General features: G+C 42.8%; 5 protein-coding genes and 2 long non-coding RNA genes across 11 annotated transcripts; 4 read left to right on the forward strand and 3 right to left on the reverse strand.

The window, feature by feature from the left end:
* Positions 1 to 9,237: 9,237 nt before the first annotated feature.
* LOC124194952 (netrin receptor UNC5C-like) lies at positions 9,238 to 40,533 on the forward strand. Of its 2 annotated transcripts, XM_046589358.1 has the most exons (15): positions 9,238 to 9,588; positions 14,796 to 14,929; positions 15,657 to 16,022; positions 22,426 to 22,713; positions 27,697 to 27,879; positions 28,507 to 28,536; positions 28,696 to 28,860; positions 29,013 to 29,054; positions 35,562 to 35,720; positions 37,386 to 37,573; positions 37,638 to 37,854; positions 37,930 to 38,190; positions 38,262 to 38,428; positions 38,509 to 39,320; positions 39,388 to 40,533. In XM_046589358.1, exons 2-15 carry the CDS (start codon positions 14,851 to 14,853, stop codon positions 39,560 to 39,562), a joined length of 3,132 nt encoding a protein of 1,043 aa, XP_046445314.1. In that variant the 5' UTR covers positions 9,238 to 9,588; positions 14,796 to 14,850; the 3' UTR covers positions 39,563 to 40,533. The 2 variants fall into 2 exon arrangements, with proteins under 2 accessions (XP_046445314.1, XP_046445315.1); XM_046589359.1 differs by lacking the exon at positions 28,507 to 28,536.
* Positions 40,534 to 40,837: 304 nt separating this feature from the next.
* Positions 40,838 to 42,748, forward strand: LOC124193439. 2 transcript variants are annotated; one of them, XR_006874265.1, is made up of 5 exons: positions 40,838 to 41,329; positions 41,541 to 41,696; positions 41,759 to 41,892; positions 42,011 to 42,320; positions 42,381 to 42,748. It is a non-coding gene; the product is annotated as an uncharacterized LOC124193439 (long non-coding RNA). The 2 variants fall into 2 exon arrangements; XR_006874266.1 differs by lacking the exon at positions 40,838 to 41,329 and adding an exon at positions 41,407 to 41,480.
* A 3,003-nt stretch (positions 42,749 to 45,751) lies between these two features.
* Positions 45,752 to 47,954, reverse strand: LOC124193345. Of its 2 annotated transcripts, none has more exons than XR_006874191.1 (5): positions 47,693 to 47,954; positions 47,473 to 47,623; positions 47,205 to 47,407; positions 46,553 to 46,821; positions 45,752 to 46,491 (listed from the first exon to the last, which is right to left on the reverse strand). It is a non-coding gene; the product is annotated as an uncharacterized LOC124193345 (long non-coding RNA). The 2 variants fall into 2 exon arrangements; XR_006874190.1 differs by having other exon boundaries at positions 47,686 to 47,952.
* Positions 47,955 to 49,290: 1,336 nt separating this feature from the next.
* On the reverse strand, positions 49,291 to 50,249 carry LOC124194030 (ctenidin-1-like). The gene is made up of 5 exons (XM_046588037.1): positions 50,143 to 50,249; positions 49,868 to 50,057; positions 49,728 to 49,769; positions 49,531 to 49,640; positions 49,291 to 49,468 (listed from the first exon to the last, which is right to left on the reverse strand). Exons 1-4 carry the CDS (start codon positions 50,155 to 50,157, stop codon positions 49,579 to 49,581), a joined length of 309 nt encoding a protein of 102 aa, XP_046443993.1. The 5' UTR covers positions 50,158 to 50,249; the 3' UTR covers positions 49,291 to 49,468; positions 49,531 to 49,578.
* A 667-nt stretch (positions 50,250 to 50,916) lies between these two features.
* LOC124194028 (keratin, type I cytoskeletal 9-like) lies at positions 50,917 to 51,902 on the forward strand. Its single transcript, XM_046588036.1, has 5 exons — positions 50,917 to 51,075; positions 51,148 to 51,337; positions 51,419 to 51,475; positions 51,558 to 51,662; positions 51,725 to 51,902. The coding sequence occupies exons 1-4, from the start codon at positions 51,061 to 51,063 to the stop codon at positions 51,617 to 51,619; spliced, it is 324 nt and encodes a 107-aa protein (XP_046443992.1). The 5' UTR covers positions 50,917 to 51,060; the 3' UTR covers positions 51,620 to 51,662; positions 51,725 to 51,902.
* Positions 51,903 to 52,643: 741 nt separating this feature from the next.
* Positions 52,644 to 55,242, reverse strand: LOC124194027 (isocitrate dehydrogenase [NADP], mitochondrial-like). The gene is made up of 8 exons (XM_046588035.1): positions 55,019 to 55,242; positions 54,425 to 54,540; positions 54,153 to 54,266; positions 54,053 to 54,083; positions 53,661 to 53,998; positions 53,495 to 53,598; positions 53,189 to 53,440; positions 52,644 to 53,120 (listed from the first exon to the last, which is right to left on the reverse strand). The coding sequence occupies exons 1-8, from the start codon at positions 55,116 to 55,118 to the stop codon at positions 52,835 to 52,837; spliced, it is 1,341 nt and encodes a 446-aa protein (XP_046443991.1). The 5' UTR covers positions 55,119 to 55,242; the 3' UTR covers positions 52,644 to 52,834.
* A 107-nt stretch (positions 55,243 to 55,349) lies between these two features.
* Positions 55,350 to 60,491, forward strand: LOC124194026 (NAD(P) transhydrogenase, mitochondrial-like). 2 transcript variants are annotated; one of them, XM_046588033.1, is made up of 13 exons: positions 55,350 to 55,726; positions 55,827 to 55,982; positions 56,378 to 56,591; positions 56,659 to 56,813; positions 56,875 to 57,015; positions 57,079 to 57,389; positions 57,459 to 57,719; positions 57,784 to 58,008; positions 58,073 to 58,475; positions 58,547 to 59,076; positions 59,143 to 59,527; positions 59,592 to 59,908; positions 59,985 to 60,491. In XM_046588033.1, exons 3-13 carry the CDS (start codon positions 56,389 to 56,391, stop codon positions 60,252 to 60,254), a joined length of 3,201 nt encoding a protein of 1,066 aa, XP_046443989.1. In that variant the 5' UTR covers positions 55,350 to 55,726; positions 55,827 to 55,982; positions 56,378 to 56,388; the 3' UTR covers positions 60,255 to 60,491. The 2 variants fall into 2 exon arrangements, with proteins under 2 accessions (XP_046443989.1, XP_046443990.1); XM_046588034.1 differs by lacking the exon at positions 55,350 to 55,726 and having other exon boundaries at positions 55,763 to 55,982.
* The last annotated feature ends 8,765 nt before the right edge of the window (positions 60,492 to 69,256 follow it).

Here is a 69,256-nt window from a genome sequence, read left to right on the forward strand (position 1 = left end):
GCATAAATGAATAACAATTTCGGTTTCTCCTTCCGACTTATTCTTTCCCCCCTTCACGGGTTTTCTCTCCGTGTGCAACGAGAAGAGAGAGAGAGGGGGGTCTTGTCGTGTCCGTTGTGTCTAGCTTCTTCTTCTTGCAGTATGTGTACAACATCTTTTATTCAAATGAAATACATCAGAATCAGAAGGGGGGAGAGAAAGAAAAGAAAAAAAAGTTGCCGTTCCAGACATTTTCCAGCTCTGTCACGACCGATGTCGGTCCAATATTTCCTGATAAATCCTGAAATAGAAACAAAAAGGAGAACTCTGAGATATGGAACATTTGGAATAAGCTGCCGCGGTCTCGCCACATTTCCCAAAAGTCGCATCTCGTTTTTCTTTTCTTTTTTACGCATTTTATATATACAGAGCGCGCGACAATTCCAAATTCATCTTCGCTTTTTTGTTGTGTGTCGTTTTCTTTCGTTGTTTCTTCGTCTTGCTACGATGGGCAGACGCTCTGGTGGCCCGGTTCTATTTCGGGGTGGAGGGCCCCAACAAGATCTGAAGAGTTTTTCTCTGCTGCTGCTGCCTTAGATTTTTTAAGTGTTGCCATAGAAGAAAACGCTGGAACACGTCACCAGAGAAGGAGAACCTAGAGAAGAAGAGAGACAAGTTGTTACACTTCAGCTCTCCATCGTTTTTCGGCCCACGTCTTCCAATACCCAGAACCTTTTTTTTTTAAATAAAGTTGCTCCTCAATGTTCCTCGGCCTGGCCATCTGCAAAGTCTCAATCCAACGAACCCGAGAGATTTTCGAAATCCCGACAGGACAAGCGGCCGAAACTGGTCGTGTGTGCACACAGCGTTATGTTAGTCGGATGTTCCCATCGTGCCAGTTGAACGACATCGTTCATCAATTTTCACCCGCCAAACTCAAACCTCTTTTTTTTTCTTCTTTTGAACTGGAATTTTCATTTCCTTCTGCGACTCGTCTTAACTCAAATATAGAACACACTGTCGCTATACACTTCTCGGATGAGATAATCAAGTAGCTCCTGTATATTAGTTGCAGGACGTGTGTGTGTGTAAACGGCGCCTGTCTAACGTTTTATCGTCCGTGTCAAGATAGTCATCATTCGTACGACTTCTTCTTTTTCTTTTTGTTGTCACATCCAAAAATGTCTGAGATGGGGAGACAATGGGGACGACAATGTTACACACCTGTCCAGCAAACAACGACAGTGACCTTTGGAACTTTACTTCTGCGCGGTAGCCAGTCAAGAGTCAATATGTAACTAAACCACAAGTTGTTTATCGCACAACCCCTCAGGGCTATACACTTACGAGTTGAGATAAAGTCAAACTTTTATTTGAAAAGATCAAAAAATTAGGAACGCGGGAATTGTTTCGTAGAATTTATTTACTTTGGAAGCTCCCGTCTTATATCGCGTGTCACTTGATCATCATGGCCATACAGCACACGAATGATGATGATGATGATAATCATTCATTTCTTCCTACTTGATGTGGGTGAGGGGGGGACGGAGAGTCTTAATGACCCCCACGTCGCGGATCTTTCCATCATCATCCGCGCCTGAATCCGAATCGATTCCCGTCTCATCAGCCCCAGCAACTCCTTTTGAGCCGCGCAGTATAGCCAAAATAATTATTTATTATAAAGGCGTACATTATTACATCACTCTCACAAGGAGGATTATAAGATCGTCGTCTTATCTCTTGGGGGAATCAAAAGAAATTCTTGATGTAATAAAATTACAAGAAATTCGTTTGGCTTCTTCTGATACCACCCGGAAGAGAAGCCGGGCAACTGTTTTATTTCCTCCATTTTTGTCTTCTCTTATATGCTTCCTGACACACAAGGATCAAATTAATTTGACAATCCTATTTAGAGATAATTTTCTTGGCGTGTGCTGCGTCGCTGTTTGAATTTCTAAATTTTCTAGATGGTTTACCCCCCAAAAGAAGAATAGGGAAAAACATTTCGACGTCAGAAACAATTGGTCTGGCATTCGTCAGCAGCACTTGTTATATGGCACTCCCCAAACATCTTTGTTGCTCCTGCTGCTGCTCCTCGTTCCTACCGCCGCCACTCAACTTGCACAGCAGCGCAGTAAAAAATTATCTTTTCTTCTTTCTTTCGCTTAACTTCGATGCGACTATTTTTTTTATTGTAGAGCAACTCGGTTGACCGATAAGATTCTATGGCTCCTTAATAAAAAGACTAGGTGAAGTCACAAGGGAGGAAAGACTCTCTCCCCTCTCAAGGAAATAATAATAAAAAATGTCAAAATTTCGAGTCTTGTTTGAACCAAACAAAAGCGGCTTGCTGCACAGTAGTTTTCTTGTAGATGACATTTTCTTTTCTCGGGGGTTTCCAAATGAGAAGGAAAATTCCTTGCGACATCTGGTCACCACTAGCACCACCAGCAAAAGCCACGACGGCAGCAACATAAATATCAATTCATGTTACGGCAGAGGCAGAGGCGAATGAAGAGACAGGCTGAAAAAGAGGTACGCGCACGAGCAAAAAGATGGGGGCCAGATATTTATCCCAGCGCACTGATCCCCGGTTCTACTTACATGTACATGCTTATACTCGTCTAAGGGGTTACATGCACTCTTTTTTTTTCTTTCTTTCAGTGTGACTATTCCTCCTGGAGTATATATGTTGCATAAGAACACGAGAAAAGAGAGGGGGGAAGACTGCTGTGTACAAGGAAGACCTTTAAGAGTTGAAAGATGGCACCGCGCGCGTCGTGAGTGTCTCGTGTGTCACTTTTTTTTAGGTCAAACGACTTTGCTTAAACATTTGAAGTGGCTGAACTGCTGGAACTTTCAGTCAGTGGTGTCACTGCTGCTGCTGCTTCTTCTTCTTTCTTTTTCCTGTTCCAGACCATCAACTGCTAGATGGATCGAGTTCAAACAAATCATTTCCAGTCGAGTTACGTTCGTTAAATATTTGACCGACGAATAGAATCTTTCTCTTTTCTCTTCACGAATAAAAAAGAAATGGGTTTAAGTTGATGCGATTCGGCCATTGAGTCATCGCTGGTTGATTTTCTACCGGTAGTATAAAAGGAGCATTAAGAAAATGTTCCAGGGAATCGCTGGAACTGACGCAATTCGAATGGAGAGGGGGGGGGGGGGGAGAGATGTTATCACGGGGCTAGCAATCGGACGTTGTGGAGTCTGTATACCGTTTCCGGCTGGAAGAGACTTCCTATTGGCACTGGCTTCCATCAGAAACATATCCATCGATGGATATCTTTAATGGAATAAGAATGGAAAACAGGGGAGGGAGTGAGGGACGGATGGCTATTGCGAGATTAGATAAAGTTGGGCTGGCTGCTATATACTCTCCCGTCTGTTTTGCATTCAAAGATGTCGCCTTGTTTTGTATAGTTGGTCTGCCACTGCACACACACACACACATCCGCCCGGATCAATTCCAACTTTATGGTTTTGATATAATATCAGATGGTTCAGTTTCCTTTTTCCATTTTTATTTTATTATTTCCCTTTTTTTTTTATTATTAAAACGTAACGGTACAACAAGAGAAGAAACCATAGCGTGCCGATTGTCTATTCAATCACGTACACGTTGTCTCGTGCTGGCGATCCACCCGTCCAAATAAATAAATAACCGGAAACAGTCGGAAATGTGTGGATCTTTTTAATGGCCGTGATTCCGTTTCCTATTCGCCATTTATTATATATAGAGTTTCATGCTGTTGCATTTATTATTTGGAAAGGCACTTCATCATTTCGTCATTGTTATATAGGTCTAATGTTTTTATCAAGTCCATCTGTATGGTGGCAGTTGGTGGCTAGATAATTTTCAAATGGCTTTAGAAATTTTTCTTATCTGACGTGCTAATGACCCAGCCAACTGAAATCATCTCGTTTGGATTTTGCTGCTGCTTAACTAGTTGTTGTTGTTATTCTAGTTCCCGTCTGCCCGTCTGGGTTGTTGTTGTTGTTGCTGTAAAGTTTTGGGGACAATTATGTAAATTGGCGGAAGAATGCGGATGAAGCTTATCCATCTGGATGCGGACGTGGTGCTAATGACACAAGCGAGCCCACACACAAACGATGCTCACTTTTAAATTACCCGGGAACCCAAACTCCCTTCCCCTCGTCTACTACAATTTGGGTGTCCCTCGTCTATTTCCGCTAATGAACAAGTTTCAACTGCAACATCGACTTATTTTATTTTATTTTTTTTTTGTGAGGGGGACCGTCAAGTTCCGGAATTCCGTCTCTCTCTCTTACATTGCGATTTCCTCTTAAGCAGAGGCGACTTTCATTTGATTGTTTTTCCCTCGAATGAATTCCGCGATCGTTATATACGATGGCCACAATCATTTGTTTGGTGTCCACCAAACAATTTGGTCCCTTTGCACATTTTTTTTCCCTTTTCGTACTTGTACAATGTACATTTCTATTTTTTTTTAAGTGCGCACGTCCTGGATTTATACCCAGACTCTATCGACCGGATGCCGGAAGTTCCTGCCTCATTAAACTGGCAGTAGAAATAATTCATAAATTTTCACAGAAAAAAAAAACAGGATGGTTCTAGTAAAAAAAAAAAATAATAATAACAGTGTCCCTTTCAGAGACCTTTGGTGACGATCAAATTTCCAACTCGCAATCGATTTGAATTTCAACAGAAGCCCTCCTATGAAAACGTGTACACGAATAAGTTTGAGGAAATGAATTTGTCGGCATTTGTATAGGATGAACGGCAGCCGGTTGGTTGGTGGACATTTGAAAACGTGCCGAAGGGCGTTGTGTCTCAATTTGATGATCCGATACAAGTATATAAGAGGAGGAGGAGGGATAATTGGGTTATAGAAAAGACTTACCAGAGTTTTTGTTAACTAAGTCGCGTGTGGGGAGTGTATAGGAGGGGGGGGGGGAGGCAGGCCAAAATGTTGGGGGAGTCAAATGAGAGAGAAATGGAGGGGGTTAGACTATAACAACAGCCAGCAGATTAATGTGGGTTTATTATTATCAATGTAGTGTAAAAGAATAAGAGAAACGTGGGAACAAAAAATGATGGACCGACGCGCTATGGGCGTCCCTTTTGCCGAGCCGCTCTCTCTCTCTACTCCGCTCGGTGCTACTGCAATTTATTTCCATCCGCACAACAGCAATAAGAAGACACACAGCACACACTCATTGGAAAGTTTTGATGGTCGAGAGACACAACTACTACTATAGGGTTTATGCGCTGCGGGCGGTGTAATACGCTAGACAGCGGACGGGGTTTTATCGTGCGGATGAATCAATCACTCTCGAATCCCACCATAGATCCGCGACGCGCTGCTGTGTTCTTCTGCGCTCCTCGCGGTAATGTACATGAGAACATTTTCCGTCAATCAGCGGTTTAATGTGCGGGAATTGCTGCTGGAGAAGAGACCGGCGAGATAAAGATCCACTTCTCGGTGAAGGATTTGTCCGAGTCGCTTTGTCGCCATGTGAAAATTGACGTCGGTCGGCGATGCGGAGATGATGCGCTAAGCCCCTCCCGGGCCCAAGATAAAAGATGGAAAAGGAGAGAGAGAGACCCCCCTCCAACAATTTCCAGTTGCGATTAACTTGTCCTATTTTCTTGTCTTTGATTGATCACTCCATCCAACTATGACAAAACCCAAAGCCATCCAGCCAGCCCAGGACTCTCTTTTGTTTCTCAAAAGAAATGGTCCAAGCGTTCTTTTGTCTTTTGCCAACTTGAAATGATGATGGAATCAAATTTCAAAAAGGAAACCGCGCACTCGCATTTTCCCGCGCACTTCCTCTCTCGTAAATTTCACGTCGCCGCTCCGTAATTCTTTTCTTTTCCTCTTCGTTTGACGCTATTAAAAATGATGATCAACTGCATGTCCGTAGGGGCTGATAAAGACATAAAAAAGAGTAGGACGGACATTAAGTACTGCGCATATTCCTTGAGTTGCCTGTTCGTGTATTCGTAGTAAATCCGTCCGTTCGTGCTGTGGGCCGTGTACAATCGGACGAGGATCTGTCAAAGGGGAAAATGGAAAGAGAGAAACTCAAAAAAGGAAAAAAAGGACAAAATTAGAAAAGATAAAATAACAAAAAAAAAATTTTTTTATAGTCAAAACAGTCCACGCAACGTTCCTCATTGTGGTGAATAAGAGACAACCCGTCAACCGAAAGATACGAATCGTTTTCCATCCCTTTTTTTCATTCTTCCCTTCATTCCTGCCCGGCCAAAAATTCTTCAAAAAAATAAAATAGAAAAGTCCTTTTTCCCTTCTGTTCTACCCAAACACCACGATATCCATCCGACTATATAGGCACGACGTATATAGTATTATACAAGTCCTTTTCCGTCCATATCTACCCGGCCGTATCTTGCGGTCGTGTACATATATATTGACTCTGGAGAGTTTAAAGTTGCTGGATCTCATCTGCCGGAACGCCAGTCACACAGGGAAAGTGCTGGCCTAGATGCACAACGACAGCAGCTGAGAGAGAATAGACTTATACGAGGATTGAAAGGGGATTATGAAAGACTGGAAATCGTCCACTTGATTCCTCGCAGCTTCTTCGACGCGCTCTTATTATGCGCGTCGGCAGCGTACGAGAATAGAGAAAATAACCGGCCGGCAGCAGCAGAATTTTCAAGTGCAACTGATATTGTCTTGTCTATGTCTTTTAGCTCTATACAATTCCATCACGCGGGTGTGTCTGCCAAAAAGAAAAGGGCCGGAATCAAAGAAGACCAGAGAGCCCAGCGCGCGAGTGATCCATTACAATGGGTGAGACTGCTGGAAAAAGCCTCTTGAATAGTCAACGATCCCGGCCGGCACTCGTTGAGTTCAATGTGTACATTGAGAGCATTGCTGCCGTCAGTCTATATGGACGAGAGCCATCAGAAAAAAAAAAGAAAAAAGAAAAAGAGTTGAGATAAATAGAAAGGGATTTCTGCTGTTCAAACAGACGACGGTTTTAGCCTTTCCCCTTTTTCGGCGCAGGATAAGATCAGGATTGAATCGGCTGATGTTGCTGAGAACTCGACCAGCTGCCATTTACTTGGGTTGCTCTTAGTTCTCGTGTCCGATGATCGACCTCATTTATTTATTGAAGGCATTTTTCACTTTGCTTCGTCTATTGTCCGCTTGTGAAACGTTCCAAATAATCCAAACTGTAGTGCAGCAGGAAAGATGAAAAGTGATGGCGGAGGAACGCGATACACGCGGGAACCCATAAATCTGAACCATTTTACAAACAAACATCCATTTCGTTCGCTCTAAATACACAAGAAATTGTGGCTCTTAAGAGTTGCTTTGGTAACTGAATCCTGTGTACATTTCGCGTTGAAGAAACACACGGAGCAACGGGTTAATTGCGCACTTGTCAATATTTTTTTCGTGTCGAGAACAAATTATCCACAGCTGCTTATTTGGATTTTGACGATCGATTCAATCAAGACTCATCACTCAAGGGAAATTGACAGTTTGAAATCAAAAGAAAATGTTTTTCCGATTCGGTGATGATAAGGATAATATTATCTGATGTGGAGGTCATTGAGCCCTCAACTTATCCGACATGAATCTTTTGGATATGTCTTGCAATGATGATTCATTCTCTCTTCGATATTCTTAGGCGATATTATCTTTCTCCGATAAAATAGCCCAGCGCGCACCTTCCAAAAAGGGAACCACAACAACAGCAACAAAACGGTAAAGGCCATTACGAATGCAAATGAAAACGGCATCATTTCCGACGCTCTGCTCTGCCTCGATTGTGCCGGGCCACGGCCATTTACTTGCAAATCGTTCGATTTCGGCCTACGCCGAGATTTTCTTTTTGTTCGTTGGGATAGAACAGATGGAATAAACTACATTGCACGCTCACGCATATATCTGTATATAGAAGACAATGTTGTTGTTGTTGTTGCTGTTGTCTAATGGAGTCGGTGCTGTGTATACCGTTTCGGGGTTTTGTTGCGGGCAAGGAGACGCAGCAGGTGTTCAAAACGACCTGGATAGGTGGCGCCCCGCCTATGATCGACCCAACCCCATCTTCTCTTGTTATATTCAGTTCTCGTTTTTTTTTTTTCGCTCGTTTCTTTTCGTGTAAGAAGAAGAAAGTCGATTTATTTACGATCGTCTCTGATTCTTTTTTTTCTTCCCTCCTGAATATAATATCAAAGCGCGTTAGTAGTCGGGAGACTTCCCACCAGGACGTCGTACGTAATTCTTTCCCCTAGCCATACAATTCTCTCGTTTTCAATTAGTCCTTAAAAGCAACTGCAACAACACAACATTGATGCCGTCGGATGCACTTTTGTGTGCTGCATATTATGCTGCTATATACCTTTTTTCTTTGTTTCGTTTTTTTTTTCCCGATCCAATCTAAGGTTCATGAAACATAAATCAGAACTGACTGGAGACTGCTGCCGTTGTTGTTGTTGGGCCTGTCGGGAGGAGAATAGGCGGAGGTGATGTAAGTCTGTGTGGGTAATTTTCGTCGTCGAATTTCTTCTTGGTAATAATTCACGTGACTGTGGAAAAATAGAAATAGTTGGAAAGAAAACTGGAGACGTATGGGTCTCCCATTTCTTTTCTCTTATTGGGTTGTGTCGTAACGTCTCATAAATCAATGACGATCCTTACCGATCATCGCTACAACTGCTTGTGGTAAATTTATAAGGATGATGACAGTGTTTTATTCTTTTATTACATCGCCGTATAATAAATGATTGGGTAAAAAATTCAAACCACGGCTTTGTTATCGGTCGTTCGATTGAAAACTGATCGATCCATCACCATATCTCGCAATCCAAAAGTGACAACGTTTCGACGTGGTGATGATTGGTTTGTTATCCGGTCCAAACCTGTTGAATTGTTGATAATACGCCAGCCCACCACCGCACTACTGGATTTCTACCACCGTGTAATCGCGTAAATCGTTTAAGCCATTGGCCATGGGAAACAAAAAAAAAAAGAAAAAGATCAGCACAAGTTTTTGGACAAGACATAAAAGGATTTACATTTGTTTGTGTAACCGACGGGAACTTTTTTTTTTTTCCTATTTTTGTTGGGGAAAAAGAAGAAAAGAGGGGACTGCGTGTGTAAAATGGAGTTCTTCTGCTAGGCTCCGCCTCTTATAGAACTATTTCCATCACCCGCCGCTAGAGGCGCTGTCCTGAGAACAAATCGAGAGGGGAGAGAGAGAATAGAAAAGCGCCATGATTTGACGCGGTTGGGCTCAGTTGTCTCCCGACTCCAGTTCTCGTTGCACGTGCGTTATTTTGCTTCTCTTTCCTGCTGTGTATCGACTCGACTGATAAACTCTCGATTCCCGAAAGTTGCACGTGTTTGTCATACTGAAATTTTGACTCCCAATTAGTTTGATTTTGAGACGAATTTTTCTTTTTCTGAACCTTGAATTCAATTCGCCAATTTTGGGTTGTTTGCCTCGTGGTTTTTGCGTTTGATTCATAGTGAAACCGGCTCTTTTTATAAATACTCCAACGGATTATTCAATTGGCGCCCAAAAGTGGATTTACACGTCGTCTGGTGATTGAAACCTTTTTTCATTTGGTGGCCACAGGTTAGTTGTCGTTTTTTTTTTTCTTCTTGGGCGTATTTCGTTTGTTTTGGTCATCTTGTGGTATTCTTGTTCCCTTTCTCTCTCTATTTGGTTAATGTGAAATTTATTCAGTTTTTCCTCGACTGGGGGGAAGAATAAATGAAAATGGGAAAAATATTTCAATCATCGCCTTGAAAACTAAAGTAAAGAATGAAAAAAAAAAAAAAAACAGTTCAGCAGCAGGTGTGGGGGGTTTCTTTGACATGCACATTTGTAACATGCACTTGCGTGTGTGTCAGTTTCGTAAGCAGCAGCACCTCACCTCGTCAAGTCGCCCCCTCCCGACATTTTCCGGTGGCGTTTTTTGTTCGAATAAGAAAAACAATTTTCTCCGCCCACCGTAGGAAAAATAAGAAAATTTGGCCACAAAATGGATCACACAGTAATTTCATTGTTCTCGAGTCTCGACGAATCAATTTTTCCAATTCTGTTTTTTTTTATTTTTCCCTCAAAACAATTTCACTTGGTTTAAAAGAATGGATAAATAACGAGCTCCGTCGTTGACTCTAATTACGGACGGCTGGATCATTTTTCCTACCGAGGTCGGACAAAAAAAAGAGAGAGGAGCTTTTTGTTGTCGTCTGGAAAGTCTCAAAAGAAAATTGTTGTTGTATTATGGAGAGGAGATGGGGGGCACGGCAATTGGTTCCAGTCGTTTATCTAAAAAAAAGGCTCGAGCGGCTCTTGTGTATATTTATGCACAGAATTTTGATACGCTCTACAGCGTTCAAGTTCATCTCACGAGATTATTCTAGAAAACATTCGAATTCGCACAGACTATGTTTGACATTTTGATGATTTGAACATCGTAATAATACCAAACAAAGATGAAAAATGGTTCGATCCATTTGGATTGCGAACAGCCTTAAAAGTCCGAGTCGATATTTCTCCTCATGTGATTATGGTAATGGACAGGTTTTTTCTCCCTTTTCGTGTCTTCTATGCCTGTGCATCTTGTTTTTGTTTTTCAAAAGGGAATAAGAGTTTGGCTCAGGGGCTTGGATATCGTGGGGGCAAAACAAAGCCTCTCGTTCTCTTCTTTATTCCTTTTTTTTTCTTTCCTTCTTCTTTCCAAATTCGAAATGTATTATGGATTGTCTCGTGTTCTTCTTTGGGTTTTGACTCGAGTCGGCCTGTGGTTTATAGACCCCATCTCGGGATGGTTTTTGTGTGAGTCGGTGTTTATCAGAAAGAGAAAAAATAAAAAAAGCCCGCACGAACGCAAAAGGGGAAAACATAACAACCACCCCAAATACGAGTCTTTTATACAAATTCTTGCAGCTTGGCTGCTGCTGCTGTTGCTGCTGCGGTTCATTTCAAGGAGCAGAAGAGAGAGGAGGAGGAGGAAGGCATTCGGGAAAGCGTGTAATAACTATAGGCGAAGTGGAAGGCCTTCCCCCCTTTTTTCAACGTCGTTAATATTTTCGACATTGTCTCACGGCACTAAACCACCTCCAACAATATTTTCAAACACGAATATTTCCCCCCTCTTCCCATTTTCGGGAAATTGCATTTGAAAACGATCGCAGCCGACCGCAAATTAATCGGCGCCAAAAGGGGAAATGTCGCCGTCTTGTCTTGGATCATTTTTGGGGTTTTTGTCGGGAAATAAAAAATAAGGAGCAGCAGCAGCCCAGGTCACATGTCCAGTCGCTGTCTCCCGAGTGAGACGAGTCTCTCCGGTGTATCTCGTCTTTGGTTCTTTTTTGCGTGTCGTCTCGTCTTTTTTTAAGTGCAACTGACGACAACCCACCGGTTTTTATGCCATCCTCACTCCCCATCCACATTACCATAGGCTCCTTACTTCCCTTTTTTTTTACCCCGCGCCGTCGCGACTGTGTGTGTGTACAGTGTCTCATCTTTTAGGAGGGGCATCATCTTTCACTTAAAGGCATATAAGAAAACATTGTTGCCCCCAAAACTAATAAAACGGTGAAGAAGGAGAGGGAATTGAAGCCATACAACATCTTCTCGAGTACTGTCGTAGTTGTAGTAGTAGTAGTAGGGAGGGCCAAAAAGAGACTAAATAGATGGGAAGAAAAGGAGGACGTCATCAGCTCTTCAAACAGTAGAGCCCCAATGTGGAAATAGAGAGGACAACAATTACTCGTCTATGAGTCGCTCCTCTTTTTATAAGAGAATTTGTGGTGGTTGGCAGGGGGGACTGATGTTGAGGGGGTCCTATATAGTTTGAAGAAGATGGAAGGATGATTTCAACGCCCGAACACGGTAGTATTAGAACCCTCGGGTTCCATCTGACATCCAAAAAGAAGAAGGACAAAAAAAATCCTCTCCCTGTTGAAAAGAATAAGAAGAAATGTCTTTCTGAGCTTTTAGTTTTACCTCCTCGAAAAAAAAGATGCCTATCAAGTTCTCCCTATATCAGCTCTCTTCGACCTCCATAGATCTAACATGTTTTGAGAGTCTTTTCTTTTCTTTCCTCTTTTTTCTTTTGGGTTTGTTGTTGTTATTGTTATCCTCTGTGAAGAGGCTCCACTCTAGGCGAATGTGTCATCACCAATTTCCAATTTCTTTTATTCACCTTTTTACGGTCTGATCGATTCGCTCGTTGAATCATCGACCTAATTGGGCAACGAATTCCTTCCTGTTAACCAATAGGCTCCCAAATGTCGTTAACGATGTTATTTATTGTCCACCTGGTCTCCAACCAAAAAGAATAAAGATGCCAAGTTTAAGGGGCCATGTGAAAACTGGCAAACCCTCGTCAAGGAGAAACCTTTTTTTTAAATTTTCTTTTGAATGACCGAATAGAACAAACAAAAATGTTTACATCACTCCTCTCTGCCCTGTGTGTATATATATGGGGGAATTTGATCTTTTTCTTTCTTCTTTCTTTCACTTGATCCAACTTGAAAGTGTCGAGTTACTTGACACCAGCCAAACTACAACTCTTGTCCGTTTCGTTTGTTGAACCCTTGAAAAACGCGTTGGAACTTCTTTGAAAGGCTTCGCCAATTTGGTGGAGCTCCTGCAACGTTTTGAGGAGGTTACTGCATCACGTCACGACACCTTGGCTTAGAGGTGAACCGATTGAGGGCGCCCTGTAATTAGTTAATCAACGCCATCCAACAGCTAACAGCTGGAACGGTGGAAGAATGGTTATCTCTCCCGACAGAGATAATGAAGCCTTCACGAAATGGCAGCATCAAGTGATTGTTGTTGTTTGTCTGAGAGCGACATCGTCTGCGATGTTTCGGATTGAAATTGCTCCTCTGTCTTTTTTCATCTTCATTGCCGTGAACATTGAAAATTTAAAAGTGAAACTTTTAAAAGAGTCCCTCGCATGACTCGTCCATTTTCTCCCATTTTAACTCGAAGACTCGAGGGGCTACCAAAAGATAGTAATTAGGACGTGAGTTCTTTTTCTCCCCCCTATACCTGAGCTGAAATAATCTGATTGGTCGTCGACTGTTTTTTTTGTGTGTGTGTGTGTTAGCCTTTCTTCTTCCTTTTTTGACCATTTTCGGGACCGCTGGAGAAAGAAAAGAAAAACGAAACAATTTCTCTCGTTCGGTTTTCATGCCAGTCGGGCCGCTTGTTTGACTCTTGGCTGCCAAATTACAAGGCAAAACAGTTCGGCGCTCTTATTTCTTTTTCGGTGCTGGACTCGCTTCTCTCTCTCTCTCGGGTGGAGGAGGCGGAGAAGTTGAGGGAGGTTGTTAGAAAGAGCCCAGGAAAAAGGAAAAAAAAAGGTTCATGTATATAATCAGCACCAGCCCCCCATTTGGTTGCTCTTATCCGCCATCTTTTTCTACTTTATACCTTTGCAGTCGACAAGACTCGACACTCGAAAAGGTTTTTTTTAAAACTTCTGCAGACATTCCCGCCCACCTTTGACTCTGGCCCATCTCCTGGGTGATTGTTAGTAGCGTCATTTTTATGTATTCAGCAGATTTTTGTAGTTTCCCTTTTGGTCAAAATGAGAAAAAAGTTGAGAGGTGAAAAGGCTGAAAAAGGCAGCGGCTAATTCTTGTTCTTGCTCGGGAAAATGTTTTAAAATGATGACGGGATAAAATGCCAGTCAGCTTTTTGTGTCGAGTCGATTTCATTGAAAGACAAAAGAATTTAGGAACTTGAAGAAGTTGAGTCTAGGACGAAACGGGGGGGAAGAAGAGAATCAATTTGAGTTGAATTATTTTCTGGAACACACACAAAGCAACACAAGAGCCAGAAGAAATGGGTTTTTAAAAAAGAAAACGTGAGCGTTCAACGCAGCGGGCGGTTCTTCTCCGCGCGTTTCCACCGACGACGACCGCCACGGGAAGACGAGGAGGAAGAAGTTGCGGTCTTCCTCTCCCTTTTTTTTTACTTTTACATGTTGTTGTTGTTGTTGTTGTATTCTTCCCCTCTAGCTGATTTTGTACAGCTCGTACGAACGAGAAGTCTAGTGGTATGTAATCAGACAATTTATTTATTTATATTTTTTTGTGTGCGGGTCTTCCATAAAGTTTATAAGAACCAGGCACTCGGCTCCTGTGTGTGTGTTTATAAACGACTGACGTCCTGCTGTTGATCATCGTAAAATAAAAAAGAAAAGAAAAGAAACAACAGGAAAAGAGAAGGGAAAATGAACCTCCTCCTCCTCATCGTTCCCCCCACTCCACAGAAATAACTTGGCATTTTATTATTAGGTGCTTTATAATGCGCACTGTGGATACAGTGGGGGATTTTGGTTGACTGGACTCACTTGTGGTGGGTGGACGTAGCCGAGTAGACACACAAGTCGTTTTCAATGTCAAAACATTAAAGAAATTAAAGAAAGAAAACCAAGTTGAATGAAGACGAAGGAAACGAATCCTATGTGGTCTGCCACCATCACCAACCACCACCTACTTTTTTCCCCCTTCTTTTTTTTTTCTGTCGACAAAAGAAATTGAAAATCCTTTTTCTTTGACTAACTCGATTTTATACTTGTACCGACACCGATGCCAGCAGCGTCTACTCCGTCTTAATGAAGCACGCTTTTCGTGTGTGTGTCGATTTGCGGTCGCCGGTGAACGCGTTCGTGAACACCCGCGACTTTCGTCAGTTGTACAATAATTACCACAAGACCCTGCCATTTCTTTGTGTTGCCCTTTACCTTTTTTGTTTTTAATTTTTCGTTTGTTGAATAGAAGATTTAATGAATTTTCTCTTTCCAATTTCAGGTCGATTATGTTCTTGTAGTGTCTGGATCTGCTGCAGTCGCCGAATCATCCCGAGATGATGATGCATCGCTCACGTCTGCTCCACCTGCTCCCTCTCTTCTTGGTCTTTGCTGTCGCCATGGCAACCGACGATGGTATTTCATTTTTCATCTTCTCTCCCGTTTTTAATGAAAAAAATGGCAACAGGTCGGCCAAATTAAAAAAGTGCCATTCTGTCGAGATATTGGTTTCTTCCTTTTTTAAAAAAATTACTATCAAGGTTTTATTTAGTTAACCTTAAAATTTTGGGTGTAAGGTGGAGGCATTGAACAGTGAAACAAAGGCCCAGTTACGGTAAACTGCAGGTGGATAAAAGATATAGAAATGGCTGATGGTTTTTGGAAGATTATTAGCGGCGCTCAGTGCGAATGCTCGGTGGTCCGTTCAGTCAACCCGCCGCCCCCCTGTAGGAGCTGGATGAAATGGAGGGGGGTGGGGTGAATACGTGGGAATAGCTCGTTAGGTGTAGTTAGTACTCTCATCGGTATTTTTATTCTTAACAGTATCTCCAATATTCTCTTGTTTATTTACATCGTGTGGCTAAAAGAGAGACGAAAGGAAAAATAAAAAAAGAGACTCCCCACCTGGACACTTTCTCTGTTCCTTTGCCATATGTCTCTAGTCGGTGGGTTTTCATAAGTCATAAATTTCAGCGAGGGTGTATAGGAGATTTTGGCTGCGGGGATGATTGGGGGAATAGCGGCGTCTAAAGTAATTGAAATCAAGTTGTCCCATCTCTGCTGAACTGACTTAACAAATGGCTTGATTGTCCGCCGTCCGCCAGTGATTACCTTTTTGTGACCATCGTTTTTATTTTTTCAGGTGGCTCCTTGTTGGAAGATCCTCTTGCCACTGGCCGTCCGGGATCGGATTCGACGGCCCCGCTCTTCCTGGAAGAACCCGAGGACGCGTACGTGGTCAAGAGCAAAGCGGGAACGCTCTCGTGTCGTGCCGCTCACGCACTTCAACTTTATTTCGTCTGCAACGGCGAGGAGGTGAGGGCCAAGCACCACTCTGCTCACGAGTTTGTCGATCCCATGACGGGCATCCGCCAGCTGGAAGTCAAGGTGGACATTAGCCGCAACGACGTCGAGGAATACTTTGGACTGGACGGCTACGGCTGCGAGTGCATCGCTTGGTCTTCCTTCGGGCAAGTCAAGTCCCGCCGAGCCAAAGTCATCGTCGCATGTGAGTCACACCACCTTTTGTTTTTTCTTCTTCTTCTTTCGACTCTGCTGTTGCCAGCTAATTACCATTACCAGCAGACATTTGGTTCTCTTCTTCTTTTTCTTCTCCGGCCGTTTTCTCTTTTTTTCCGTTTCGTGTTTTTATTTTATGGCGGCGACGCTCTACCGTTGACGGATGGCGTTGGTTTAGGCGACTCAAATTGTATTGAATTCGAGATAATGTCGTGGTGGATGTATATTTGACGCATTGCCGCGCTCGACGCGATCCGATGCGGTTGTCTAGGCGACACGGAAAAAGTCAAGAAAAAAGGAAACTGAAAAAGGGCACACAAGTTCTTTCCCCCTGGCGACGCCAATCCGGCCGTGATGCATCAGCTATATCCCTCTACTCGTTTCTCTGGCGTGCACTGCAAAATCCTCTTTGACGTGCAATATCCATCAGACTACAAAAGAGTTATGGCGAGAATGCCATAACCGATGGGGTGGGGGGAATATCCGGAGGAGGAAAGAGTTTCGGGAGCAATCGGCAGCATTGTGTGTTGTATTGTTTCTGATTTACGTCGCGCATCCCGGCAACGATACCCGACCCAATACGATTATGACAACTGTCGTACGTTTACGTGTGTGTAATTCGATTCATTGTCTCTTTCGGGGGAGTGGGGTTTTAGTTCCGAGTTTGTGTTGAGTCGAATTCTCTTTGACGGTTGAAAGGACCCAAGCATTTGGGCGTCTTTGATCCGGTCTCCGATTTCGACACAATGGTCGGTGCTGCAGGAGAAGAAGTGGAGCTTCTCCCATCAGGCCACTGATATCATGGCATTAGCCATTCAAGCGAGAGCTATACTCACTTTGAGGCTTTTACGAACCAGCGGCTCGAACTGAAATGTTTGGCTCCGGTTCGTTCTCTTCTTCCCCTCGAGGTTTCTTTCTCTGACCAAAGCGAGTAGAAGAGGAAGAACCGTTGTGTGAAATTTTAGACGGAAGAAATGATACTACAGGGCTGTTAGGTACGTTAGACGTACTTACATGTAGGATTGAGTCGTACATATATCGGCCGTAAGTCGGTTTGTCTCCCATCATTTAATCGGAAGCTATATACGCCCATTGTCCCCAGTTGAGACCTGAGAGAGTTGCAATGAACTCTGTTGTTGTTGTTGTTGTTGTTGTCCGGCTCTGCTGAAATGACGCTCTTAAATCGTCGTGTCGATCGATGGGGTGTTGCAACAACAACAGCAGCAGCTACTCCTTTTGTACATCGTAAATCGGAATCTAAATCTCAAACCGCACGCGAGCTCGTTGCCACGGTCCTTTCGTCTCTCGTTTAATTTGGGCGTCAACGACACGGAACTCTCTAAATGTCTCCTTTTCTCCCGGGCCAACTTCTTTTTTTTCCCCCGTGTGTCTCGGTAGAAATAATCTTGGCATTCTCTTTCGTTCGTTCAACAGACGAGGAATTTCAGTTGACAAATCAGGTTGCCTCACCTTCGATTCGATCGATCTGATGCATCTGACGATAAACATTTTTTTTGTTTTCTTTGGTTGCTTATTTCTGCATTTTAATTTTCTGATTGAATTAAGATTACAAGATGGAATTCGACCGTGGTTATTTGCGATTGGGAGGAGGGGGAGAAATCGATGATGTCACTATAACCGTGTGATCGCATTACGCGCAGGGAATTGGGCACGGCGGGGCTTCGCTGATAATGAGCTCTTAAAAAAGAGGCAGGTGTGGATAGTTTCCAACGGGGTTTCCATGACGACGCCTTCTTCTTCTTCTTCTCAAGTTGTCGTATTTGAATAGGGCTTACTGACTCGTGGCGTTTACAAGACAAACAACAAGTTGCTACTGCCTTTTCTGATAACGTTTTGAAATTCTTGCCGTAATCCCAACATGGATTTTTGAAATGGCAGTCGTAAACTGCTGACGTTTTGAAATTCAAATCTCCCTCGGATATGCAACGGATTTATTTCCTTTTTTTTCTAAATTCAGGAAAATAATGCGCACCATTTCGAATTTTATTTGTTGAATTTATTTCTTCATTCGGGAAAAAATAATGTTGATTCCCTTATCGTCTCTTTCCGTTCTACATTCGTCTACTCGTCGCGTTCGGTCACGCGCCAAACATTTTCTTCGGTGGATGAGGGGAGAGAACCCGAAGAAAAGGGGAGGTTTCCGAGGGCGTCAGTTATCGACTGGTGAAGTTGACAGATGTTTAATGGGCGAAACAGCTGAATCGGACAGGACATTTCTATACACGCAAAGGAGTTAGATTTTTCTTTTATTCTTGTTTCTTGAAAAAAGTTTAATTTCGGTTACACAAGTTTTGATAGTCGCTAAAGTAAATGGCTGGGTGATTCGTTAGAGAAGAAAAGTTGTTTGTCGACTCTTGTGAAAATTGGACTCGCGCGATTCTTGTAGCTATTTGACGTTAAAAGGGAGAAAAAGAGACTTCCATTTTTCACGCAGCTGTTTCTTCAGTAGACGTCGAAGGTGGTGGCGGGGGGTGGTTCACGCACGTTTGTTTTGAACAGGTACGGCTACACACACGACACTGGTTTCTACAGTGACGCACGCAGCCGCGCCTTGATGAATATTAATTATAGGGAGAGGGGGAGAGAGAAACTCTAGGACACGGTTGGGGGTTCGACAGAAGAAAGAAAGAAAGAAACGGCGTGTAAATTTTTCTTATTCTTTTTCCGAGATATTTACATCTTGCGGTCGCCCATCGCTTTTTCCTTCTGGAGAAAACAACAACACAGTTATAATATATTGTGTGTTATTCTTATTCTTCTTCTTTCGACAACTATTTCACCGTGACCAACAATTCTTTTATTTATTCCCGCTCGTTCGACGAGTCTGTTGATCGGCAGAAGACACTCGGCATGACAATATCAAAATCGACCCCACCCTGCTCTCTTTCCCCCTTACGGCGATGCTGGTTCCGCTTGGCGACCATTTTGATTGATCCGATTCTGGTCTCACGAGGCAAGGATTTCAAATCAATCTCGTCGAATTGCCTTTTCCTTGATTGAATTGCTTGTCATCAATAGGGGAGCTCATCATATAAAGGATAAGGTTTTTTTTAAATATTGTGCGTCTACTCACAACACATTTCGATCGGCCCAATGAATCCGATTAGTTAGCTGCTCCTTTTCTTTTCCTTTTTATTTATTTCTTGGAAAAGAATATTGAGATATTTCAAGCGGAATGGAAAGGGCCAACTTTGAGGGATTATTTGAATGTTTGAAACTCTTTCCTTCTTTTTCTTATATATTTAAAAGCCCCTGGAACCGTGTCGTCGGCCATTTCTCTTGGCTTGTCTCTGGACCCTTTCCCAGTTTGGCCTCTAAGGAATGGAGCTAGTAGAAAGAAACTTATCCACAATATCCGGAGTGTATACGTGTCAAAGAGTCTCATCCATCAAGTTGTTCTTGTACCGAAACAATTCCGGGGTTTCAGAGGGGGGGCCGGCGCTCGACTGGTGAAAGAAGTCTGAAGTCAAAAAGAATCTGTGTCGAACATCGTGTCGTGCTAATTTTTGTCTGGTCGGGATTTGTATATAGCCTCGCGGACGGTGTTCACATCTGTTTCCTCTTTGATCCAGCGGTTTGGCGTTTGGCTGTCGCTTCGCCTTGTCTTTTCCTGGACGTCGGCGTTTGTTGTCTAGTTTTAATAATAGTGCGACTGGCAAAGGTGGGTGTGTTTGTGTGATGGCCCCCATTGCCTTTTCTTATTTCGCCACTTAAGTGGCGTTATATTGCGACGTTTCAACAGCGCACGAAAGGAAAGAAAAGAAGTTTTATGACACATTGAAAGAAAAAAGGATTCGGTGCTGAAAAGGAGAGAGAAAGTCCTTCGTTCCCACACACTCGTTGCGTTATTTTTCCCCTCCTTGTGTCTGCGCGTGTACACACCAGCGTCCGCTAAATGTTGCCCAGTCGCAGTTGTCTGATGTTCTTGTTGTTTTGGGTTGTTTTTGTTCCCTTTTGGCTTCTGGTCTGGGCCAATGATGATGATGATGATGGTGGCGGTGGTAGGTAGGTAGGTAGGTAGTGATCCTTTGTGTGTGCCATGACTGGGCGCCGTCAGGTCTGTCTCTATATTACAGTACATTATTATCCGGCAGCGATTTCGGCTCTCGTCAAGTCATATATCGCTGCCGGCCCTGTTCTCTTGCCTATATGCAACAACATCAGGCCATCAGCCAAGTCTCTTGATATTGCCAGTACTACTTTTGGGGTTTATATATTTTTGTGGTGATGGCAGAGCTATTGGGACCTCTGGTTACAACTGCACTTCCATCTCCACTACATAAAACGGGTCAATAAAATAGGCGAGGAAACAAAAGGAAAATAAAAAATGAATAGGAGAAAAAAGTTGTTGTTACGTCATTCTTCATAACGCCGCAACTTTTTTGTTCGTCAGGTAGTCGCCATCAAAGCTGCCAAGAAAAAGTGCCGACGACGAGACGAACAACAGTCCAATCAATTTCGCCTTTTTATTGGTTCATAACCGCTCAACTCGGCTAGCTATAGAAACGTCTGAACTTTGCCCATCTCGCACCTCATTGGTTCCTGGCCTCTTCTATATACACTTTTGTGGCCCAAAAGAAAGATGAGAAAATGGTTCGGCCAACTCTTTTAGAATTTTTCATTTGATTTTGTTTTTTCATGGGCAGTGATGACGTTTTATTACAGTGGAAATCCGCTGGCGCGTACCACACTTTTCCCCGAAAAAAAAAAGTAATGGGTTTGCCCTCCTGCCATTCCTAACCAAAGCAAAAGTGAACTGCGTGGAACGCGTGCGTGCTCTTTTTTTTATTTCACGTGAAGGACGACGTTTCGTCGGCTGTTTGGCATCAAAAGAGAAATCAAAAAAGTTGTGTAGAAATGTATAACAACGTGGCAAACTAGGACAACGCCATCAAAAAGTGTTTTTTGGCTCTTTTGTCCTGTGGCCACTCTCTTCACGGACGCTTCAGACATTCCGGGCGATTAACGTCCGGACGCGTACAACAACAACAACTGTACCACCGTCGTATTATTACGATCTTGTTTGGGCTTGTGGTTTTCTCGGACCAAAGACGAAAAAGAGCAATGACTAAGAACAGACTAGGTACTACCGTCCATACCGAAATGTTGAATAATTCCCTATGATTTGGGATTGAGGGTAAGACTGAGGGGGTGGGGAGGAGGGAAAGTAAAGGAAATGAAGGCCGGCCCACCTAACCGCCGTCGTTAAGAGACGATTGCCAATGCAAATGAACCGAGTCTACACCGGCGAATGGTAATAGCTCACAGTAAGTCGAGGAAGGAATACAACAGACGGCTGATGCTAGCAGATGACGAGTATAGTTGGTATTGTACTACGTGTATAACCCTCGGAGAGAGACTTTCGGCTGATGTATAATCATAGGACGGATGTCTCACGCCCATTTCTTGCTTTGGCTTGTGTTTGGCGTTTTTCTTTTCCAGGGATATTATATCACAGACTCGTAATGTGAAAATATATACAGTAAATAAATACAGACTGGGGTGAATATAACGCCACTGCCAGGATTTTCTCGGTTGTTGTGTCGACTGTATAGAAATCCATAAAATAGCCTCGGCTTTTCCCCACTCCCCAGTCGACACTAGAGATTCATTTGACTTGAAGAAAAATAGCTATGGGAGATTTTCGGAGACGCCAAGAAATGCGATCGATGCTGGTTGGCCCTTTTTTGGCTTATTTTCGAAATCAGAATAAAGTGGGCTCGCGCGCAACCCACGTATACACTCGAATGTCTTACGGAAGAAAAAAGGAGAGATCGCGGGTTGGGTGGGCTCACTGGAAATCGATTCCCTGGGCTAGCCGCGCGGTGTCGACGTTTGGTGATTTATTCCCGCGGCCGAATCAATGCCAACATTAGACCGAGGTTGTTAGCGGTTCATTGAGATCTGCTGTGTGTGAATCTGGTTTGAAGTTGGTTCATCGAGAGAGTCCCCGGGTCTCTGGGTAAACCACAAACAAGGCCGTCAATGTCCACATGAATCAGCGCAATAGTTGAGCCGTTGCAGCTGCTCCATTTCGTCGGCACGTCATCGACTTGATTGTTCGCACATGGTCACTTTTTCTTTTTGTTTGGTTTTTTTGTTTTTTTTTCGTGGCGAATGGCGGGGGGAGAGTTTATTATCCGCCACTTTCATTGGATTCTCTGACGCAGTATCAAAAGGGAACGGAAATAACTAGCTGCTGGTCGTAAAAAAAAATAAAAACAAGAAAAATCTGACGGCTGTTGTTATGGCCACCTCCCGCGGTCTATTTTCAACTTTTTCTTTTCTTTTCTTTTCTTCAAATGTCAAAATCGACTTGATGCCAAATTTATACGTGATTTTAATTCTTTTGTTTTGCTTTTCTTTTCTAGTTATCCGCAAACACTTTACGGAGAATCCTTACTCGCGGAGTGTTGAGCTGGAACGCCAAGTGGAACTGCGCTGCCTGGCACCTGAAGGGATCCCGCCGCCGGACGTCACCTGGCAGAAGAATGGCGTGCCCGTCGAGCCGAAAAAGGAAGGCAGCAACTTGATCGTCAGCAGCGAGGGACATTTGCTGGTCGTTCAGGCCCGTCTGGCCGACATGGGCAATTATACCTGCGTGTCGGAGAATGTGGCCGGCAAGCGGATCAGCGACACGGCCGTTCTCACCGTTTTGGGTACGTACCACTCGCCATCCTTAAAGAATTATACGTCGAAGGAAATATTAGAAACTGGCTGGAAATGTAACAGACGCTTGATGATGTCGACTCCATTTCCGGGAGGTGATGGACTCGAATGCGCCCCTCCCCCCCCCCCCCAATGTAATGCGTTACCGTCAATGAAGAAATCGATTAAGAGTTTAAGGGAACGAGTTGCGTGAAATTGAGCTCGAGCCGCATCCATCACGCAATCCAATTCCTGGCACACACACAACCGGGACCCAACTTTATCCGCATTTCTTTTGTTTCTCTTGGAACTTAAATATTTTTTATTTCCTTATTCGGGGGGGCTTCCCTGAGCTCATTTACATGAACGAGTAAACGGATCCACACGCCGTTTGACTCGGAAATGATATTCACCGCCTAAAAAATATTTCCCTTTTAGACTCTTATTCTTTTCGTGAAACAAAAATTGTTGAAACCAACTGGGACAAAAAAAATATCGTCCGGTTGAAGTGATACTTAACATAATCGTGGTGCATCCATCACCTCCAGTTCATTTATTTCCCGCCTTGCACAGACGTTGCAGTTGATAAGAGTCGACTGGAAACCAAATAGAAACTAACGCTAGTATATCATCTCCTATCGGAATTGAACTTGAATAAATGCATACATAAATAATACCCGAGAGCAAGCAGCAGCAGCGACACGACAACAACAAGACGAAAATAAAAATAAGAAAACGAAATGTAATGTAATAGGAGTTTTGTAGGTTCAGTATATTCAAATGAGGCTGTGAACTCACTTGATGAAGAATTTACCGAGTCATCTGGAGCCACTGGGATATCAAATGCAAAATAGATGGAATTATTCCTATGATAAGAGTAGAAAAAAAAAGAAAAAAAGACAGGCTGACGATTGCTGGAAGGAATTTCTTTTGATCCGAAAATGAATGAGAATAGACAAGTTGATGAAACCATTCGTCACGTGAACCCTTTGGCTTTTTGAGATGTTTTGTTGGGAGGCCTCATCATTGGCCATTACCTCAGCTGGACGTCCATTTTTAACCTTTTCTTATTCATAGAGATAAGACAAAAGTGGCTTCTATTTTAAATTTTTTGTTTTTCTTGTTTATTTCCCTCCCTAACAACCCGGAGGAAGGTGGGCGGCGATGATCCTTGTGGGTTTCATGATTTCTCGATGTCGAAAGAATGCGCTGCACTCAAGTTGTTTCCCCCCCGAGAAAAGGTTAAAACCGCATACGGGCACCAAAGAATTCCGCTCCCCCCCCCATCCCTCCTCATCCCGCCTACATGGGGAGGAATCGATTTATAGGATCACGTAATCATCTAGCTTTTCTCTTGATGATGTTGTGTGTGCGGCGGCGGCGGCTCAGGCAATAGGTCACACGACCCCCTGGCACCGAAAAGTTCATAATAACCGCGGCGGGCCAAACTCAAAAGGCTTAGAAATTCAATGGAAGTTGTTTTCCAACTTTTTCAAAATGGAAACTTTGACTTGAAACAATATTTTAAGTTTCTTTTGCTCATTCGTTTTTCGCCAAGTTTACAAGTTTTTCGTTGATTCTCCCATTGTTTCTTTTTTGCTGTTATTGCTGTTGCTATTGGCTGAAATAGGAACAGAAACGAATTTTCTGGGGACTCGAAAAATCTTTTAAAAGTTTAAAAAATAAAAATCTTTTTTGGAAAGAAGAAAAAAAAAAGGGCTGCTTTTAATGGAAGATATCAATCAGCTGATGCCCGGTGACCGCAGCAGACCCCCGCAGCTCAGCATTCAAGAATAGGAAAAGAATAGGCAAAGAAAAGGCAACCAGGGATTATTTTAGTGATTGGGTCCGTTGATAAGTTTGAAAGAAAGAAAAATAAAGACGGACGACGAGTTCCTTTTTTTCTTTCTTTTTTGTATTTATATAAAAGGGAGCCTCTTTCTGTGTGATGGGATTTTCTAAACAGATACTACACCGTATATTGACTGGGCTTTCCTATGTTTGGATTTTTTCCCCTTCTTTATCAGTTGTGGAGGCTTTTGCCTATAACGGGACAGGTGATGAGACAGCTCTGAAAAGATTGGGAACCTTTTCTGCTGCTGCTGGTGTTTCAACGTGCGCTCTTTTTCCGTTTTCTTTTCTTGTCGATTTTTGTTTTGTTTTTGTTTGCCTCGCATCTCTCGCCTTCAAACACCATCTAAGCTTCACCTTCTATCTTTCTTTAATCCCATATTCTTTCTCTCCGAGTGTCAATGGGAGAGGCGTGGCCACTGATGTGCCTTCCTTCTTTAGTTAATGTTTTGTGTCTTTTGTTTCTTTTTCGCCTGCTCCGACTAGCGTGTGTCTTGACGACGAATTTGTGTTTCAGTTTTTCTTTTTTCTTTCACTCGGTTGTTTGTGTTGAGCCGATCCCGGTCTTATCGCACAACTCGCTCCATTCCTGTATATGCGCGTCTACTAAATGCATTTTTATCGCTCCGCGCTCACGGAAGACGACGACGACGACGATGAATGAATTCCTAATGGAGTTTTAGGTTTAAATCCGGGCCGGACCAGCAGTGTCTTCACCTTGAACTTTGCCGATGAATCGAATCTTTACCAACATTTTTTTCTAACAAGTTAACGATCGTTTTGATTCGGTATTCGGACTGGAGAGCAAGAAGTTGGTGTGTAACGAATGATGATGATCATTTGGATTTTTATCGATGGTCGGGGATCAAAATTCGAGAGGAGAAGAAGAAGAAGATGAAGTAAATGATGGGGTTACGGTGGGCTTCATCTACTTGCCATTCCACCTCCTTCTTTTCTTTGGGGCTGGCTCGTTTTTTATTTTTTTATTTTACTGACACCGACCCAGTCGAGTTAACCGAATCGAATCAGTAAAAGAAACTGATGCATTCTCGAACCGAGAGGCGCAGAGAGAGAGAGAGGCGTTGTGACTCATCTTTCGTGACTGAGGCCATTGTAGGCCACGTTCCCTCCTCCTCTTCGTCTGGTCCCGACGTATGGAAATGGAATTGTTTCAACCCCTTAACAGCACGAACCAAGAGCTCTCGAGTCTCGAACGGATAAAAGGGAAAATTTCTCTCTTTAAAAAAGGCAAAAAAGAAAAGAAAATGGAGTCGTATTTTATTCTATTTCATTACCGACGATATGATGTGACTGGGAGCCCCTGTGTGTGTTTGCCCGTGAGTCTGCAAGATCTTGCGATTAAGTTTTTTTTTTTCTTCTCTACTTTGCGTCCGTCTGCGCGCCACGGTGTCATATCGTATATAATAATAGGGTCGGAGTATTACCATTTAGAATGCCCAGGGCCAGTCAATAGAGTTTTCTTTGGCCATATTTCACACAAGGAGCCGCCTGCAGTCCCGCCGGCCAGCAATCAGACTTTCTCGGGATCTGAATCTTTTGATGACCAGCAGTTTGCGTCCCGTCCCGTCTGAAAGTGTTTGCTCAGCAAGAATCAAAGAGTCAAACAAAAAAAAAAAGTGGGGTCGTGAAAACTCATTTCCCGTTTCGACCGACTGTGAGATTAAACTCGGTCCAGGTGAGATTGTTGATATAGATGCTGGCCGATAGTGCACTTGATGGAGGAACAATGTCACGACCTGCACCGAGATAAGAACCTACTACAACTCGCCAGATTTTAAAGTTCTGAACGTGTTCCTCTTCTTCTTCCACTTTTTCCTTTTTTCCTTTTTCTCCCGTCCATGTTTGGCGAGAACGCGGCACGGCAACGTGCGCGCACGCCCGACAGGAATCATCCGGTCGAGTCAGCGCGACATCATCATGCCCGACTTGGCCTGTGACTTGTTTGAAAACGCTATCTGGCTTTCACGTTTCATTGAACTCGAAAAAAAAGTTTCCACAGTGCGGTCGGGAAAAAAAAAAACGTTTCAATGACATCGGCAGACGTAAAACTTTTTTTCTTTTTCCCATTTTCGTTTTTTTGGCGGTTGTCCAATTCCAGCGATAACTTTTGTGTGGTGGCATTAAAGTTGCTGGGTCTTACGGGGTTGTTGTATCCATCCCGTCTTATCCTCCTCCTCCCCCCCTCCCTTCTCCATTCCAAATGGTAATCAAATTCTTTTGGCGACTGATTTCAACCTGACTGGATTCTCGAATGCGATTGGTTACGATTTTCTTCGTGCTCATCGCACGCATTTCCCTCCTGTCAAATTGTCACTGGCCCTTTTTCCTCCCGCCTAGCTGCCAGACAGCAGCAGCCCTAGGGAATATAGTATCAGACGGAATAGGTAGTCCTCCTGCTGCTGCTCTTAATAAACCGTGCAGCGCGAGAAGAAATGAGAGAAAAATGACGTCGGACACGAGTCTGGATAACGAACCGGGGACCTGTCAGATGCACTCCCTCGATAGAAGAAGCTATACAAATACCACACATCGCCAAAGGCAGAGCTGCTACTCTTTTAGAACGTATATACGGGCAGTACATGTAGTTTTTTTTCCCCGTCTGCTATCTCATATTCGCTCTGTCCGATTCGACGAGCGATCGTATTGATCCCTCACGACTCCCGTTGGTAGAGCTGGTCTGATATATATTTTTCCTTTACTGCCTATTTAAAAAAAAATAATATCTATATGTCTATCCTTTTAATGCGTTTATTATCGACTAGTAAAAAAAGAAGAAAAAAGTTCGGATCGTTTCTTTTCTCAGTTCTTTTCAATTTTTTTCTTTTTTTTTTTTCGCTTGGTGCGCTGCTTTGATCCGGAACTCCTCCATCCGCCCCGAGTCGCTATCATCTTTCGACTCCCTTTTTGAAATCAATACATAATATAAAGAGACGTGCACTCACTAGATCTAGAGGAGCACGGTCCAACGGGTTGTTGGCAGGTCGGCCAAAAAATTGTGTTTTGATTCTGACTGAAATCCCATCCACTTTTTTGATCGAATATCAAATTCGATTTATCAAATATTGACGCCAATCAATCATATTAATCATGTTATTGTTTTATCCTATTTTTTTGCACAACAGTCAACGGGGGATGGTCATCTTGGTCTTCATGGTCGGAATGCACGTCAACTGGCCAGCCAAACTCTTGCGGTCGTGGGACTCAGAAGCGGACTCGATTGTGCACGAACCCAACGCCACTCAACGGCGGCCGCACCTGTCCAGGGTCCAACGTCCAGAAAGGCGATTGCACCTCCATCTGTCCAGGTAATACAAAGAGTTTGACCGCAAACTCTAATCATATCGAATCCTCCTCCTCCTCGCCCATGTTTGTTTCCACGTTCCACTTTTTCACGAGGACTTGATTTACCGGCTCATCCATATGCAAAGTTGTTTTGCTCCTCTCGGGACCCCCGAGATTCGATCGCTGACCCCGAACCCGCTCATATGTTACTGTCGATCTAACTTTGGTAGTTTTGTGGTGCCAGTTGAGAGCAGCCGAATGAACTTGAAAAAAGCCACACGAGTCTCATAAACGTGCACAGCAGACTGGGGCTGCGGGATTTCGCTCCCGGCTGGTGGCGCTTCCGAGAACAAATTGTCTTCACTTCTCAGAAGTCACGACAGAGTCGAAAATCTCCCGGCGCCACTTGTTATCTCGTAATTACACAAGGAGATGAACTCCAATTTCGTCCTCTCGAACCTTTTGCGCTATATAGTTATTTTTAAATTTCCTTTCATCTTTTTGGGGTTGATTGATGGTCAGATTTACACATCCGATCCCGTTTCCGAGTTGAATAGAAACCAACGTCGTTTTTATTTGTGTCATCATTAGCTTGTTGGTTTATCATCGTGTGTTTATGTATTTCTTTTTTCTTGTGCGGCCGGATTAAGACGTATCCATCCATCCGGATGGAGCCGAGGGTAAGTTAATCAATACTCGTCAGCTTGATTGTCTGCCTTGTATGACGTCAGAGTTTCTTGTTAGCGACTCGTTGTTGTTTGTTTATCCATGCGCTAACACAAAGTGATGTCGTAACGAACATTGTCGTTTTTTATTTATTTCTCTCTTTTTATAAAAAGTCGTGGACGGTCGATGGAACGCCTGGTCCAGTTGGTCCAATTGCGGGCCGGATTGTAAACATCATCGTCGCCGCTCGTGTACCAGCCCTTCACCCTCCAACGGAGGCAAATATTGCGTCGGCCGTGACTTGATGTCGGCTAATTGTACCGGCGGAATGTGTCGAGGTATGTAATGACTGTCATCATTATTACTTTCTTTTTCTTCTTGCTATTTGCCCTCTCACCCGAAAGCCGCGCAGTTGCAAATCAAAATGTCATCATTTGGCAAACAATTTAAAAAATGCAATTTCATTTTTGTGTTTGTTTTTTTATTGCAGCGGGAGGAGTTCGTGCCGACGATCTCGACAGCTTAGATGAAGGTGAGTGTCGACTTTCTTCTTTCCTTATTTCATTTTTTCGGGTGAAGGAAAAAAATTTCATTTTGCGGCTTTTCGCCCTTTTTTTTTTAAAGTGAACATTGTCGGTAACCCCGAGAGTGGTTGCTCGTGCGGGAATGATTGGACGAGTTGACTTGAGACTCGAGATAACGCAACAAAGCCAATGCGCAATTCTCAGTCGTCGATTCAATATCCTTCCGAGTTTATCCGTCGCTGTCAGACATTACCGGTCTGTTATTGAAAAGTTAAATGCCGACATTTGAAAATCCCGCTCTATACTGTAGCGAGCCACATTTTTTCATGGCCGATACTTGGGGTGTTGAATGGATCCCTTAACGTTATTGAATTACGACTCTGTGTGTCGAGAGAGAGAACTATTAGTGTGTTTATGGGAGGTGAAGATTCATCTCTTTATCGCTCCTTTTGCGTGTCGAGGGAAACACTTTGGACGTCATTCTTTCTCTGCGGCAGTTGCGCTGGCCGTTGCGGGATTCGTGTTCCAATGGATCCTTTGAGGCTACTGGACGGCCTGGTTTCGTGTTTACTGCGGGGCAGTAAAACTCTTTCTTCTATTTGTTTGGGGGCGACGGGAAAAAATTGTCGAATGCGAACGGGCAAAGTTTCTTGCATTTGTTCAAATCTGTGCAGCGAGCGGCCAACATGAGGTTGGTTGTAATATTGATTATCGGAATCCATCCGTGCTCACACAATGGACATGTCTCTGCTTTAGAAGGGGGGGGGGGGCAAGTTGGGGTACGGGGAGTACAACGGAGGAGGCAGCTGGGGGATTCGTGTTGAACGGGATCGGATACATGTGAGGATCGAGCTGCAAGTGCGGCCGATGAAACGCCAAACGAGTCGTCGTCGTCGTCGTGTTGTATTCGACATTGCTCCGGGATGAACAGCATCCAGTCACCTCATCGTGTTGTCGTGCTTGTACCTCTTGAATAATGCAAACCCCATCCGGGGAAAATGATGATGGAAAAGGTCCAATAGTTTGTAGGGGGGGGACTCTGATTTCCTCCTCCTGTCCAGCATACAAACAGTTGACGTGCACAACTAGACAACCCTGTTATACAACGGCAGTCATCACAATAGGAGGATGATGAACAAGATCTGCCCAAATTCCGGCAACTTCCATCCCCACCCCCAGCCGTCCGCGCCGCTAGGATGTCGGCGAGGGACCGATAAAAATCCGAGCCAGGAAAAACTTTTGTGTTTGGGGCGTGCCCTTGTGATCATCTTCTTCTTCTTCTTCTCTTGGCTCCTTTTCCAACCAGCACCCGTAAATACTCCCGCAACCGACAATCTATTATCATACACGTCCCGACGTTAACAATCGATGTGTTCCCTCCATTCCCGATCTTATAGCCATCCACATCACGTTTTTACTACAGTTTCACCAAAGACTTTGGTCTTTTGTTTTCCGTTTGAACACACACAGAAAGAATGGAACGAGCTTTCCAATTGAAGCCACAAAAGAACATTGATTTTTGTTTTCTGTTTTGGTTTTTCCTCATATTTAAAAAAGTAGTGATCGGTTAAGAGCTGCCGAATTATTAAGGACATTGGCAGCCAGGTAGAAATGTGCGAATCAGCGCATTGCACCGGTCGTCGACTCTCTAGAAATGCCAACAAAAGAATCGAGAGAAACAAAAGGAAAAGACAAAAGGCTGTAGAGGAATAAGAAAAGACAATGGCGGCCGCGGGCCGTGCTCCTCCGAAAAATTTTCTTTAAGTGGATTGTCATGTTTTGTGTCGGTGGCAGCTGCTGCAGCGAAACTGGGACAAAGTCGGCCGTCCCTTTAGTTCGCCTCTCCTTTAACGACATATCTCCGCCCACGGATTTTTTCATGGGGAATTGTTTTCTTTTCCCTTTTCACCGTCCAACTTCTTCTTTTTCTTTTCGCTCTGTTGTTGCTGTTGTTGTTGTTATAAATGGAACCAGTAGTCGTCGGGCGGCTTCTCTTTGTTGCGTGCGTGTTGCGTTATTCGGGATTTTTACTTTTTTTCTTTTCCCGGACTTTTGTTATTTTCCGAGTCCGATTCGCTTTTTTTTTTTTCTTTTTCGTTCTATTTTTGTTTCGTTCATCAGATTTATTCACAATTTGATATAGTCGTAAAAGAAAGAAGCGCGACTCGGATGTCCTTTTGAATGTTTTCCCGAGCGGAAGAGAATAAAACATGAATAAGAATTGAATGACTGCTAATGCAATTATTCAGTTTGGCGATTCAAAGTTGTTTGGGGTTCCGAATTTTAGACATTTTCTTTATTCGTCTTTCATGCTCATTTGCTTATTTAAAACGCCATTGCCGTGAGGTTATCTAATTTCCCATAGAATAGGGAAAAGAGTGACGTCAGAGGGGTAGGGCCAGAATGAATTGGTAGATTCACAATTGATTTAGTCCAATCAAGCAGTTCTATTCGACGACAATTCCCTGTGACGTGACATTCGGCCGGGGATGCGGAATGTTCATTAAAAACGGGAATTGGAGACCAAATCAAGGCAAAGTTCAAACCGGAAAGTGGCGTAAATTTCCGTTCCAATGAGACACCGAACCCACACGCCCCACGAATTCTCGGGTGGCGTCATTCTGACGAGATTCGGTTCCATCTCAACTCGTTCCTCCTCCTCCTCTTCCTACTCCTACTCCTCCTTGAGCTCCTCATTTTGGCCGCCACACACTTGCGAGTCCAGTGGAGCGTGCGACGGCAACCGATTCGTTCGTTTGGTTCGTGCGTTCGTTCGTTCACGAGCTGAGGTATAAGGGAGGCGATGACAGTGGGAGTGGCAGACTGACTGGCAGTGTGTCGTTACGACAAGAAAAAGCTCGAAAAGAAACACACAGTATCTCTGTCTTGTTTCGTTTCTTATTTGGAGAGAACAAAAAAGAAAAAAACGGAAATTCCGGCGCCGGAAGCCGAAACGCTTTCATGTTTCACCGCCTTCTTTTTTCGTTTGTCTTTGGTGTTCTCTCATTTAAAAAAAAAAATAACAAATTTATTATGAAAAGGAGAGAAGATGAATAAGAAAATGTGTGGCATCAACCGGAGTCGTTTCAAACTCGGCTCCTAATTGAGTGGCGCCATTATTTTATATTGACTGGACAAGAAGAAGAAGAAGAAGTGTCAACTTGTCTCTACACATTCTGACGCGTCGTGTCTGTAAGGAGTGTAAAGGGATATATAGTGGCGCAGCAGGCGCGGGAGTCGTTGACGATGGAACAAGTCGACGTTGTTTGTTGGCCCAGTCTCTCTCTCTCCTTGTTGTTTAATACAAGACGGACTGGCTGTGACGTCTTGGCAACCGTCCAGAGCCTCGGCAGGGATTTCGGCTCGGCTGCTCCTTCCGTCTTTGATATTAAAGCCTCCACTAATTCTGTCGGTCAAGGAAACCCCTCCAGTGAATCCATCTGCTTGCATCCGCGTAGTTCCCCCCTCTACTACTTGTTCTACTGCCACTTCTATCTGTCCATATTCTTTTTTTTTTCCTTGTTGAGGTCGAATCTTTTTCTTCTTCCTTCGTCGGCCCTCTCGTTCGGATGGCGGAGGAGACACAATGGGAAAAGAAAGGCCCCCGAGTTTTCTGGCAACTTTTGGAAACCATCCGAGCAGATATTTTTCTCTTGCAGCCATATAAACAGGGACTCTCGGTTTCTTTTCCGGATGTTAATATACCAGACAGTCTTTTCTCTATTCTTCTCCGCTTTTATGTTAGACGACTTCTTGCGTCAGGGTTCCCCCTTTTTCTTTCTTTTCTTCTTTTCTCTTCAGATAATCAAGTCACTCCTCTTTCGAATTCTCTTTGCAGTCTCCCACCATCCAGTTCAATCCACTCGCTAGTGTCGCTAGTCTCTCTCTACAGCAGTCGCTTCTATATCTATCTCTTTGCCAGGCCGGGCCTGAAATTCAATTGGATGCGTCGAGTTGCGCTCACTTGACATGTAACTAATGATTCACGTTGGGATAGAAGAGCATCAAGCAAAGCAAACTCCCACCGGGGGGTGGATGATGGGGTTGTTGAGGGCTTCTTCTTCACCCATTCAGTGTGTCATCGATGGCCGAAAAAAGTGTAGTCAGTTGTGAATGTCTAGCAGCCAACAGTCTATACTGTTAGCCAACTCCCCCATCTCCTCTTCTTCCCGATTGCGCGATCATCACCCGGGCTAATATGCGAAGTCTCCCTCTTCCGACACACCCCCTTGCTCTTATTTTATTTTTTTTTCTATTTTCCCTGTTCATCGTGACACAGACACACAGAGAGAGACGATGATGGTTGATGTATAACAGGCCAAGAAAGTCGACGTTGACTGAATGTTGCGAGTTTCCTCCTCCACCCTCACCCGGGAGCAGTGGACCGTGTCGGCTTTTTATCGTCGCCGTTCGGATGCCCAGATTTACAACAACTCACCCCCTCCGCCCTGGATCCACTACTATAATAACTCTTCTTTCCTATAGTCTCTCCTCCACTGAGTTGGGTCTAGAGTCCGCTGCCACTCTGCTCTTTTGTAGTCTGATGTGTGGTGCTTGTATCCGGGTGTCGTTTCATACGTAACAGTGAAAAGATGCGCCTCGACTCAGCTGGATCGATGCGGATGAATCATACCATCCTCCATCTTTCACTTATTCTTTCTTATATTTCTCTTCTTTTTTTTCTGCATTTGCATTTCGTTGCTCTTCCGCTTTCTAGATTCGTGACGGAATAATTTTGTCCGGATATCTCTAATAGTCTCGACATGATTCCACCCTCTCCAACCTACTTTTACATTATAACCAGGATCCTTTCTTCTCATCCAGAAGAATTCAGGCGTTTTGACTTTCTAATTTTCCGATAAAAATGAATTCATTTCAGGGAATTAATATAAAAAAAATTATGATGTTGAAATAACAACCGAGCACTTGGATGGATCGTACACAGTAAAGAGCCGAATGTTGTTGTATTTCCTCCTTAACTTTTTACGACGCCATGACAAGTCCGCTGGAGCGTTGGGCCATTAACAAACATTTTCAGTTTTGAATAGTCCGTGCGACTCTTTTTCCCCTTTCCCGACAGTCTAAAACGACGACGAGACTTTTCAGCACTTCGTTTTCTTTCCTTTTTCTCCTCCATTATTCAACTTGTTGTTCAAATGACAGGGGCGGCGAATTCTAAAGTGGAAAGTCAACTTGTTGGGTCGAATGTTTCGGGTATCTAAAGAGTTTTACTTTACAGCAGAGTTTTCTTGCGGGGAGACAGAGGGTAACCAGCTGTCTAATTCACCACAGATTTTTGTTCTTTTTTTTTCGGTGGGAGGGAGTTTTCTTTTTTTTTAACACTCCCGAAGCCGAACGTGCAGAAGGAAAGAGTTAATCAGCGTGTTATCATTAGACTCTCTAGAGACGGAAGATGAGTCCGGGGTATAAGGAAGAGGAGAGGGATGCCAAGTGGTCCATCCCCGATCCCCGAAGAATCTCTGGGGTCTGTTCCCCCTACTCGTCCATCCATCACAATTAACTCGGAGTCAAAGAGACGATGTAGACGGAAGAGTATATTGAGGCAAAGAGGAGCCCGAAGAAGCTGCAAAGGAGCATAAGGGGAAAAGAGAAACAGTACAGAAAATAAAAGAAACGAAGGAACAGAAAAAAAGGGTGTCTATGAACTTCATCTCTCTCTATCTTGTCGTGTCTCTCAGCGCAGCTTCAACCCGAGGATGCATCAGGCGGCTAAAAGTTGTAACTTAAAATTTCGTCTCATCCATCAAGTGGAGGAAACATTTTTGTGGAGTCTGAGCTCGACAGTGAGACGGAGAAAATTCCTCTTAAACTTTTAGGACGGAATGTCGAATTTGTTTGGGTGGGGATTTCCAGCTATAGGCAAAGTTTAAAAATATATACCGTCTCCTAACTGGAAATGTTATATGGGTAACATGTCTATACAGACTCGTGATGTGGTCTGCATCAATCGGAATATCTTGGCTCTTACAGGGGCAAGTCACAAGGGTACCACGAGTGCTGTACTTTGTCAATTGGGTGGAGACTCCCTAGTTAAGATGGGAAACTCTCCTTCAGTAAATTGGTTAGCCTTTGTCATGCTGTTTTCCGATGCTTCAATTTTCTCGGCCCGATTTGGATTTTGGTGATCGACTTTTAGTCTCGGGTCTCTTTCGATTCCAGCCCGCACTAGGGTGAAACGTGTCATCGGATGCGATCCCGTCTCTCGTATTAATGGTCGATAGGAGGCACACGACAGTCTCGGCAGTTCTCTCCTCCTGATCGATTGATGATGAGAAAAAGTACCAGAATCCACTGGTCCGGCCATTGTGTGGTGACGTGTTTGGTCGGTGGTCTGATGAAATCCGAGTCGATCATTACCAATGCATCGACTGGTTGGCTACAATACCCTACACAATCGATTGATCTGTCGAGTTTTGTTACTTTTCTTCTCGACTGCAATCATTTGTAATCATTGTATTTAATTTGTTTTTATTTTATTTTATTTTTTTGTTTAGCAACGAAAGCTGCCCTGGATACGGACATTGCTCTCTACATCGGCCTGTCGGTGGCTGTGGCTGTTATTGTCATTTTCGCCGTCATCGGTATCGTCATGCTGCGCATCTTGCGTCGCAAACCCGGCGGACATTCGCCCATGTTTGCTGTTGGTGCATCAGGTAAAGCAAAAAAAAACCTCTTCTTTTTAACGTGACCGTAATAACTTTATGGACTTGACGGGTGATTGACTCGTTCCGGTTTGTCTTCCTTCTTACCAACTGACACTGCCACCTAGTAGCGTTCTATAAAAGCCTTTTTTCCCCCCTGCCAATCCCCGGAAATGAGTCCGATAATTGCCAGTCAACACACATTCGAACGTAGAATAGGGAACTAACTAAGAGGGACAGGTGGATTCAGCTGTTGCTGGTCAAATGTTAGAAGTAGCCTCTCCCCCGCCGACGAGAGGCTAGTGGGCGCCACTTGAGTTGACTAAACCAACAGATAAACAAACGAGTCGGCGCGTCAACTTCCCGAAACCTGGGAAATTCAGCGTGTCTTTCCTTTTCCCGTAGGATCTTTTGTGCGTCTGTGTGTATTCAACGCAGAGTTCCCCTCTCGCCGTCTTCGACTCTGATGCGGAAACTCCACAGTTTAAGTGGATAAGGCTTATCTGCCCGTCGCATCAACATGGCTGGAATGTTGAGCTTCCGTCTAGTCGAATGCGAACCGGGCGATTCCAGCAGTCCACCGATTCACGTCGGCATTTCTCCCAGCCATTTCTCTCACGCAAGAAAAGAGAAATAAAAAAAAAAAAAACAGGACGAAACAAAAGAAAAAGGCTCACCAGAAAAACAAAAAATCTTCCATTGTCCTAACGACTATAAGTGGAGAGGGTTGTTGCTTGCTATCTTTGTGTTCCAGCCAGCTTTTTCGGTCGGCCGCAACAGACACAGGAGAGGAATAAATCACTGCCATAACACTGCGCGGTCTAGATGTTGAAATGCGCATATTATTTATTCTTCGTTTATTCTCTTCTTCTCCGGGGTTTTGTCAAGTGGATGCTGCTGGGCAGGGGGAGAAACGGACAAGCCAACTGAAAAGGGGGAGGGAGGAGAAGACAAAAAAAAGGCAATCAGCTGGTTAACGTGTGTGCACGTAACAAACACTAGACTTCACGTTGAGAAAAGTCATTATTTATTTGAACGGTTTTTTCAAACCCTCCGTTTGTCTTCTCTACTTCTTGTATTTTCCAGGACAACTGCTGGATTCCTCCGAGCTTTCACTGTTTGCTTTATACCTTTAATGCGGTGGGTTTAACCAGTTGTTTTTCTTTTTTCTTGGGAGCCTCCCACTAGTACGACTTTTGGCGTCTTCGTATATATTCAATCGTCTGTTGCAAGATTGAGAAAATGATCAACTATGCGAGTGGGAGGAAAGAAAAGATTTGGGAAAAGCGTTTGAAACCGGAAACGTGTGAGGCATCATCAGACGGCCCGCGCATGTTGTTGAAAGTCTACCAAGGAGAGAGAGAGAGAGCGCATTTATTCTTTCATATTTCTTAGCTCTTTTCTTTCGGCGTCTTCCACATCCTCTTCCCCTCCTCCTTTTTGACTGGCGTTATCTTTTCGCTCCCTCCGTCTTTCCTCTCGCACACTCGGAGCTTTAAGCAAACACACTTTGCGGGAGAGGGAGGGAGGGGGGAGTAAAACATCGATAACAAGCTCCTTTTTTTTCTTGTAATTCCGTTTTCTCCAAAGTATGACGTAGTAAATGGAAGTGAATTAAAACACTGAGAAATGAAAATGTAATTTGCTAATTAACTGAGCATTTTCTTTTACGCTCAGAATACGCGACGGGCTACTACTCGGACCAGGAAAAGAAATGCCTCGGCATCCAGCCGGATTTGACCCAGAATGCCGGAATTGGCGGAGCCAACAATCGCCCTCCCGCTCCAGCTTATTGCGAGTACACTTATTCCGAACCCACGACATCCGGATGCGGATCTGCCAGCAAGAGCGGAGCTTTAACTCCCGTAAGGATTTGATTTCTTAGAAGATTGTCGACTGAATTCGTACTAATATCGTTTCTCCTTGAAGATAAGCGAACACCATTACGATGTTCCTCATTTGGTCAGTCCCTCGCCGCCTCCTCTTCCGCCTGGATTGAATTTGATGTCAACTCCCGACGGCGAACCGCCCGCGAGTCTTATGTCGTTGGCCAGTAGTCCTCGCCCATCGAGCCACAATACCAGCGTAGAAAAGACTCCGCATTCGGATTCGGGCCACAGTCTCAGCTCAACGCTGTCCTCATCATGTAAAAAATTCACTTTAAATCTAATTGAATTATTGTGACTGACTTTTTTCTCTTTTGTTTTTTTGGGTCATCTAGCAACTTCAGGTTCAGCATATGATGTGGATACGCTTCCATCACCTTCGTCCATCCGCCCGTTGCCCGGCAATAGCACGATCTTGCCTGCCAACGAGGTGGGGTGCGTCACCATGGCCACGGTGACGTCTGCCGGCTCTCGATTAGTCTTACCTGACGCTGGAGTGGCTCTAATGATCCCGGAAGGAGCTCTCAAAAACGGCCAATTGCAGGAACATTATCTTGCCATTCTTCGCGAAGATCGCTACCGCCCTAAAATATCCGGTAAGTCAAAATTTCATTGATCATTTTTGCTTAATCTTGTACTTACAAGTAATTATTTTGGAATTGGATAGAATCCCAAACGCTGCTCAGTCCCATTATGTTGTGTGGACCCTCTGATGTGGTTTTCAAGAAACCGGCCATCTTGAGTTTCCAGCACTGCGCTGCTCTGAAACAAGGTCAATGGAGTCTATCCGTCTTTTACAGCGACTCTGCTCCTGAGGACCCTCCAAACTGGCAGGTAATGAAAACAAACATTCCATTAATTTGTTGGCATAAGAGATTTTTCTACAATTAAATGAATTGCTTTTGATTTGATAGAAATTGGTGACGCTTGGAGAGGAAACGATCAACACCCCCGTGTTCAGTCAAGTGGACGCTCATCAGTGCCATCTAGCTGTGGATCAATTAGGTCACTACGCTTTAGTTGGCGAGTCCGCCTGTCCAGGTGGCGGAAACAATCCAGCCACCAAGACCTTGCGCTTGGCCGTTTTCTCTCCTCTGGCCGCCAACCAGCACTCGCTCGAGTACGGTCTGCGTTGCTACGTGCTGGATGACACCATCGCCGCCCTGGATGCCGTCATTTCGCTTGAACGGCGAATGGGTGGACGTCTGGTGGACAAAGCAAAGTCCTTTTACTTCCAGGACGGTGGATTTCCGCTCTGTCTCGCTGTTGACGAACTGAGCCCTGGATGGAGACTGGTGCAACGCGATATTCACCAAGAGATTCCGTTTTCTCAAGTTTGGAGCAGCCGTCGCTTCGATCTGCATTGCGCCTTCACGTTGGAGCGGGAAAATCGCCAGGTCAACAGCTTGAGTTGTCGATTAGCCGCCCACCAGCAAGGATCCCCTCATCGCCAGTCGATTCGCATCGCCTTGGCCGACTTGAAAATGTCTGGCTGCAAAGTGCCGTCGAGCCCAGGATTGCCAAGAGCCTTGCGCTCGCTGACAGTCAGCAGTAACGGTAGTGCGGCTTCATCTTCAGCTGCCAGCCATTTGACGACATTAGATCCTAAAGCGCCCGTCTTCCGTCTGCAAATGTCTGTCCGCCGCCAACTTTGCCAACTTCTCGATCCTCCCAACGCGCGTTGCAACGACTGGCGATTGTTGGCCCAAAGATTGAGCGTTGACAGGTAAAAACTGCAGAGCGTTTATTGGTTTTCAATTAGTCTAAACCTGTGTGTTTGATTGACTAAACAGATACATCAACTACTTTGCCACCAAGACTAGTCCGACTGAACACATTCTCGACCTGTGGGAGGCCCGTCACCGTGAATCGAGTGCCGTGACGGATCTGCTCAACATTCTGCGAGTCATGGGACGCCAAGATGCCGCCACCGTGCTGGAACGTTCCGCCGGAGGACCCTGGATGTAGAATGATACGATACCATTCTTCATCAGGACTTGAGCAATCTGGCGCGCTTGTGATATGCAGAACTTTGGCCTTAACCCACTTATTTATTTCGAAAACTTCACTCCCTCAACCCTTCTGGTTATCTAGAACTGTTCCGACCCAGCAACTGTTATTTCTCTTCACCCATTTCGCAATTTTGACGTAGAAGTGATCTCGCGACTGGCAAAGACTATTTCTCACTTTTCTGAGTCCACCTTAAACTGCCCTGATGTAACAGTGCCTCATTGTCTCGATTTCTAGATAACTCATATTTTTACTATACTATTCTAAATTCCTTAACCATCCCAAACTCACATTAAAACTATTTGAGGGAGTTTGCTATCAACCACCCCACCCACCTTAAAAACCAACAAAAAAAAAAAAAAAAACTAAACAGTAAAAAGAAAGAGGAAAATTGTTACTTCTCAACAGTAGGTTCTGGGACGAAGTAGAATCTAAATCAATGTCGCATACAAGTTCCTAAACTAGAAGCGACATTTTTTTCATGGGTGAAGTTGCAAAAGTGGAAAAGTGAAGCAATTGTCATTGCAGAGCGAGTTCATCTGTACATTATATACATAACGCTTTCACTTTTAATACCGACTCCAAATTTGTTTACGTGCTCTATGTAGCTTGACCTTTTACTATGATCATTTGGTAGATTTAATTGGGCACGAATCTTGTACATAATAAAGTGCTTTGCTATCATTAACATAAGATATGCAGAGATTACCAAATCAGAGAAATCAAATAATAAGTGACAATTTTTGTTTTCACTTTAAAAAGCGTATTCTGTGCTGCCGCGTGCTAATTTCGTAATTTGTACAGAAATGTCTACTGTTACTGAAAATGTTGTGTGTTATTTTCAATCATCTTTTGGCTGCAACTGTTCAAATTATTATTATTACAAGATGGCCAAGATAAGACAAAAATACAAAATATTCAGACATCAAGTCATCAACTATTGTAATTTTTTATTGAAAAAATTTAGGAATTCAAAAATATACTTTGGCAACGTTGCGATCCTGTTTAAAATCTTTACTTACTTCAGATATCAGAAGTATTTCAGAATTTTTATAATTATACTTCCGGTTTCTAAATGAGTCAGTAGTTCAGTAAATATTCATTTGACACAGAAAAAACCTTAAATTCGTGATCCTCGTCAAATTTGGGGTCGATTTCATCATCTGGATTTCGTTTAAATGGTATGGCGACCGTACTCAAAGTAGAACTCCAAAGACAGAAGAACTCCACCGACAATAGAACCCCGAATAGTGGAGTTCTACTGTCGCATACAAAGAAATTAAAAAATTATTTAAAATATTGAGGTTCTTCGGTGGAGTCGGTGGTCGGTGGAGTTCTTCTGTCTTTGGATTTTGGAGTTCTACGGTCGCCATACGCCATACCAAAGTAAATTGCGTTTTGGACTTGGGGTCTCAGAGGTGTCCAATAGATGACATAGGCGTCGTCGTTTTCATGTGATGGCGGATTGTTGTGTTGAGTGGTTATCAAAAGTTTTCCTATTTTTCCATGAAAATTACCGATTAATTCATAAGTAAATTCAAGTGTATTTATGTGCAACTTGTTTGTGATGTGATTTATTCTGTATGTGTGCTGGATCAAATTCAAAATTCCTCAATCTAACCTGTAAGGAAGGAAACAGTAGCATACAAGTAGCCTACCATCACTACCACCAACTCTTTTATTAAAAATCTTCGTTCTGCTGAATGCATCATGCAGTTAATACAGGTAAAAACCGATAATTTTTTAGTCACAATTTTTTAAAATACTTGTTCCCAGACTTAGTTAATATCCGTCTAATTATCAGCAGTTTCTGTTGAACTTGTTTTGACTTGTTTCTCTGAACATGTTTTTCAACAAATAATTCATTGACATACAAGTATTATTCTTCTTTCGGTTTTAAACTGTTATTTGATGTCATTTTTATTTTCTGTCATAGGGAAAGCTATGCAAAATATCATATCATCTAGGCCATGGGTAATCTTCAGGTTTATTGCAGCAGCTTAAGAGAAGAATGTGAACAAATTCAGGGCACTGGGCACATACCAACATGTGTTGTAATTGTATTTTTCTGAATGTTAAACCCGAGCAGTAGGTAAGCATTAACTTTAGTTTATTGGATGAATGTTGGAATATTTATTGACATATTTCCTTTAGATTCAACATGACTAACTGTTTGATGCCAAAAGTTAGTTGGAACTCAAGTCATTGTACGTACTCTAACACAGATTACTCTGGTGCTGTTGCCTTACAGCCACAGGAAGGAAAATGATTCTTTTCTTCAGAAAATTGTAAGTTTAATTTTTTGTCTTGACCCCCAACACTTTCTGTTAATATTATAGATTTTTATGTTGAAAGAGTTACAAAGTGTGAAAAGCTAACAAAAAACTTTGTGTATTTGTGTCATAGGGAAAGCTGCTGGAGTAATCTGGTGTTCATGCTCATTTGATTCATTTCGTGCCAGCTAGTGAAAGCCGAAAGGCATGTCAATTCAATTGAGTTGCTCCGTGCTGTCTCGAAGCAAGCAATCCAGCCGTTGCGTTCAGTCATTTGGAACAGGAATCTAATGGCTGTCAATAGGTGGCTGTGAATAAGTGACTGAAATAATGTCCACCAGGTAGCGCGAGTGTCTTCAGGGACGCATAGCGGCCATTTTGTTCCAAGACGCAGCAGGAAATGGGTTGTGAGTTGTGACGTTTCTTTCGATGAAAATTAAAAGGTATTTATTGTTAATTTCTTATTTTTATTGAATGTAAAATGTTGATGTGAAAATTTACAGGTGATTTAGCACGTAGAAACCAATTTGCCAAATCATTCAACTCAGACTTGGAAGTGCCTGTACATTTCCGAAATGGCGTGCCTCGTGTGTCTCGCTGCCCGTTCTTAGACGTACGTCTCATCCCATGCAACAGCAAAAAGTAATTATTTTAATCAAATGTCTTACAAATTACAGTTTTAGATAACATGACTAGAGAGTAGACCAATTTGCTCGACTACTATAGAAATTTTGAATCAGATATCAAAGTCATTCTGTTGAGCTGCGTAGTCTTCTGTTACTCTTTGTATTCTTTTGTTAAAATGAGTATGCATGTGTACACAGTTGTGTTTCTCGAAAATAATTTTCTTTTCTTAAATAGGTATAACAAACACTTCTTCAACGCTGTTGGTTACCTTGTTGCAGCCAAATGGTGAAAGGTGTGACGAAGACAGATTGAACCCTTGTATGCAGCATGCGGTTGCAGTGTAATCCAGAAGTTGCTGTGCTGTTGTAGCTGAGCTGTTCCATCTGGGTTCCTGACTTAACAATTTTTGTGTTGTCGTTTTCATCCATGCCATGAAATTTGCTCTGCGTTAACTGTGTGCTGACTTAAAAGTTTGATCTGTTGTCTTTCGAGTTTTCATTCAATCATGCAGTATACGACTGAGGCAACCTGATCAATATCAGGTTTGACACAGTCGAGAACTGCTAGATTAAACAAGCTTTCTGCGCCAAACAAATAATAACTTGCATATAACTTGCATCATGTTATTATCGCGGTAGAGAAAGCGACAGGCCCCCCCCCCCTGGGGGCCATAGGAAAAATAAATGAATGTAAATATTATAAAATAAATTATTCATGAAATAAAATATTCTAATAAAATAAATTTTGTTGCAATAAAATATTCGAATAAAATTTTTCGCGAAAATTTTTTAAAAACTTTGTGTAAGGGGAATTTTTTTAAATTTTTTTTCAAAAACAAAAGTCTGGACTTAGCAGAAATAATAGGTGTGTGGACTTGATTTTTTTAGAAAAATATTGTTTGTTAGACTTAGGATTTTAATGATAGAAAATAATTTATAAAAAGGAAAGTTTGAATATTATTTAAATGTAGAACATGAGTTTGGATTTTTATTGTTGTATTTTGCAAGATCAATAATTTGTAAGTTTACATAGCACTCAGAAATATTTTCTCACATCATGCAATTATCAGCAGCAGGAAGCGTACTTGAGGAGAAAATAGAGACATGCACTTGTGATTTATCAATCAATTTTGTATTCCAGCAATCTTACAACACATCCAGAGAAATACTTCAGAAATTCGGTGTAAAGGTCGGAGCAGCGTGAGTAGTGGTGACATAATCGGGAGAATTGCAATAAATATGAACCTCAGTTTGGTAGTAGTTTGGAGCAGGGTAATACTTAAATTCCTCGATGTAAACTAGGCAGCGTAAGTAGTTGTGTAATAGGCGGCTTCTTCGGTGTAGTACTTGGGGGCTGCGGTGTAGCGTAGGCAGTGGTGTAGTGAACCGGAGGATCAGAGTAGTATTTCTGTTCAACGTAGTACGAAAGAGCAGCTTCTGTGTAGTAAGTCGGGACTGCGTAATACTTGGCCGCCTCAGTAATGGTTGTGTAAATCGGGGCAGAGTAGTACTTTGCCGCTTCGGTGTAGTAAGCAGCTGGAGCCTCGGTGTAGCAGCTGGGAACAGAGTAGTATTTAGGAAAATCGGTGCAATAAATAGATGAGAACAGAGTAATACTTAGGAGACTCGTTGTAGTAGGATGGGGCAGCATGCGCAGTCATCTTTCGTCGCCTTGGTGGTGTAGTACCTCGGGGCAGAGTTATACTTCAGGACGTCAGTGTAGTGGCTCGGGGCAGCAAAAGTTGTGGTATAAAACTCCGGTGCCTCAGTAGTGAAGTACTTTTAGACCTCGGTGCAGTAACTGGTCGTTGCGTAAGTTTTGGGTAGTAAGGCGGCGGCGGCGTCGCGGTTTGGTATCCGCCATACCCAGGAGACATCATTACACCAGTGGTCGACCCACCAATCAACGATACAACACCCAACAGCATACGACGCCTTATTAACTAGATAGTAAACAAATTAAAACATTAATACTCAATAATAATTTGCATATTAACAAACAGAAAATAACTGACATTAATAGAAACTCCATGTAAAGACAGAATATTTACCCATGGATGCGAACTGGCAATACGGTGAAGAAGGCAGATGGTGACAGATAGGGCACAGCAGTTGTTGCCGTGTCGGAGATGCTCCCTCGACTGATTTACCTTCGCCTTTTCTCTCTCCTTTTATACGATTTTTTGATCACCCTCACCTCTTAAGCCTTGCGGCTATTGTACCTGCTTGAAAATGATGAAACACGTGTCGTCCTCACCCAACCTCTACACCACTGCATGATACGTTTTACGTAATGATCTCCGTGACCTTCAAGCGTGAAGGAAATGCAAACTGGCCTTTTCTTCTTTAGGTTGGCGTTGCTGGGGATGGGTCTACAACAATAAATATCAAAATGAATACCAAATGGCTGAGCCTTGCGGCTATTATACCTGCTTGATAATGATGAAACACGTCCCGTTCTCACCCAACCTCTACACCACTGCATGACACGTTTTAAGTAAATATCTCCGTGACCTTCGAATGTGAAGGAAATGCAAACTGCCCTTTCCTTTTTAAGGTTGACGTTGCTGGGGATGGGTCTACAACAACCAATATCAAAATGAATACCAAATGGTTATGTAACACATCCCGTTCTCACCCAACCTCTACACCACTGCATGACAAGTTTTACGTGCCTTTCCTTCTGCAGGTTTCCGTTGCTGGGGATTGGAATGGGTCTACAGCAACCAATATAAAAATTAATACCAAATGATTATGGCTTAAAACTCACTTTATAGTTTATACCAATTGAAATTAACAATGGCTCGTTGGCTCCTAAACTTTTCAGAAAAGTTTTCTACCTAATTAGACTACATCATCTTGAATTATTTCCACAGTAATAAAAAGAAACATTGGTTGAAATAATTACCTTGCAAATAGAAATTCCTTGGTTTTGGAAGACAGCTTGCAAATTTGCAATATGGATTGGGCCATTTTACCTGTTGGTCACGAGCACTCTGCAAATCAGTGCCCACGAAAACTTTAAAAGTTGCCTGAAAATATTTAGTCAAGAATGCAAGATCATTAGTTTAATGTTGTATTACCTATTTATTAAATAGTTTATTATCATTAGCTTAATGTTATATTACCTATTTATTAAATAGTTTAACCGTTGAAAGTTTATCCAAGCCACCTTTAAGAATCAAGACCAATAATATCGATGTGCAACAGGCACAATTTCTTTAAACAAATCACATTCACTAATCTTGTAAAGATCTAGCCAAATTCTCTTAGCTAGCCTAATATATTTAGCGTTCAACTAAAGATTAAACAAAGCAATACAAACCGGGACGAACCATAATATACGGGGAATGCTGTAACATAACTTAATGATTATTTTTTTGATGAATATAATAAAATTTGTGATTGGCTGCGTCTTGATCCGGACGGTGTGTTTAATAAATTTAATTCACTATGCATGTTTGTTAATAAATTGACATTTAATTAAAACGACTATAAAGGTTTACATTTATTTTACATATTGAATTATATTTGCTAAACAGACCGTCCGGATCAAAACGCAGCCAATCAAAGCAGGGGGAGACTCTGCCTTGATTGGCTGGACCAGGGAGATTACCCGCCCATGGTTAAGAGAAACCGGAAAAAGAGCGAAGAGAGCCGAGGAACAGTTTTTAAGAGAGCAATGCATCTTAGTAGGCTTCCGGCTTAGACTCATGACCTCCAACAGATTTCATCGAATCATGCGCCTTGCAAGTCCCCGTTCGACCAGTCATCTCCCTTCCTCCTGGTTGTCGCAGCGAGAGAGTGACCACCAGCCGGCGTTGGTTAGTTGTTAGTTAGGGAAACGGGGTAACTGAAGAAGGGAGCCCAGATATGCACTTGTAATTTGTCTACATCTACATAATTTATTGACGAGTCTTGAATTTCAGCAACCTCTCCTCAGTTTTACCAATGGATCAAGTCTATGAAACGGCAGCAAACGATTAAACTGAAAAACGAATAGAGATTTTAATTAAAAGTCAATAATTGAACGAAACATCAAGCATTACCTCAACGCCGGTACCAAGAGACGACATATCGACAAAGTGCAACCGATAAAATAAGACTGACATCAAACATCATTGACTATTTTACCCAACTGTTCAACACTGCATATACTGCATGGATACCATGCATAGACAAAAGAGACATTTAAGTGTGATGTTGAAATGCAAGTCTTCACAAGCTCCATTTCAGGGCATCTCTCAATTGGAAAGGGGCTGCAAAACCACTGTACACCAAACAGCAACACCATAAACATCAAACCGACCATGAACTCCTACAAACCAAAAGAACATTAATGAACCAATAACATTTTGAAATGTAAAAAAAGGTGCTGATAATAAAATTTACTTAATTTAAAATTAATCGATTAATTGAAACCAGTAAAGAATTCTGTACATCTACTTCCAATATGTTACAAAAACTTGTTAATTCTAAGTGGGAATTTTTGTTCTAGTTTGATTGGAAGAAAATTAAAAAAAAAAACTCAGTGGAAGCTTACCAACAATGTGGCTATCTTAGAACGGAAACAGTTATTTGGAAGGAAGAAATATTACCCCTAATTTTCTACATCACATCAGAGATAAACTTGTCAATTGAATACAAAAAAACCACAAGACTTCCCAATTTACAACCAACCAATATCAATCAAATTTTTACCAATTCAAGAAGTCTTCCTGCAGTGGCACTTTAACCCAGCTTGATAAACTGCATGCAGCAGCTACAGCTCAACTTGACTTGATCACACCTTTCACCAGCTGGCTGCAACAGAACCATGTTAATGATACAACAGCCATGAAGCTCAGACTTTGTCGTGTTCTTAATTTATGCAATAGTTGATCAAAGAGATATCCGTCCCAGACCTAAACATAATGTAATAAAACCTATTGCATTATTGCAGGGAAATTGACAAACAAAATTACTTTACCAGCTCTGAAGTGTTTCTGCACAAGATGAGACGCACAGCCGTATACCATGCCGTATACAGGTACAGCTAACAATGGCCGACATTTCGGCAAAATGGACATCAGTTTCGACCCACGTCACATATTTGGCCAAGTGATATTATGCCAGATTGCCTGTAAATTCAGACAGAAACGTCTAAGATTAATTAAATTTAAAAAAACCAAACTAGCATTACCAATTACATTTCATGGCTGAAAATGTAGATCGACACCTCAATTCCGTAATGATTTTGGAACACACTTTCAGTCAGCGTCTCGGAAACAAATGGCAAATATTTCGTCCTCACAAACACACTCGCGTCATCTGGTGGATGGGGGACAATCCATTTTAGCCACCTACCGACAGCCAAAAGATTCGTTGACGGACGTAAAACCTATCGTTGGAGTTCTACGGAACGCTAGCTACGGACGGACATTTTTTAAAAAATATTGAAAATTCAATGGAGTTCTACTGTCGACGATGAAATAATTTTAAAAAATCGTTGGAGTTCTATTGTCGGACACAACAAAATAAAAAAAATTATTGGAGTTCTATTGTCGGTAGTGTTCTACTGTCGCGCAATGGAGTTCTATTGTCGAGTATTTTTAATAATATTTAAAAAAGAGTTCTAATGTCTTTAGAGTTCTACTGTCGTTGGAGTTCTACTGTCGTTGGAGTTCTACTGTCGCATACAAAGAAATTTGTAAAAATTATTTAAAATATTGGGGTTCTATTGTCGGTGGAGTTCTTCTGTCTTTGGAGTTATACTGTCAGCAATCCGCCAAGAAGAACATGAACGATTATAATAAGAATGTTATTAGGAAATATAGAAACGGCCCTACGACAACACGCGAAAAAAAGAAAGTTCAAATTTATAAATAGTTAGCAAACGATAAAAATTTTGCAGATACTTATTTCGTTCAGTCCTACATGAACAACATTTTGGTTTTCCCCTTTAATTTCTTTGATAGTTAGGGGATTTCTTTGTGGTTTACACAATAGTGGATTATAATTGGAAATAAGATTGGTTTTTGACTCCTGAGAAGACCTTCAGTATCTATAGCTAGTCTGCTATAAACCTATAAATGAAACGATGCGTGTCGGTGAAAGCTAACGTTAACACACTCGTATTAATTTCGGCAACCCTCTTGCTTAACGTTGACATTTAAAAAGTATCTCTAGAAAATATTTTCATGAACAGGCATGGGTTGCACATAAGGAAAACCGGCCGTTAATTGCACTTCGTTTTTGTTAAGCGATGTGCAAGGGAAAACCTGAACTTCGTGTTCGAACAGTTCGTCACGCCCCAATAACAGAGACATGTTCACAACATTCCATCATTGATCAAATGAGAACATCTTTTCTGGATTGAATACGTTTTGGATAAGTCTGTGTAAATACAAATTGCGTGTTACGCATGTTAATATTGTGATGTCCTTTTCAGGTTCTCGTGTCTCACCTGCTCATCGTAGGCTATATAACAGTAATCAATAATTCCTTTAAAGGAATAGCTACGCTATCTTCCGTTTTTTATCGAATTGGTCATTTATTTATTGGTCTCAGCTTTTCGAAGGGGCTGTGAAATGGTGAATACAAAGTCAGGTTAGATCAATATTGCTATTTTTCGCATGCTTCACTTCCTTCCTTCAAAACTTGTTGGATGCTCTCGGTAAACTTTCTTTCTTATTGAATGCATTGGCTTTTGTTTGGAAAAACTATTTGTTCATCAACTTTATATTTCTTTTATTTTAGATCTTAACATTTATCACCTATGATTAAAATTATTAGAAATTTTCACGAATTAAAAAAAAATCGCCGTTGTATTTCAGTTTCAGAAATCTTGAGTTGCAGAACACAGTTAGAAATTATAGAAATGGTAATTAATTAAATGTTGAAGTATGAGTGTATGATCCATCAAAGTGAGAATTTTTCTGTGGTGTAGTAGCTTATTAATATCTGCCTTTTCTTATTGCCTTTACCTAAATTGGTTTTTAAATTCCTTTTAGTTCATAAATCCCATGTTATTATAGAACACATTTACCATCGCAGTGGATAAAAAAATGCAAAATCCAAGACTTCCTGAGTGCAATTAATATCCGCCTCCCATTCCACCGTAGCCACCGCTGCTGCCACCATAACCGCCGCTGCTGCCTGATCATTGCCAACAAAATAATTAGGTATGCTCTTAAGATTTGCAAAGAAGATTAGATTAAATTGTGATAAGGTTTGTGCATTTACCTCCCTTTCCTTTGCCTTTTCCACCTTTTCCTTTGCCCTTTCCTAATTGAATTTATTTAAAATGAAATAAGCTATTTAAGTATTTGGTTTCTATAAAACAAAGTAAGGAGCGCTCTATAAGAAATAGTGTTTGTTTTTACCTCCGCCGTAGCTGCTTCCGCCACTACCGTAGCTACTACCTCCGTAGCTGCTGCCACCGTAGCTGCTACCACCGCCATAACCTCCAGAGCTCATGTGTTTTTTGCCTTTAGACTCGGCCAATTCCAAATCTTCATTGGCAGCTTCCAAGGCGTAAGCCACTGCCACCAAAACCGCGAAAACCAAAGCAATCTGTTTAAGGTTTTAAACAGTTAACATTAGGATTAAAAATTTGTAACTTTAGTCGACTTTAGTTATAAAAGTAAAACTCATTTACTTTGAAAGAAACCATTCTTGCTGTAATAGAGCCGAGTGTTCACTGCTAGTTGATGTCTTAGAGAACAGAGAGATGATTGTGATGTGACGATTCTAATCGAAGTAGTCTCCCTTTTATACACGCCACTTTTCTCATTTTCTGTCCCTATAGCGGCCTGGGTAAGGGAAATCAAAAGGCATGGCCATCGTAAGCGTTCGCCTATTGCACAAGAGTATGGGATTTTACTCCGTATTAACTACTTGAACTGCTTAAGCTTATAACGTATAAATTTCTAAAAGTTAGACTGGTATTTAGTAGATTGTACAACAACAGGCATGGGTTGCACATAAGGAAAACAGGCCGTTCATTGCACTTTGTTTTTGTTATTGTATAAAAGCCATGTGAATTAACGGGAATCTGAGCGTGTCTAACGTTTTTAAGAAAGGTAAACATAAAAATAATTTCGTCACGTTGATTCCTTCAACAGAAAGCGAGAATGTTTTTCGTTTTCTCCTACACACGCGAAATTCAGGGACGTCATGTGAAATACTTGAACATCACGTTTTCACTTGACGGTTATATTTGCGTGTTCGCTGCTCATCTAAAAAAATACGAAAGTCATTTTGGAAAGTTGTTTTACCCATTTATAAATATGGCAGCATATGGTGCCATATTTCCAAAAATCGTTTAAGCACTTTACGAGACGATTGATTGTGGGATTGGTCTAGTTTTCGCTAGACATCGTCCTTTCACTCTCGTCCTTGGGCGAACGCGTACGATGGCCATGCCTTTTTATTTCCCTTACCCAGGCCGCTATAGGGACAAAAAGTGGCGTGTATAAAAGGGAGACTACTTCGATTAGAATCGTCACATCACAATCATCTCTCTGTTCTCTAAGACATCAACTAGCAGTGAACACTCAGCTCTATTACAGCAAGAATGGTTTCTTTCAAAGTAAAGTTTTACTTTTATAATTAAAGTTCTAAATTTTTAATCCTAATGTTAACTTTTAAAAATATTTAACAGATTGCCTTGGTTTTCGCGGTTTTGGTGGCAGTGGCTTACGCCATGGAAGCTGCCAATGAAGATTTGGAAATGGCCGAGTCTAAAGGCAAGAAACACATGAGCTCTGGAGGTTATGGCGGTGGTAGCAGCTACGGTGGCAGCAGCTACGGAGGTAGTAGCTACGGTAGTGGCGGAAGCAGCTACGGCGGAGGTAAAAACAACCACTATTGTTTTTGCTTTTATACAAACCAAAACTCAAATACCTTATTTGCTTTAAAACAATTAAAATTAGGAAAGGGCAAAGGAAAAGGCGGAAAAGCCAAAGGTGGTAAAGGCAAAGGAAAGGGAGGTAAATGCACAAACCTTATCACAATCTAATCCTCTTTGAATATCTTGTGAGCATTCCTAATTATTTTGTTGGCAATGATCAGGCAGCAGCGGCGGCTATGGTGGCAGCAGCGGTGGCTACGGTGGAATGGGAGGCGGATATTAATTGCACTCAGGAAGTCTTTTGCATTTTTTAATCTACTGCGATGGTAAATGTGTTCTGTAATAACATGAGATTCATGAGCTAAAAGGAATTTAAAAACCAATTTAGGTAAAGGCTATAAGAAAAGGCAGATATTAATAAGCTAGTACACCACAGAAAAACTCTCACTTTGTGACTTTGATGGATCATACATTCATACTTCAACATACAATAATTTACCATTCTACAATTTAAAACTGTGTTCTGCATCTCAAGATTTCTAAAATACAACGGTGATTTTTTTAAATTCGCAAAAATGTTTGATCATTTTGATCATAGATGATAAATGTTAAGATCTAAAATAAAAGAAATATAAAGTTGAATGAACAAGTAGTTTTTCAAAACAAAAGCCAATGATGCATTCAATAAGAAAGAAAGTTTACCGAGAGCATCCAACAAGTTTTGAAGGAAGGAAGCGAAGCATGCGAAAGAATAGAAATATTGATCTTACCTGACTTTGTTATCACCATTTCACAGCCCCTCCCAACAAGCTGAGGCCAATAAAAAAATGTTTCTATTAAGGAATTACTGTTATGTAGCCTACGATGAGCGAAAGGTAAGATGAGACGCGAGAACCTGAAAAGGACATCACAATATTAACATGCGTAACATGCAATTTTTATTTACACACTCACCCAAAACATGCAATCCAGAAATGGTGTTCTCATTTGATCAATAATGAAATGTTGTGAACATGTCTCTGTTGGGGCGTGACGAACTGCTCGCACACTAAGTTCAGGTTTTCCCCGTGCAGTGCAGATTTCACCGCTCGCGTAAAATTGAAGGTTAAGATCATACAAGAATCGATTTTTCGACGTACGTACGTGCTCTTCGCCACGTCAACCAGTCTCAGAAAAAACCGACTATTCGCCAATAATTTCAATTAACTACTGGTTTAGTTTTCCAAGTCGAGGCAGCATTTGTTAAAACAATAATAAACTCTGGTCACGTCACTAATTTCACGAAAAAATATCAGTTAAATGCACGATACCTATACAATGTTCAGTATATTATTCTAATAATTTATAAACAATGCTGTTTACATGGCTTCCTCACCAATGAATCGATAACAGCGATGTACACAATATGGATGTGTATTGCTTTGGCCTACACAACAATAAGTGGAGGGACGTTGCACAGATACTAAACGTACCAGCAGCTGGAAAATAGGTGGCAAGTTTAGCTTGACATTTTCTTGCTCAAATCCTCAGAAATTGCATTAAGGAAGTCCATCGTGTTCAAATACATTCCTTCCTTGGTTTCTTTCATACCGTATACGCAAATTGCAAGATCCTTAGTCATCTTTCCGGAATCGACGACATCGACGCAAGACTTCTCGAGCAACTGAGAAAATCGGGCAAGCTCTGGGTTGTTGTCGAGCTTAGCACGATGTTCTAGACCACGAGTCCATGCGAAGATGGAAGCAATGGGGTTGGTAGACGTGGATTTACCCTTTTGGTGTTCTCTACACATCGTCAACAAGAAAATGACGTCTGCATTCTCCAGAGATTCAGACAAATGTATCGCAATTACCTGTAGTGGCGTGTAACAGTTCCGTGGGCGGCTTCAGACTCGACGGTCTTGCCATCCGGGCAGATAAGGACAGAAGTCATCAAGCCGAGAGATCCATAACCCTGAGCAACAACATCAGACTGGACATCACCATCGTAGTTCTTGCAGGCCCAGACGAAGCCACCTGAGCTCTTGATTCCTTGGGCAACCATGTCGTCGATCAGGCGATGTTCGTACCAGATGCCAAGTTTCTTGAATTCGGGCTCGTATGTCCTACAAAACAAATTTTAGTATCGAGTTACTCACACAATAATAAAAGTAACTTACTTTTCATAGATTTCTTGGAAGATATCCTTGAATCGACCATCATATCGCTTAAGGATTGTGTTTTTGGTAGACATGTACAGCGGGTACTTCTTGCTAATGGCCATCTAGAAAACCAAAGCTAGATATAAAAAGCTGCTGATTGCCAAACTAATTGAGAGTCACTTGCCTGGAAGCTCGAGTGGGCGAAAGCAGTAATAGATTCATCAGTGTTGTACATTCCCATAGCAACACCGCCAGCTTTGAATTCATACATGGGGTAGTGGACAGGAGGAGATCCATCTTTTGGACTGAAGACTAGTTCGACTGAGCCAGCTTTAGGAACGACGAAATCGGTGGCCTTGTACTGGTCACCAAAAGCGTGACGACCAATGCAAATAGGTTGAGTCCAGCCTGGCACCAGACGAGGGATAGTTTTGCACAAGATGGGCTCACGGAAAACGGTGCCTCCCAAGATATTACGGATGGTTCCGTTCGGGCTGGGCCACATCTTCTTCAACTTGAACTCTGTAATTTAAAAAAATAAGTATGTCCCTCAAACAAAATATGAGAAAGAAGTACCTTCAACACGCTGTTCATCAGGGGTGATGGTCTGTTGACGAACATAAAATCTTTAGTTTGAATTCAATTTGAATACAAAATAGAAAATCTGAATACATACAGCGCACTTGATGCCAACATTGTGTTTCAAGATGGCATAAGCAGCATCGAAGGTGACTTGGTCATCAGTCTGGTCACGGTAGGGAAGTCCAAGATCGTAGTAGAGGCACTCAATCTGTATTCAATTAAAAAGCAACAGTCAGCTATTTTACACACCCTTTCTTGCTATTTTAGGTTTTGGCAGCAGGTTAAAAACATGGAAGGCTGGCCATAAGCCACTGTCTCTGGCTATCAGCCAATTTAAGAATAGTTTTAAATTGTTTCAGACTATACCTTTAAGTAAGGAAAGATCAGAGTTTCCTTGATTTTTTCCCAGATGATGCGAGTCATCTCATCACCATCAAGGTCGACAATTGGGCGTGCAACTTCAATCCTCTTTCCAGTTCCATCTTATACAGAATTCAAAAAAATTGTGAATAACAAACACAGACAATAACAAACAAATGGCCGCAATGGCGCCTTGTTATTTAAAAAACGAAAGTGCAGACAGTGACGTCAAAAAGTTAATCTTGGCTACGTGAGTGTCACGGGACTCCATCTGTTGGAGTATTATTATCTCCCCCCTCCCCTATAGGACCGTACGCTGTTTACCGAATCCCAGCCAAAAATCCAGTTTTCTTTTTTCATTGAAAAATGCACACGTGAAGGAATTTCATAAAAAATTCAAAACAACAATATCCCCACATCACATACATAACATAGCGAATCGTTTTGAGAATTAAATTAAATTTCTACTTTAGACTTGGTTACCGGTTCCATGTAAAAGATACGCTTTGTTTGAACAAGAGCTAGTAACCAAGTCGACGAAGGATAAAGGAAACAAGGATCACATTTCAAAAAGAGAAAAAATTCAAAAGTTAAGCTTACAGTTGCGGTTTTGAGTGGCAACAGCAGGGGCGCATACTTTAGTAGACGAAGTGCTTAGTTGTCCAAGCACTTTACCGATTTTAGTTAAATTTCCTGCCATCTTGACTGCCGGTGTATTTTTTCGAATGCCTTCCTTCTACCGTTGACCGTGTTCAAGTCCCGAAAATACTTGCACATCAGCTGCGTCGCCAACTTGGGCCCCACGGGGGAGGAGGGCGGATATTATGATGGGATAGAGGAGGGGTATAGTACAAAAAAGTGCACTACAGAGCCTCTGGTGGTCTAGTTCAAAATTGATTTTAAAAGTATTTATTTAAAAATAGTTTGATTCACAGTAAATTCTGAATCAGTACACACTTTTATTGCTCATTTGTTTCTAGTTCGGTGATTTAGTGATTTTCTAAGCAACTGTAAGTTTAAATCGGCGTTCAGGACTACCGGCAGGTGACCTTAAGTGACGATACGTGATCTGAATACGTGTGAAGATAACTGCGCAGTTGGCCAAGATCTACAAAGCGGTTTATTCCACTTAAATTCCTAATGAATAAAGGATAAGGCTTCACTGTACGGCTTCAGAACTATGTTTTGAGTAACGTATAAATTAAATACACGAGTTTCCGTTTACCCCAAATATTTGTCTTATCGACCTTTGGTTTTTCGATTACTTGTTGCGATGAGCGCAATACAGGTGAGAATATCTTCATAAAGGTAGATAGTCTTGCTTGGTAGTTGATTCCGATTTAGGTAATTTTATATGGTTCTTTGTCATTTATCTCTTTTGTTAAATGGCGCCTTGCCAAACAACTAGCGCCCCTAGCGCCCATACTCTGTAAAGAGCAAGTTCAACTACATACGCCTGTTCTCTGTTATCCTACTGCAGACTGCCGGGTCCAGGAGCAAAGATTCCCGGCTCTTTCTCTCTCTCCAAGTTACTTCCATTTTTGTCTTACGCATTTGCGGCCGAGTAAGTTAATATTTTCTAGTTAATAACTAAATCGTCTTTACAAAGCGCTAGTTATTTCCCCTTGACAACGCAATTGTCGTCCATTATTGTAAATCACCTTCGTAGTCCACCCCCCCTTTGTCTGTACACCATTCCATACACTTATTAAACGACGATAGGGTTAAAGGAATACAAATTTCAATACATATTTTTCGATTGGTATTTTGCAAATCGTCGTTTGTTAATGATCACATGAGAAAAAGACGCAACGTAGTCGTATTATAAATAGCCTCTATTATTAGCTGTTCGGTGGCCATCTAGCGGCCATTATTAACAGCTTTATCGATTGTACTTTGTTTACCTTTTCGTTAATCTTTTGAATTGAACTATTGAATTTGTTTGTTCGATTGGAACAGATTTTGCTGATATGGCCAGCGTATTACGTGTTTCCTTAAACATCCAGGGGCAGGTCCAATCGCCCCTGCTCTGCTCGATTCGTGGGCTCCGCACTTATGCAAGACCACTCCGCAAGGACGCTAAGGATGCTAAGCCTGCTGAACCGATTAAAGGCATTCCTTACAAAAATCTATCCATCGGTGTACCCAAAGAAATTTGGACTAATGAACGAAGGTATAAATAATAGCAGATGAAATGAAAGAATTCGAGAAGTAAGAAATTGCATGATATGCAATTCTAGAGTTGCTCTGACTCCTACTGTGACTGCGGCATTAGTCAAGAAGGGCTTCACTGTCAACATTGAATCAGGGGCTGGTATTGAAGCTCGTTTCCGCAATGATGACTATGCAGCTGCAGGAGGAAAACTCACTGACAAGAACACCGCCTTTAAATCTGGTAATATACGTCTTAACTGCTGTAGAGAAATATAATTTTAAAAAACATTTTTGTTGTTCAGACATTGTTTTGAAAGTGAGACAGCCAGTGGAATCTGAAATTGGTTTACTGAAGGAACATGGCAACATCATATCATTCCTTTATCCTGCCCTTAACAAACCCCTGGTTAGCAAAATGGCTGAAAGGAAGCTGACGGCTTTTGGTAAAAAAGAACTATCTATTTATTAAGTTTACTGTTCTAAAGACAATTAAATTTCTTCACTAGCCATGGATTCTGTACCTCGTATCTCACGAGCACAGGTTTTCGACGCTCTCAGTTCAATGGCAAATATTGCTGGTTATAGGGCAGTAGTCGAAGCCGCAAACCATTTCGGTCGTTTCTTTACCGGCCAAATCACGGCCGCCGGTAAAGTGCCACCTGCTAAAATTCTAGTCATCGGTGGTGGTGTTGCCGGTTTGGCTGCCATTGGCCAAGCCAAAAACATGGGAGCCATTGTACGTGCATTTGACACCCGAGCAGCCGTGAAAGAACAAGTCGAGTCCATGGGTGCCGAATTTCTTGAAGTTAACATTAAGGTTCGAGATCTTAGGTTTCGTTGCCGGTTTACTGAGCTAATTTCAACGTTTGAAAAAAAAATTAAACAGGAATCTGGAGACGGAGCTGGTGGATATGCCAAAGTCATGTCCAAGGAATTCATAGAGGCTGAAATGGCTCTGTTCGCCAAACAGGCCAAGGAAGTCGACGTTATCATCACCACCGCTTTGATTCCTGGTCAAAAAGCCCCAACCCTGATCACCAAGGCCATGATCGATTCCATGAAACCCGGCTCAGTCGTTGTCGACTTGGCAGCTGAAGCCGGTGGCAACATCGAGACCACCAAACCAGGAGAAATTTACACTTACAACGTGAGGATAGCAACTACTAAGCAATATGATTTCTTATCAACTGACCGAATGGACTCTCCTACAGGACGTAGTCCACATTGGCTTGACTGATTTCCCTAGCCGTCTGCCAACTCAAGCGTCCACTCTCTACGCCAACAACATTTCCAAATTCTTCCTCTCCATCGGCGAGAAAGATCACTACAACATCAACTTGGAGGATGAAGTTGTTCGCGGATCTATCGTCTTGAAGGACGGTCAACTCCTGTGGCCCGCACCACCTGTGGCCGTTTCCGCCCAACCTCAAGCGGCGGTACGTGGTTTATATAAACTCTGAATCATCAACAGTTGCCATAACCTAAGTAATCATCTCACAGGTTAAAGTTGCGGAAAAAGTAGCCCCTCCACCACCAGACTACTTCAACCTGACCCTTAAAGACGCTTTGGCGTACACGGGAGGACTTGGCACGTTGATGACACTTGGCATCAACGCTCCCAATCCCGCATTTACCACTATGACGACGACACTTGGCTTGGGCTGCATTGTCGGATACCACACTGTGTGGGGAGTTACCCCCGCCCTCCACTCGCCACTCATGTCCGTCACCAATGCTATTTCTGGTATTACCGCGGTGGGTGGTCTCCTCCAAATGGGTGGCGGTTATTTCCCATCCAACACTGCCCAGACTTTGGCTGCCAGCGCCGCTTTCATTTCGTCAATCAACATTTTTGGTGGCTTCTTGGTCACCAAGCGGATGCTTGACATGTTCAGGAGACCCAGTAAGAGAATAAAAAATGACCAATCGACCATTAAAAAACAACCCAACTCACGCCATTCTTTTGTTTTACAGCTGACCCTCCCGAGTTTTACTATTTGTACGGAATTCCAGCCTCCGTCTTCCTCGGCAGCTACGGCTGGGGAGTACACATGGGATACCCTGAAGTACATCAGATGGCATACCTTGCATCATCCCTTTGCTGCGTTGGTGCATTGGCCGGCCTCAGCTCGCAAAAGACATCGCGTATTGGAAACATTCTAGGCCAGATTGGTGTCTCCGGTGGTATCGCTGCCACTTTGGGATTGATGAGCCCCAACATGGACACCCTCACCCAAATGGCTGCCTGCATGGGTGTCGGTGGTGTTCTCGGTACGACTATCGCCAAGAAGATTGAAATCACTGACCTTCCGCAATTGGTTGCCGCTTTCCACTCGTTGGTCGGTGCCGCTGCCGTCCTCACTTGCTTGAGTACTTACATCGTCGACTTCCCGCACTTTGCCACCGATCCTGCCGCCAATGTCATCAAGTCAGCTCTATTCTTGGGTACATTCATTGGTGGAGTCACCTTCAGCGGATCGCTCATCGCTTACGGAAAACTGCAGGTGGGAAAAGAAAGATTTTGATTAGTAAATCGAACGTCAACTAACTTGATATTATTTTTGTCACAGGGTATGCTCAACTCGTCTCCCCTTCTGCTTCCTGGTCGTCACGCTTTGAACAGTGGACTTATGCTCGGCAATGTCGCTGCCATGGGCTACTACTTTTACGACCCCTCTTTCGTGGCCGGTATGTCAATGTTGGGAACCACCACAGCCCTGTCGACCATCATGGGTGTCACTTTGACCGCTGCTATCGGAGGAGCTGACATGCCTGTTGTCATCACCGTCCTAAACAGCTACTCTGGCTGGGCTCTGTGCGCTGAAGGTTTCATGTTGAACAACAACTTGATGACCATCGTCGGTGCCCTTATCGGCTCTTCCGGTGCAATCTTGTCCTACATCATGTGCAAAGCCATGAACCGCTCCTTGCCCAACGTTATTCTCGGCGGTTACGGTCAGTTCTAAGCAGAATGAAAACGTCAAAATCAATTGTAAAAACCCTCGTTTCTCTTTCTCAGGCACGTCTTCCACTGCCGGAGGTAAGCCAATGGAAATCACTGGCACTCACACTGAAGTCAACGTTGATGGCACTGTCGAGATGATCACCAATGCCAAGAACATCATCATCACTCCAGGTTACGGTCTTTGCGTCGCCAAGGCTCAATACCCCGTCGCCGAAATGGTTGCCCTTTTGAAGAGCAAGGGAAAGAATGTCAGATTCGGAATTCACCCAGTCGCCGGACGTATGCCTGGTCAATTGAACGTTCTCCTGGCCGAAGCCGGAGTCCCCTATGATGTCGTGTTGGAGATGGAGGAAATCAACGATGACTTCAAGGTAACAATTCATTTTTTTTTTTTTTTTTTTTTAATCAGGATTCTAAATTTAATTTTGTCTTTTCTTCCGGAAATAGGAAACCGACTTGGTACTCGTCATTGGAGCCAACGACACAGTCAACAGTGCCGCTGAAGAAGATCCCAATTCCATCATCGCAGGCATGCCCGTCTTGAAAGTGTGGCTGTCGCAGCAGGTCGTCGTCATGAAGCGTTCGATGGGCGTTGGTTACGCCGCCGTAGACAATCCTATTTTTTACAAACCCAATGCTTCCATGTTGTTGGGTGATGCCAAGAAGACTTGCGACGCTCTGCTCAGCAAGATTAAAGATCATTACGAATCGCAATAGGTCCTAACTTACTGTGCATCCCACATATTCGTTCCCTTCTCTCGTGTAGTTGATCAACTTCGTTTGAGCAGATAAGGAGCGACTGTGTGTTCCTTGTGTTAGAAAAAACAAATCAAGTGCAAAAAAATTACAGTAATGGTGGTGTCTTGATAAAAGAAGACACTAGTACCGAAAATACAAAAACACGTTGACCAACGTGCCTGTCACTCGCTAACGATGGCTGGCGGGGTAACGCAACAATGTCTTCTCTTCTCTTTTTTTTTACTCCCCTAGCTCTGCGTCAGTGTGTGGCTTTGCTGTGTAAAGGTTAAGAAACTTGTATCTCTTTTTGCACGCACGGCGCTAATGGCCAGGAAAAATAGGAAGGATTAATGGGTGAGGGCAAGTAACCAGTTCCTCGAGTCTTTACTGCCTCCTTGTATCAGCAAATGACACTTGTCTCCGTCAAGATAGATACGAGACGAGAAAATAACGAGACGGTCGGGTTTCTAAGATATTACATTATCCCAAATATTTATTCCGATAACCGAAACTAGCGTTAGCAACGAATTTTCTTTGATTCTATTCAACGGGGCGGGGGGGGGGGGGAAAATGAACGGCCTGTGGTAAATTACGTGTCTTTAACTACTTGTCCCTTGCACACACCTGCGCTTCAATTCTGCGAAGTGCTCGGTCATTTGCATAACAATTAAATTCGTCTGGCGACTGTCAAGATTGAAAACGAAAGAAATCATTCTTGTCGGCAATTCAGACGAATAAATCACGAGGATTAAGATTTAAAAACTGCTAAAATACTTGGTTAATCCACACGGATTACGGCGTAAATGTACATTTTAAAAAAATACCACAATAACTCTTCCATCAATATTATTTGTTTTCTGTCTGCTTCCTTGATTAGATTTTTAATTGAAGGACTTGTGAGGATTGAATCAATCCAATACGCGGCCTCCTTGCGCTGTTCTTCTTTTTCGACCTAATACGCTGTACATCGGAATGCAATATGCCATTGGTTTATGCGTGCAGACCTACAGCTGATGGTGAACATGAAAAGAGAATTATAACCGTTATACTATTGACTACCTATTGCTATATTCTCGTTCTTTCTCGGGGAAATACACGGCGTCGGGAGTGAACTGCACGCGATAATCACATTAATTCTCCGCTGGATGGTATAGGTATCCCCCATCTCGAGTGAAGTCTATATGGACTTATAGGTCACCACGGAATGACTTGGAAACTTACGACCAATAAGATCGATCGACAATTCCGATCCGTGCGTTTCACCTTTTTGCCCGTCTATATAGTACGCCTATATCTAAAAACGCAAGTACATCCATTTCCCGAAGTATTTTTAAAACAATCTGCAAAATCCATGGGCGGAGTGTTTACAGTTTGACGCGTTTGAGATTTCAGAGGAACAGTCGAGCGTGAAAAACATTTTCCGCACTCTTTTCTTGGCTGCGTGTTTCAGCTTGCGACGTCCGCCGTATGAGATCGTGACCGGCCGGAAGTTGGGAATCACCGACGGTCGATAAACAAACACGAAGACGACGAAAAGCGAAACGACAACGACTGTGGGATGGGCCGTAAATCGGCGAGGATGTACACTGAGAATGGCGAGTCAAGAGGTACACACATTGAATTCGGATGCGATGGGCGGAGTTTAACGAGTACTACTACGTAGACGATACCGGGAAAAGAGGAAAAGTGTCGGTAAACATGTCCATCGTCATTTGTTATAATGCCAGAGGCTGTGCTGCTCCACATATAGCCGAAAAAAGAATATCTTTTCCTGAAAGGAGAAACGTGAAATGAAAAGAAACAATTTTTATTTTTTTGTCGGGACGGCCCGGAGGCCGGAAGAGACTCACTCGGTTATAACGGTGCGCATGAAAAACGATTCTTTGCAATGATCGGATATCGTTCGATTAAGCCCCCCATCTCCCCTTTCCCCCGTTTTATTTCTATTTAAAAATAAAAAAAAATTCCCATTCGCTTAACTTTTCTGCCCTCTGAACTTCAAAAGATCTCAACTCGGTTCTTCCCGAAAACTAAGCCAATAATTCACCAACTACCCGAGGCGAATCGATAAAACGGGTGGATGATTTGGCAAATATTCCACGGTGTTGGCCCTTCCCAGAAATGGTGAGTCGCAACTCAACGATACGTGAAGTAATGTTACTATATACACACAAGTAGTATATACACATACACATACATGTTATGTCTGTTTCCCCCCCTTCCAAGTTTCAACAGAGCGATAATACGCCGGTGGTTTTGTAGCTAACGACACGCACATGAGCTGCTCTTCCCCTAGTCCTACCAGCCCATCAGGGCGGAATTGGACAGAGAAAAAACGGACGATGGCCAAGGCATCAAAGAATGGGTCCCCCCCCAACAAATGTATAAGGTACAGGCCGAGGAGGAGGAAGAAGAGTGAGGAGAAATCGACGAGAGGACTAGAGGCTATATTGAAAAACGAGGGGGGGGGGGGGCGTCGGCTATTTTCCAAAGGCCATCATTAGCGTCAGCAAAATTGCATGGCTCGGACACTGATCGATGAATGAAATATACACGCCCCAATAGCCTTTTTCATTTTTTTTTCCACCCTCCTCCACACTATCTCGCTCTTACTTTCTATATTATCTACCATCTCTCTCTTCAAACGATTTAAGTTTGTTTTTTTTTCTTACCCACTGCCGACGACGATAGTTCGAAAGTTATTGTGAAAAAAGGCAACGGCAATTTGAGAGAAGCAGAGCCGTCGAAATGGCAACAAATAAAAACCCCGTTGTAAACACCTAATATTACGCTCGGCGCTGGGATTCCGACACGCCATCGCCGCATATATAAAAAGCGATGAAATCAAATTCCGGGGGGCTCGTTTGGACACACACATACAAGTTTTAGTAGTTAGTTCGCTATCATTTCTCCATCCATCATCAATCGACGATAAAGAATAGATCGATGGAGGAATATAGTGGCAGCAGCACAGCAGCATTCGACACCTCTCAGCCCAACGTTTTTCTTTCCGCCCGAATCTCAACAGCGAATCTCCTGCATCCGCTGCTGATTTCCTTTCTGTGATAAGAAATGAGAAAGGGTTGCAGCTGAGCTCTCACGCCAGTCGTCGGCGAGTGTAACGGCCTCAAGACAGAGATGATTACCATCTGGAATTGGGATCTATACGAGCTACAATTATTGCCAAAGAATCAAAGTTGTTTTATATCTCCCACCTCCCACAAGAAACGAAAGAGTTTTTCTAAATGTGTCTGCACATGGTGGACGATGGTGGACCCCATTCGTTATACTGCTCGCCTGCGTGCATGTGTGTAGTAATGTCGGTGCAGCAGCAAGGACCGGACACCGGTGAAATCGATCTTAATAATGACAGAGAAAAAGAAAAAAAAAAACGAGGCAGCAGAGAAAGCTGGGCGGAAGAGGTACGTACGCGAGCCGGGAGCTGCAGGCGGGCGGCCCCCTTTAATGCTTGGAGCATAGCCCGACATCGCCAACAATTACTAATACATAAGTCCTAGAAATATAGGATATATATATGTGTGTGTGGGTCCGTTTCTGGCATAGTGGAGGTCACAGTAGACCTATCCATGTCGGACATGATAAGACGGCATGACATTCGAGCTGCACGCCATGAGATTACTAACCTGATTATTGACCGTTTTCTTTTAGGTGGTTAGCGGTTAGCTGCCGGTTTGGGCTTGTCGTGTACATGGCAATCGGCTGCCGTGTGGATGCTCGGGTAACAAGGCAGCCGGATCACCTCTGCTGTTGACACCTTTCACGCAACCCCGACGGTTTCTCTTAGCCGTAACGAGGTAGGAAAAGATGGGGCGAAAAAAAAAGTAAAGAAGATATATAGCGGATCCTTCCGCAGTGTACATTTGGCCACTTTCCAGCCGGATCGCCAAATAGTTACTGAAATTGCAAATAATACAAACGAAATCAATTACAGTCGCGAGTTCATCATATAAGCCAAAACTACTTTTAAATAATAAGAGGAAAGGCCATAAAATCACTTTTAATGTTATCGAACCGGGTTGCTTTTTCAACTGGATTGTCTGGATACACGACACAATGCCGGCTGCCATTTTATGCTTGTCCGTCTAGCACAATACGACGTATAGTTCGCGGACAATTCTCATCAAATGTTCTGTCCGTCTATGATGTTAGCGCGGTCGATATCCAGACACAACAAGCGCCGGAAAGTCACGATCGCTAATCTTTGGACAGATAACCAATTTTTCATGTTAACATTAGCTCTAGATTGTACATAGGCCCATTGAAAATAAGAAAGTTTTCCCTATAAACGACAGCCAATTGGCGACGATCAATGAGCGCGGAACATAATAAATCATTTTGTACAGAAAATAAATTACGAAGACAATAGTTGACTTGGAATCGCCCAAAATTTTGGAACGAAGAAAGAATATCAACTGCCAAATTGGGATTGTATTAGCTTTTCCGCTCTTATTTTAACTTGTAACTATTCTCTAACTTTTCTCTCGTCCTTTTATGGCAGAAGGAAATCTGCCATCGGGAAACTTGACAATGTAAACCAACCACATTTACTATATAGCCATAATAATTGAAATAATAACGACAATGTCCTTTTTATTTCCTACGCAGCATCACTTCATACGCAGCAAAAGATGAAAAAAGTGTTCATGTGTGCACTAACTACTTGATCCAATCTTTCTGTCGAGTTGATTTAAAGAGAATCAACTCTAGACGACTAAAGTTTATCTAAGTACTACTCTGGCTCGCATCAAAATCCCCCCCACCCAAAAAATAAAAATACCAAAACTTGTTCATTCATACGGTAGTATAAAGTCCTTCCAGCCAGACTTATTTTTTTTTCTTTTTTGATTCCGCGTATAAACAGATGAAAGGCGCATCAAGTCGTAAAAGGATATAACGTCGCATCAGAATATGACTCTTTTTTTCTTCTTCTTTTTCCACTAGACGAGAGCTGCTCGACGCATATTTTGTTGTTATTGGGTGTAAATAAAAGGCGCCAGACATGAAAAAGGAAGGAAAAAGTTGCCCGTATACGCCGCGCGGAACCGCCAAATGGAAAGTTTCTCTCTCTCTTGACACAACACAAAAGTGGGATTGGAAAAGTAGATATACGTAGTAGTATATAGTAAGGCCGAATCCGGAATAAAAGAGGTACCGAGAGATGCAATGCGCTGTGGTTTTTTGTTAAAAAAAGGATGGTGAGGGGGGGGGGGGAAGGATCTTATTGACTTTTCGTATTGAAATCTTATTTCCTCCTCCACCGATGCAAGCGCAAGAATAGAGCGCGGTACTAAATAGGCGTCGGTCTCGATTCCATTCATCACTGCGCCACGTCGAGAGTGTCATCCCACAACAAATAAATAAAACGCAATTTCAAATAAATTTTACACTAAAGAAATAAGAAATAGGAAAAAAAAAAGTTGTGAGAGGGGATAAGGAACGAGAACGACGAGAGACCTGGCGCAATATGGTAGACACAAACAACCGGTTCACACAGGCATTTCGTGCGCATCAACAGTTCGGTCTTCAGCTGCGGAGTAATGCGGATGAAACCTGACCAAGTGCTGGCTCTCTTTCGGCACAAGATGCCGAGCGCTTTCTTTTCATCTAACTGGCCTAGTTATAGTCCTAACTCTCTTTAACGAATTTGACGGCCTGTTTTTTTTTACTCGCTTAATTACGATTCCGCTTCTCGTGATTCTCCGAAAATGTTCGTCTGCTGGCAGAGCTAGAGGGTCGGGATCTCCTCAATTCACCCACTCTTACATAGTCCGATCGTCATTTTCAGTTCCTGGCTTCTTTTTATGGGTCCACTTCAACTTATCCTAGGGTCTAGCCCACCTTTTTTTAAAAAAAGTTGAAATTTATTCAAACTGTATAACAACAAAGAATGACTTGATTGTTATTCATCTATTCGTTGTTATAGTTCAGATTTGACAGATTTGTGTGACTTGATTTTCGCAACTACGCAGTAGGCAACCGGCAATTTGATCGACTGGCGAAATTGATGATCGCTAATTATTATTGTATTGATCAACAGTGACGACGTCGAGGCCAATACCATTACCAAAGTATTCCTGGATGTGAAAGAAAAAAAAAACAATCGAACAATTACCCCCCCTCGCTTATAACGACGTACAGAGTCTACATCATCATCTTCTGCATAAATTCAAAGTTGAGGGAAAGCCCCCTCCCGCTGAAGGCGGAGGCGTTCCAGTCGCCATCACGGCTCGTTTATTCATTTAGGATGAACCGATTTTTCAAAAAAAGAGTTTGTGTCTCTACCGATGGATCGATACGTTCGATAAAAATGGCAACTGAAAAAAGAAAAAAAAAAACTTACTCGAGGAATTCTTCACGGAATAATCGACAACTGCACCACCCACACCCGTCGGAGAAAAAGGTCATCCGCCGGAAGAGAAGTCTAACGCGGCAACTTAATTTGAGCGTGCGAAAAAAGCTTCGAAACTCTTTCGAAATAGAAAAGGGCACGACACTGAAAATCAAATCAAATCAAGAGAAATGAGAGAAGGATACAACAACAACAACAACAACAACATCCGAGAAGGGGGTTGAGAGGAGGTAAAAAAAAATCGAAACTGGAAGAATGAGCCCCGGCTCGAGTGGGCAGGCACACGAGAGAGAGAAGACGGCCGAGTGACGGCAGAGAGGAAATGATGGCCGATTGGATTCGGGAGATTTCATCCGTGCTCACTCCTTAAACGAAAATAAGTAAGGATTGGGAAGTGGGAGGAAGGAAAAAAGGGTGGGAAGGGGGGAGCGGGCGTGAAGGCAATCATCAGAAGGGGGCGGCTCAAAGGTGCTGCCCCGATCTGGCGATGGGTGAGAGAGTGTGGAGCGATCCTGGCGTCATCGTGCAGTTTGCAAACGACGTTTTCCACTCGCTATACAAAACGGGAGGGAAAATCCTTGCCTCCTTTTATGCGATAAGAAGGTGTGTGTATGTACACACAACACGCCTGGGAAAATACATTTATATCTTTCATTATCAAGATGAAACAGGGGAGAGAAGAGAAAAAAAGGAGCGACACAAACGGCGTCGTCTTTTAACGGGAAAATTACACGAAAAATCGCGAAAGGAAATGGAGCGTCACACAGTCGCGGGCGGGCGGGGAGCTGGAGGAGGAGATATTTTGTAGGACGTTAAGAGTAAAGTGGATGACGATGGCGCAATGGGGAATGAACGAACGAACGAACGAACCAAGCCAACAACGAGATTGGATCGACCTCGTCGTTTGACCTGTACTGCCACTCGGTTCGTCCCTTTTTTTTCTTTCTTCCATCGTTTCGCTTCCCAGTGCGGATGTGGATCCAGCTCGCGGGAGAATTCCGCCGACGCCATTCAACGGTCGCAATAATAATAACAATAATCATCTTTCATCTTCTTTTATTTTCTGCTCATTTCAGCAACGAGAGTCACTTGACCGTCCCGTTTCAGTCGACTAGGTCCTCCTCGCTCCGATTGTTTTCACGCTCGGCAGGGCAGTCGAGGATGATGGGCGAATTCGACTTTAAACATTTCAGAACGTGACACGAAATGAAACTTTGTGCGTCCGTTAAAACAGTCGAACGAGGAAAAAACAGAGCGGCTGGCCGAGCTGAAAGAGGATTACAAACACGGAGCAAAGAGAAACTCTTCTCATATGTGTGTCTTCTTCTTCGACACTATATATCCAACAAATAAGAGAAAAGCTGCTGGACGCTGCGAGCAATCATGCGAGAAAAAGGAACTACTACACTAGGAGCTCAGCAATACCAGCAAGCACTTCCAGTGTATGCATTTCAGCAGGGCCAGTCTATAGCCATCAAGTATCGCAACTGCTTTTACTGCCATCACCGTAATACTAGAGGAGAAAGTCAAAAGATTCTTTAGGAAAACGGGGCGAAAGATTTTGGGGCTTTTGGGTGAATGTCCATTATTACATATATATATCCCCCACCCGCTTTTCCTTTGTACATTCCCGGCTCTTTCTCTCAATCTACACACAGGACAGTAGACACACATATTGTGATTTATTGTTTTTCGTGTTGTTATCTTTCCTCCCTCCCCCTTCCTCTTGTGTACACGCATAGTTATCTCTCTACCCCCCATCTTTCCTTGTACGACGTGCATTCTCGCGAATGAAGCTCGTTTACTACCATCCGTGTGATTGTGGACGGTCAGCGACGTCACACGCCGGTCTCCCGAAAAACCATATCATTGTCATCTCTATAGTCCTCCCCCTTCCAACTCTTTCTTTTTTGATCAAGATGATGTACTCGCTCTTTTTCTTCGGCTCACCATAGTTAGAAAAGAGTTTCGCAGAGGAGGACAAAGAAGGGCCCCACCCAACCGCGAGACTTATAATATCTAGACTAGAGTTTGTAACGCTAAAAGGCCACTACTGGAAGGATAAAGCCCTACTATATACTCCAGCCGGGCGGACGAAAAAGGGACCCGGCCTGTGACTCTAGCCCGTTTCTTTGTTTGACTTGGGGATTTCTATCAACTTTTTTTTTTCCAGTGTCCGGGATCTCTAACTCCTTTTCTCTACAAATCAATTACGACAACACGAAACTGTGGAAAAATCTAAAAAAGAAAAAAGAAGAGAACTGTCAAGTTGCTATAGGAGGGAAAAAAAAGGGCGATCACTGAGTCAATAGGAGATCCGATTGCTCGTTCACAGGCGGGGTGTGGCGCTACCGTGTGATCGTGTGAGAGTCAATGTTGACGCGGCCACGCACTGCCAAACAGGCGCGCGGGCCGTGATTTTATTTTCCTTTTTTGTTTTTTCCTTTTTTCAAACTGTGAGATGGCGGACACGCTGATGATGATGGCCTCTTTTTTTTTCTCTCTCTCTCTCTCTCTTTCGTCCGTTTTTGTTGTTGTCACCCGGTGGAAGACGGTCGGGAGGATATAACCGTTGATTCAATATTGGAATGAATTGGACGTTCGTGAACGA

Source organism: Daphnia pulex, chromosome 5, assembly GCF_021134715.1.
Source record: "Daphnia pulex isolate KAP4 chromosome 5, ASM2113471v1".
Lineage (NCBI taxonomy): Eukaryota > Metazoa > Arthropoda > Branchiopoda > Diplostraca > Daphniidae > Daphnia > Daphnia pulex.

Bases quoted from the DNA above. Each gene is read 5' to 3' on its own strand.
- LOC124194027 (XM_046588035.1), bottom strand. From the start codon at position 55,118: ATGGCAGGAAATTTAACTAAAATCGGTAAAGTGCTTGGACAACTAAGC. The intron at 54,267-54,424 runs GTATAGTCTGAA...AATTGAATACAG, and splicing joins TGATCTTTCCTTACTTAAAG to ATTGAGTGCCTCTACTACGA. The intron at 53,599-53,660 runs GCAAGTGACTCT...TTGGTTTTCTAG, and splicing joins TCGCCCACTCGAGCTTCCAG to ATGGCCATTAGCAAGAAGTA.
- LOC124194026 (XM_046588033.1), top strand. From the start codon at position 56,389: ATGGCCAGCGTATTACGTGTTTCCTTAAACATCCAGGGGCAGGTCCAA. The intron at 57,016-57,078 runs GTAAAAAAGAAC...TTTCTTCACTAG, and splicing joins AAGGAAGCTGACGGCTTTTG to CCATGGATTCTGTACCTCGT. The intron at 59,077-59,142 runs GTGGGAAAAGAA...TTTTTGTCACAG, and splicing joins TCGCTTACGGAAAACTGCAG to GGTATGCTCAACTCGTCTCC.
- LOC124194952 (XM_046589358.1), top strand. From the start codon at position 14,851: ATGATGATGCATCGCTCACGTCTGCTCCACCTGCTCCCTCTCTTCTTG. The intron at 16,023-22,425 runs GTGAGTCACACC...TTTCTTTTCTAG, and splicing joins AGCCAAAGTCATCGTCGCAT to TTATCCGCAAACACTTTACG. The intron at 22,714-27,696 runs GTACGTACCACT...TTTGCACAACAG, and splicing joins GGCCGTTCTCACCGTTTTGG to TCAACGGGGGATGGTCATCT.
- LOC124194030 (XM_046588037.1), bottom strand. The intron at 49,770-49,867 runs GTAAAAACAAAC...AAATTCAATTAG, and splicing joins CGGAAGCAGCTACGGCGGAG to GAAAGGGCAAAGGAAAAGGT. The intron at 49,641-49,727 runs GTAAATGCACAA...GGCAATGATCAG, and splicing joins AAAAGGCAAAGGAAAGGGAG to GCAGCAGCGGCGGTTATGGT.
- LOC124194028 (XM_046588036.1), top strand. The intron at 51,338-51,418 runs GTAAAAACAACC...AATTAAAATTAG, and splicing joins CGGAAGCAGCTACGGCGGAG to GAAAGGGCAAAGGAAAAGGC. The intron at 51,476-51,557 runs GTAAATGCACAA...GGCAATGATCAG, and splicing joins TAAAGGCAAAGGAAAGGGAG to GCAGCAGCGGCGGCTATGGT.